General features: G+C 47.8%; 4 protein-coding genes across 7 annotated transcripts; all 4 read right to left on the bottom strand.

Moving 5' to 3' along the window:
- Positions 1 to 265: 265 nt before the first annotated feature.
- LOC118077593 (E3 ubiquitin-protein ligase TRIM7) lies at positions 266 to 16861 on the bottom strand. 3 transcript variants are annotated; one of them, XM_088662736.1, is made up of 8 exons: positions 15788 to 16855; positions 13681 to 13776; positions 12610 to 12903; positions 11245 to 11267; positions 8377 to 8492; positions 7121 to 7147; positions 6939 to 6965; positions 266 to 5801 (listed from the first exon to the last, which is right to left on the bottom strand). In XM_088662736.1, exons 1-8 carry the CDS (start codon positions 16529 to 16531, stop codon positions 5272 to 5274), a joined length of 1857 nt encoding a protein of 618 aa, XP_088518862.1. In that variant the 5' UTR covers positions 16532 to 16855; the 3' UTR covers positions 266 to 5271. The 3 variants fall into 3 exon arrangements, with proteins under 3 accessions (XP_088518862.1, XP_060126977.2, XP_088518864.1); XM_060270994.2 differs by having other exon boundaries at positions 12610 to 12840; positions 15788 to 16847; XM_088662738.1 differs by lacking the exon at positions 6939 to 6965 and having other exon boundaries at positions 15788 to 16861.
- A 3133-nt stretch (positions 16862 to 19994) lies between these two features.
- On the bottom strand, positions 19995 to 39043 carry LOC148687049 (E3 ubiquitin-protein ligase TRIM7-like). 2 transcript variants are annotated; one of them, XM_088662743.1, is made up of 7 exons: positions 38323 to 39043; positions 29818 to 29913; positions 27246 to 27476; positions 27055 to 27077; positions 24862 to 24977; positions 23442 to 23468; positions 19995 to 22371 (listed from the first exon to the last, which is right to left on the bottom strand). In XM_088662743.1, the coding sequence occupies exons 1-7, from the start codon at positions 38749 to 38751 to the stop codon at positions 21839 to 21841; spliced, it is 1455 nt and encodes a 484-aa protein (XP_088518869.1). In that variant the 5' UTR covers positions 38752 to 39043; the 3' UTR covers positions 19995 to 21838. The 2 variants fall into 2 exon arrangements, with proteins under 2 accessions (XP_088518869.1, XP_088518870.1); XM_088662744.1 differs by lacking the exon at positions 29818 to 29913.
- LOC148687050 (uncharacterized) lies at positions 31111 to 37254 on the bottom strand. The gene has a single exon (XM_088662735.1). It carries the CDS (start codon positions 36153 to 36155, stop codon positions 31824 to 31826), a length of 4332 nt encoding a protein of 1443 aa, XP_088518861.1. The 5' UTR covers positions 36156 to 37254; the 3' UTR covers positions 31111 to 31823.
- A 2653-nt stretch (positions 39044 to 41696) lies between the features above and the next one.
- On the bottom strand, positions 41697 to 55202 carry LOC118081000 (E3 ubiquitin-protein ligase TRIM7-like). Its single transcript, XM_060270777.2, has 8 exons — positions 54477 to 55202; positions 52348 to 52443; positions 50053 to 50283; positions 49485 to 49507; positions 48359 to 48474; positions 45984 to 46010; positions 44873 to 44899; positions 41697 to 42714 (listed from the first exon to the last, which is right to left on the bottom strand). The coding sequence occupies exons 1-8, from the start codon at positions 54855 to 54857 to the stop codon at positions 42221 to 42223; spliced, it is 1395 nt and encodes a 464-aa protein (XP_060126760.2). The 5' UTR covers positions 54858 to 55202; the 3' UTR covers positions 41697 to 42220.
- Between the last annotated feature and the right edge of the window lie 5095 nt (positions 55203 to 60297).

The following is a 60297-nucleotide window of genomic DNA, read 5'->3' as shown; positions in this document are numbered from 1 at the left end:
TGAAAGTAATGGAAAGTGAATTAATCCGTTCCAGATGGGTCCGCGGCATTTGTAAACCGAAAATTCGTAAACCGAGGTGTTCATAAACCGAGGTTCCACTGTATGTGTTTTTTCCAAGTGGATTTGCGTAATATAGGCATTCTGGTGGTTTTGATTTATAACGAGACCCCAACAGGGATCCCATGCCACTCAGTTTGAATACACAGACCTGAGGTCTCCTTGCCTTCTGAACCACACAAGCACTGAGAAACAGGACAAGTTTGGGTGATTTGAAAAATATTTATTGTAACATAAATACAAGGAAATAAAGTGCAAGAGGAGAAATAACAGAAGGCAAACACATTTTAAAAAAAACTATTGCGAGTCTAGGTCCAGGTCTTCCTTGCCAGGTTACTCATCCCTGCTGGGAATTTTGACTTCCCACTCAGCCCTCCTGCTGATTCACTCCCCAAGCTGCCAACTCTCCTTCAGATAGCCTTTCATCCTGTCCTTCAATCTTTTTCCCCCAAACAAGAACGTGACTTTATCCTGTACCATAAATACACATCTATCTGGCCTTGCTCTGCTGTCCTTTCAGATTATTCTCTAATATATCATCTGAAAGCAGTTTCTGTATGTGAAACCTTCGCCAAGCATTTTGTATGTCCCTCGATAAACTTCTGCTTTTAGCTGCAATATGGTGTGTCTTATGATTACATGTCTTGAACCCTTCTCTGTCAGCTATTTATGAATACGAATATTGCATAACCCAAAAGTGCAAACCCCGCATAAGATGTGACTGTTACCTAAAAATGCTAAATGCACCACTTAACAGTTTGACAATTAAAGTATTCTGTTTTTTTTAAGATCCACATCTTTGGCTGAATTTATATTACTCTATTCCGTTCCACAGAACGGTTTTACCTGAATTATTTATTTTTTAATAGCTGCAATGGCTTTGCCTTTTATAGCTGTATATTACATTGCCATAACCCACCCAGGGACCCTGTGGTGAAGGACAGGTAAGAAATCTTATACAATAAAATGAAAATAATTTAAAGATGGCAGTGTTGCTGTGAAGCTTCCTTTTTATCTTGCAGTGTCATAAAATTACAGGAGGGATGGGAAGAGGGGAAATGAATAGGCACATTACACATCCCTTGTATTAGTGAGGGATGTTGCTGGAATTACTCCAAGGGGGGGGTATAGATTCACTCCTATGCAGGGGACAGAGTGCTGGAAATACAGATGAAACTCGGAAAATTAGAATATCGTGGAAAAGTTCATTTATGTAAGCAATTGTCTTCATTAGCTACTGGAGTTTAATATATGAGATAGGCTCATGACATGCAAAGTGAGATATGTCAAGCCTTTATTTGTTATAATTGTGATGTTTATGGCATCCAGCTGATGAAAAACCCCAAAGTTGAGATTGGGGGGTACTGGGGTTCTCATCAGCTGTACGCCACAATCATCACAATTATAACAAATAAAGGCTTGACATATCTCGCTCTGCGTGTCATGAGTCTACCTCATATATTAGTTCCACCTTTTAAGTTGAATTACTGAAAGAAATGAACCTTTCCACAATATTCTAATTTTCTGAGTTTCACCTGTAAGCAGCAATCAGTGAGAAAAACTCAAAACAGTCAGGGTCAGAAGCTTCCTTTCATTGCAATGTTTTGAAATAATCATGCCCTCAACCCCAAAGGGTTTCTTTTAAAAAAGCTACCAGTAAGTAATGATTAGAATTAATTCTAATTAATTAAAGAGGGTTCTGGAAGCTTCTCTGTGTGAAAGAAACAAGCAGGAGGCTCATGAGTTATTCCTTCAGAGAAGCGGAGTACAGCTGGCTTAAACTGGTTCTGTTACCTCTCTTCTGTCAAGGTCATGCTGACTATAATTGTAAAGCCAGAAGGAGCCTGGGTTTTCACTCTTTCTCTTCCGTCTGGTGCGGTGTTCCGTATATAGTGTCGAGATTTAGTCTTTAGATAAGTTATTGTAAGCTTAAGTTAAGTCTGCTGCAACTGGATTTCTTATGGACAGTGCATGGGCGTAGGCAGGGGGGCAGGAGGGGGCAATCGCCCCCCCTAGAAGCAAAAGGCTGAGGGGCGCAGCGTGGCAGCCCCAGGCTCCCACTCCCAGCGCAAAGCTCCAGAGGCGCGCGGGGAGCGTAAGCGGAGGAAGCAGACACAGTCTCGCGTTCCCCGCACGCCGCGGGAGCCTGGGGCTGCCTCCTTGGAAGAGCTGGGAGGCGCAGACCCAGGTAAGGACTGCAGCCCTCGGGAGCCCCGTCTGATGGGAGGGGAGGGCGTACATGTGACTCACGGAAGCTCTACGTCACGCGAGCGGACGGTCTGTGTCCGCCTGGCAGCAGCACCACCACGTATCTGTCTTGCCTCTGCAGCGGGAAGTGTGTGTGCGCGGGGCTGGAGGGGTTGGGGGGAACCTGGGGCCCAGATCCCGCCAGGTAGGCGCGAGGGAAAGCAGCGGGGATGGCGGGCAGCGGAAGGCTCTAATTCGCGGGCGGCGCCCACCTTCCCTCGTGCCTCCCTTGCGACTTCCAGGTGGCGGGGGGAATGGGAAGACCTGGGAGGCACGGAGGAGGCAGCCACAGGCCCACGTTCCCCGCGCGCCTCTGGAGCTTCGCGCCGGGAGCGGAAGCCTGGGGCCGCCTCCTCGGAAGAGCTGAGAGGCGCAGGCCACGTAGCCCCGCCCACATTCCCACTGTGGCCCCTCCCGTCCCTTGCACCCGCCCCTTGCCCCCCCTAATTTTGATCCTGGGTACGCCCCTGGGACAGTGCCAATTCTGAATGTATTGGATTTGTGGCCATTCGCCTTCAGTAGCACTAAAGCTCTGCTGGATGAAACATTAATTGCCTCTGGTCTATTTCTGGGAATCCTGCCATGGGTTTTAAGTTTTTCACTCTGCTAACTATATATTGGAATCTGCTCTGGATCGATATCGAGTAGAATTTCATGAGAGAGACCTCCCTGATGTGGTCCCAAGGAAAGCAGAGCAAGACGTTTGGCACCAGCTTAGATGCAGGAGTTGCCAGAAGGAGGCGTACAAGGAGCCATCCAACTGGCTTAGAGACTCTGCTCTGGATTTGAGCAGGGTCTACTCCTTAGTCCTGTCCTCTCCCAAAGATCTCCCGCAAGGCAGTAGAGGTTTAGGGTTAGTGCATGGGTGTCAAACACAAGGCCCGGGGGCCTAATCCGGCCCGCCAGACCTCGTCATGTGGCCCGCATAGCCGCCGCCGACAATGGCCACTGACAGTAGTTCTGGAGCCTGCAATTGGCCGAGGGTCAAAACCGGGGGCGGGGCTGCAGGCGGAGGCCGGGGCGCTGGAGCCACGCTGACGGCCTTGGCCAGGGAATTTCAATTTCGAATGAGGCTGAGGGAGGCGGTGGCACAGCGGCCAGACGGGGAAGTGAGATGCAGGAGGAGGAGGAAGAAGCCCGCTGAGGAGGTAGGAAAGCCCTACAGGCGCCGCCGGCAAAGTTGGTGCCGGGATGGAGCAGCACTGGAATTTTTTTTTTGGCGGGCTTTGCTGTTGTCTCCGAGAGCGAGTGAGGCGGCACTGGGGAGCCGCCGCCCGCCGCTTCCCTTCCTCTCCTCGGCTGCATCCGGGAGGTGGGCGAGCGAGCGGGCGAAAGGGACACGGAGTGAGCCTGAGGGGGAAGTAGGCGAAGCGCAACAGTCGCTCTCTTGATGGAGCCGGGTTTCACTTCCCTCTTCCCCCGTTTTCTCCTCATAGACACTCGGGAGGGTGCCTGGCTTTTGCTCTGCCCCCCACCCCCGAGCCGCCCTTTGGCTTCTCAGTTCCGGCAGAGCTGCTCCCCGGGGGGGCGGCCAGGAGGGAGGCGGCGACGACGGCACGGGTTCCTGCTCTTCCCGCTCTGCCGCCACCTCCTCTCAGCCCCTCGTGATGTAGGGCTCCAGATGGAGTCGCCTCGCGGTTTGAGTAGGTGGGAGGGGGGTTTTTTGGGGGGGGAGGTTTTCAAGCCTCCTCTGCCTGCAGTCCCGGTAGGGAGAGGCGGCGGCGAAGACGACAACAGCGCGGGTGGGGGGAAGAGCAGCTCTGAGGCGAAGATGCACGTCCGCTGGGGCTGCCGCTGCCTTCCTCCTCGGGAAATCTGCTGCCCTCCCTCAGTGCGAGGGGAAGGAACTCTGGCGCTGAGGAGGGAGGATGCAAAAGCAAAGCAGGGAGTTGGCGCTGCACCACATGTTCCTGCCCCTCTCCAAAGCATTGGGTGGGTTGCAGCGTGTGGCATCCTGCCTAGCGAGGTTTGGGTGTGCGCAGGGCGGGAGAGGGAAGCCCTGTTTCCATCTGCAGGTTTTTAATCCCAGCAGTGGCTTTCTCCTTCCTGCCGAAGGTTTAGTTGAGCCCCCCCCCCCGGAAGCCGTCGATCCCCACCTTTTGTTCAAATTTCCCTTGTTTACATCCCCTCCCAAACACGCGCCACGACGCAGGAATGTGATCCGTGTGGGGGCAGGAATGAGCTTACATTATTACAAAAAACAGTAATAATTGAATGCAGTGACAATAATTTATGATAATAAAGAGTGGACACATAGTCCTACAGACACAACCGGCCCTTTGAGGGTGACCAAACTGTTGATGCGGCCCCCGATGAATTTGAGTTTGACACCCCTGGGTTAGTGTTTTCCTTCTCCTAGGTGGGCTCTCTACCCAGGATGACGAGCCCCCCCCCTGCCCCCTGCTTTCCTCTACAGCACAGGCAGAAAACACCTTCTCGACCATTGGATCCACTCTTGGTCTCGTCTGCTCAATCCACTGGAGCCTGCCTTCACGTGCAGGAGAAGTCCCTAACTCACCAAGGGTTTGAGACCCATCAGCTCCCCTCACCTGGTTTTTAGTCGGCCAGTTGAAGCCGTCCTCGGGGTGTGACAGATGTCCCAGGCTGGCAGCTAGCTTCTAGGAGGCACAGGTGAGAGTTGAGTGCAGCGTGGGGACCAAAGTTGGACAACCACCCTCTCAGAGACATAGCCTTTCATGTCCCAGGATCAATACCCCTTTTAATCTATTTGGAGCTGCTGCTTCCTATTTTGTTTAGAATGATCATTTCAAGGAATGGTAACGAAAGGGGCCATCGAACCCAGACTGTTTTTATTTGCTTCCTTTTCTTTTCTGCAGATGGAAGAATCTACCATGTAGAACGGTGAAGTCTTCCCTGGGGAAAACCCAGCCCTTTGGGGCGAGTTCTGGAGAGAATTTGCTCCTCTCAGGGCGGTGGCCCCATAGAGTTTGCCTTTCACGGCGGCCTTCAGCATTTCAGGCTGACGTCGCAGCACACCTGCAGAAAGGGCCGGATTTTCTCCCCGAAGAACGATCTTGGAGGGAAAGCGAAGATGAATTCCTCTGTGTCGGCGTCGGAAAACTCCACGCAGCCCGCCTCGCAATCCAGGGCCACGCGGATCTTCCTGGGCTCTCTCCTCAAGGTCAGGTCAGTTGGCTGAGGGGCAGTAAAAGCCAAGAACTGGCAGGGGGAGGGGGAGTAGCAGGGCGGCTTCCCCATGGCCCAAATCCCCTGGTGGGGGCTGATGTCGACTCCCCCCTTCCTCCTGACCGACTCCGTGGCCACCCCCACGGCCCACGTCGCCTTGCCCCACACCTCCACTTCCCACCAGTGCCTTCCCGAAGTGAATCTGTCGCAGCCCAGCACGTAGGGCATGGTGTCGAATCTCTCGGGGTTGAAAGGCAGGTCCTGCTCCCTCTGAACTCTCCGCACGCCCTTCAGGTCCTGGGACAGAATGAGGAAGGGGTGGGCTGTGTCCGGATCCAGAGTCACGTTCGCTGTGGGAAAGAGACGGGCAGAGAATGAAATTGGAGGAGGGGTGATTTAAAGCCCTAAACGGCCTTGGCCCAGTATACCTGAAGGAGCGTCTCCACCCCCATCATTCTGCCTGGACACTGAGGTCCAGCGCTGAGGGTCTTCTGGCAGTTCCCTCACTGCGAGAAGCAAAGCTACAGGGAACCAGGCAGAGGGCCTTTTCGGTAGTGGTGCCCGCCCTGTGGAATGCCCTCCCATCAGATGTCAAAGAGAAAAACAACTACAGTGGTGCCTCGCTAGACGAATGCCCTGTAAGACGAATTTTCCACTATACGAATAGGTTTTGCGATCGGAGGTTGCCTCGCAAGATGATGAGTTTTTTTATGGCCACTGCTTCGTCTTGCGAAGTGTGGCCATAAAAACCTCCGATTGCAAAACCTAAAGGGGCATTCGTCTAGCAAAGGGGAACGAGCTGCAGCACAGGAAGAAGGCAAAGGAAGATCAGCTGAGAAGCTGCACCTCACACCGGAGAAGGCAGACGGGAGGCGGCGAGAAGTTTCCCCCAACGCCGCTTCTCGCCGCGTAAAGCCGGCATGGGGCGCAGTTTCGGAGGCTTCCGAAGCTGCGCTCCATGTCGGGGGAGTCAGGCAAGGCGGTGGCTGGGAGAAGAGAGCTTCTCCCCCAGCCGCCTCGCACACAGCCGGCATCAGACGGGGCTTCGGAGAGCTTCTCCGAAGCCCCGTCGCATGCCGCCGCCAGTCCCCCAGAGCCTATAGGAACGCATTGATTAAGTTTCAATGCATTCCTATGGGGAACTGGGACTCGCTAGATGAAAAATTCATTACCCGAATTGACCCGTGGAACGAATTAATTTCGTCTAGCGAGGCACCACTGTATCTGACTTTTAGAAGACATCTGATGGCAGCCCTGTTTAGGGAAGCTTTTAATGTTTAATAGATTATTGCATTTTAATGTTCTGTTGGAAGCCGCCCAGAGTGGCTGGGGAAACTCATCCAGATGGGCAGGGTACAAATAATAAATTATTATTATTATTATTATTATTATTATTATTATTATTATTATGTCGGCGAAAGGATTGGTGCTGAAGCGAGGGGCTTCCCACCCAACGCTTCCCATGCCCATTGAGTTACGGTATTTACCTTTCTGCAAGGTTTGCTTCAAATAATCTGTTACGGGAAGGAAAGGGTGACAAGTTTAAAAGCAGATTCTCGGTAAACACCGCCCCCCCTCTCTCCCAAAATGTTCTTGTTCATTGTGCATTCATGACGATCTGCGCTCAGGCGCTGAGCGCCAACATGTCCTTTTATTCCTAGAAAATTACCTGGTTGCAGAACTTGCTCCAGAGATTCTGTGGTGGAGAGGAAAAGGTGGACAAAGTTATTCAGACCGTCATACGTTGAGCGGCAGTTTGTTTTGCGAATAATAATAATAATCAATTTCAGGACACTTGTGGGCAGGAAACTCCGCATTTCGATCAGCACGAGCTGATGGCTCAGCGGGAACGGTTCTTCAGATGCCTTTTCAGACACTTCCAGGAAGAACACAGCGCCCCATCTAAAACGATTTGACTTTCCTTGCAACCTGCCTGGAATGGGAGCTGATAGACAGGTGCATCCATGGCCAGAAGCGTTTGCCACAGACAGCGTGGCACGGCTCACTCGCCTTCCCAGTGCCGAGCATCACTGGTGGTTACTGAAAGGGAAAGGTGTGTGGAGGCCAGAGCGGTGAAATTGAGGCAGCAGGAGCATAAGATTGGTGCTGCAGCTGCTGCCCCAACTGCATCTTGCTGAGCTCCCATGTCCTCCCAGGAACCAGCTCCATCTGGTACGCAGGCTGAGACCCTACCTGGCCGCAGACTGTCTCGCCAGAGTGATGCATGCTCTAGTTATCTCCCGCTTGGACTTCTGCAATGTGCTCTACGTGGGGCTACCTTTGAAGGTGACCCGGAAACTACAACTAATCCAGAATGCGGCAGCTAGACTGGGAGCGGCTGCCGAGACCACATAACACCGGTCCTGAAAGACTTACATTGCCTTCCAGTACGGTTCCAAGCACAATTCAAAATGTTGGTGCTGACCTTTAAAGCCCTAAATGGCCTCGGCCCTGTATAGCTGAAGGAGCGTCTCCACCCGCATCGTTCTGCCCGGACACTGAGGGACTTCTGGCGGTTCCCTCCCTGTGATAAGTGAGGTTACAGGGAACCAGGCAGAGGGCCTTCTGGGTAGTGGCACAGTGGCGCCCGCCCTGTGGAATGCCCTCCCATCAGATGCCAAGGAAATAAACAACTATCTGACTTTTAGAAGACATCTGAAGGCAGATGTGTTTAGGGAAGTTTTTATTGTTTGATCTTTTATCACTTTATTTTGTTGGGAGCCGCCCAGAGCGGCTGGGGAAACCCAGGGAGATGGGCGGGGTATAAATAAATCTATTATTATTATTATTATTATTATTATTATTATTATTATTATTAATTATAGCAGCTCTTGGCAGTGGGAAGACAGCTGAACACTACTCTGCCTGTACAACCCTGTGCCAGCTACTGTCCTCCCCCCTCCTCCTCCAGCAACCCCCCAATACCTTTACAGTTCTCCATAGCCTTCTCCAAAGAAGCATTTTTCTGCGAGAAAACTCTGAGCTTCTCTTCTAGCCTGGGAGTAAGGACCACCACATGCCCTCCCAAATTCTTCTCGTACCTAGAAGGGAATACGGTCATGTTTAACTTCCCTTTTGGGAATTATAGGGACAGAACTACCCAAACTCTATAGAAATTTATTCGTGTATGTGATTACAGCGGCAAGAATGTTATTTGCCCCATAATGGGAGGAAGTGACGGGGAAAGAAGAATGGGTGCAAAAACTAATGGAATACACAGAAATGGTGAAACTTACTGGAAAAATAAGAAATCGAGATAAACTTTTGGATAAAAGAATGGAAATGGTTTATTCAATATTTACAAACCAACTGTAAAAAGATAAGAACATTGGCGGGATTATGGCAATAACCTTCAGGCTTATAAGAGTAAACATTTAAAGCAGATACATAAATGATTAAGTTAATTTGGAATATGCAGAAAATAAAATAAATAAATTTAAGGAACTGCAAAAAGAGGAGGGAGTCGAGTTTTGAAATATTAAATTGATTGCAAAATTATTGCAATGTATAAAACTGAAAATCATAAATAACTTTGTTTAAAGTAAGAAAACATATTTTTTCTGTAAGCATCGAGGTGCTTCCAGATGACCAATTTACTTAGCATTCATCCTGAGCTGTTTGCACAAACCTTGCATGGAGATGAGGCACAGTCCACTGTCTAGGGAGCATTCATTTGTTTGTGTGGAAGTTATTATTCCACATTTCTCAGTACATATCTCCTTCACTTTCCTTCCTGCAAAAAGGCTGATTTTTTTAAAGGGAGTTTGATGCACCAGAATGCTTTAAAAGGTAAGGGTAAAGGGACCCCTGACCATTAGTCCAGTCGTGACTGACTCTGGGGTTGTGGTGCTCATCTCGCGTTACTGGCCGAAGGAGCCGGCGTACAGGTTGACAGGAGCTGGGACCGAGCAACGGGAGCTCACCCCGTCGCGGGGGTTCAAACCGCCGACCTTCTGATCGGCAAGCCCTAGGCTCTGTGGTTTAACCCACAGCGCCACCCGTGTCTGCCAGAATGCTTTAAGCCAGGCATCCCCAAACTTCAGCCCTCCAGGTGTTTTAGACTACAATTCCCATCATCCCTGACCACTGGTCCTGTTAGCTAGGGATCATGGGAGTTGTAGGCCAAAACATCTGGAGGGCCGCAGTTTGGGGATGCCTGCTTTAAGCTACTTTAATTATGCAAACCCGTCTCAATGAAATTTCCTTGCTGCTGCTTTTTGGGGGGGATCGGGAAGGCCAAACAGAAGAGAGATGAGGAGCTCTGGTGCAGATATAAAGCAAGGACTCATCACTCAGCGGTACAGTACATGCTTCACGTTAAAAATAGTCTCATGTAGCAGAGGCTGGGGAAGACCTTGATATACAGGTGAAACTCGGAAAATTAGAATATCGTCGAAAAGTGCATTTATTTCAGTAATGCAACTTATTATTTTTTAATTTTTACAAATGCTTTCTTTTGGAAATTCCACAGTAATAAAACAAATAGTTACAATAATACAAAAATAAACATCGCTATTACATTTCATTAATTACATTCCATTTATAATTGACCCGCCTAACGACAAATAATTACAATTACAACAAATAAAGGCTTGACATATCTTGCTTTGCATGTCATGCATCTTTCTCATATTTTGGTTTCACCTTTTAAGTTGCGTTACTGAAATAAATGCACTTTTCAATGATATTCTAATTTTCCGAGTTTCACCTGTAAGCAGCTGGGAGAACTGCTTTCAGCTGGAGTCCACAGCACTTAGGGGACCCCTGCCATATGTCCCTAAATCCTCTTGTGATGATCTTTCCGACCAAAAACAACAACTAAATTTGCACACACAAAATACATTTAATGCACATGGCTACCCCCCAAAGATTCCTAGAAGCTGTGGTTTATTAAGATCGCTGGGAACTGTAAGCTGCGGTTCCCAGGATTTTCGGAGGAAGCCATGTGCAGAAATCTGGGTTTTGTTCGTTTGTTTTTAAATGGGATTTAAGCTGTTTCCTGGCAAATGAAATCGGAAAAGGAAGGAGAAGGAGCAGGGGGAAAGGGGGGAGTAAAAAATAAACGAGATGGAGGGAAATGATATATTTTCTCTTCCAAATAACTCCATGGGAGCTAAGCTTCCTGATGCAAAGAGGGGGTTGGACTTGATGACCCTTGGGGTCCCTTCCAACTCTACAATTTTATGTTTCTACTAGCTGGCCCTGCACGCGTTGCTGTGCCTTAGTCTGTCAAATGGAGGGTAATAGGCCCCCTTCAGATCCCCCTGAGCCTCAGAGTCCGGGCAGTCCCCCTCTCTCTCTCCCCCACCCGGGCCTAGTGGGGGCCTGGCGGCCTGGCAGGGGCCTACATAAAACAAAGGCCATGCTGCGACCTGCGATCCGGGCGCTTGCCCTCTCTCCCACCCACCCCCCAGGCCTAGTGGGGGCCTAGCAGCCTGGCAGGGGCCTAGGGGTGTGATAATGGCCGCCTTGGTGGTTTCAGTTGCTTGGTTGATGATGTCATTATTTGGTTTGTGGGTGTGGTGTAGATTTCACAGGAAGGGAGGGGGTGTGCTGTGGGAAGAATTCCACTTGAGGGCGCTGTTTTACTTTGTGGAAAAGCAGGTTTCTACCTGCCCAGGTGTGAGATTTGAGGGATTCCCCCCCCTAACAACACTCGGGGAGTGGCCTGGATCGTTGTGTCAAAATTTCAGGACGGTCGGTCAAGCGGTTACGGAGAAAAGAGGAACACGCACTTTCACGATTTTTACATTTTTATATATATAGATGGGATGGGGAGAAAGAGCTACGTACCTGCTTAAGGAACTTCTGGTGTCCTGAAAGAGAAAGAGAGAAAAAAAAATGGGTGCCAGCAGCACAGGCAGATCACAAACAGGGCTACTACTTGTTCAATTGGCGAATTCGTTGCCCCCTTCCTTGTCTATTGAAAACAAATTGTCATTCCTAGGATCAGGCCTTCTTCCTTTCAAGAGCCCTGGAAGGTGTCTTTGGGCCCCTCCTGACATCCGATTTATTGCACACCCATGTCTGTGTAGGCTCATGATGCTATCAGGGCAGTCAAATACCACCCTGTGCTCTCTAACGTTTGCGGCTGCAAAGTTTTTGGGGTGGTTGCACTGCTTTGTTTCCAATTGGCAGACATGCCACAAAGTGAAAAAATACCGTTGCCAGTAGGTCGCGGTAGGCCTTTCCTTTTAGCCTTCCACCCCATTAAACCGGAGAAGAAGGAAAAGGGAAACTCCCGCTGGGGGTAGAAGGAATAGGTGGGAATAGCCAGGTCTCTATGTAAGGATCGTCCATGAAGAAAGGGAAGACTTGACCCATGCTCCCCTGCCAGAGGCCATCCTTGGGCTCTTCAGCCCTGCTGGCTGGGGCCAGAGAAGGAACACCAGCATCCTTGGTTTACCTAGTTCCCTCCCTTCACAGGGAAGTATTGGAGTTATGGACCTCAGCCAGCCAAGGCCAGCAACACAGGAGCATGGCACCCCCCCCCCATGAGGCAAGGCTGCCATCTACCAAAGGACAAAATAAAAAAAATCCTTCCAGTAGCACCTTGTTGTTGTTGTTGTTTAGTCGTTTAGTCGTGTCCGACTCTTCATGACCCCATGGACCAGAGCACGCCAGGCACTCCTGTCTTCCACTGCCTCCCGCAGTTTGGTCAAACTCATGTTGGTAGCTTCAAGAACACTGTCCAACCATCTCGTCCTCTGTCGTCCCCTTCTCCTAGTGCCCTCAATCTTTCCCAACATCAGGGTCTTTTCCAGGGAGTCTTCTCTTCTCATGAGGTGGCCAAAGTATTGGAGCCTCAGCTTCAGGATCTGTCCTTCCAGTGAGCGCTCAGGGATGATTTCCTTCAGAATGGATATGTAGCACCTTAGAGACCAACTAAGTTTGTCATTGGTATATAAGCTTTCATGACAAACTTAGTTGGTCTCTAAGGTGCTACTGGAAGGAATTTTTTCATTTTGTTTCGACTACGGCAGAACAACACGGCTACCTACCTGTAACTAAACCTACCAAAGGACTTTGCTTATTGGTGAAAGTTATCTGGGACATGGGTGGAAGCAACATGCCCGAAATCAAGGAGACCAGACTTGAGTTGGTGCCTTCTTTCACCCCTGAGGCCTCTTCCCTCCCCACAGGGTATTGTCTACTCACCTGCAACAATTCACTCGCAGGCTGCAGGTACTTCCATTTCATCTCCGCGATCAGCTCGTTGAGTCGGGAAATCTCCTCAGAGAGTTTGGCGAGGTTTTCCTCCTGCTTCCTCTCCATCGCTTTCTCCAGATCTTCGAGCTGGCCTAGCCAGAGGTGCTGTTTCTCCACAAGGAACTGCTGCATTCGCTCAAAGGCAGACCGGGCTTTCTTCTTCTCAGTTTCAAACAACATCTGGGCGGCGGCGGGGGGAGACAAAGAAATTGGGCGAGGCGGCAGAGGTGCAATGGTGAGGTTCTGTGAAGGGAAGTTCTTTGGAAACCTGCGACTTGTCCACAAATGGCATGGTTGTTCACAAAACTTGTGGGTGCAGAAAAGGGGCCACTTCCACCCTTTTGTTGCATCACATTCTTCATTAAATTATTTTTCTATTGGTATATAATTTTATGGTATTACTCCCCCCCCAAAAAAATGGTATTATGAGCTATCAAGCCTCGGAAATACAGTGGTACCTCGCTAGACGAATGCCTCACAAGACGAAAAACTCGCAAAACGAAAGCGTTTTGCGATTTCAATGGAGACTCGCAAGACGAAGTTTCCTATGGCGCGCTTCGCAAGACGAATTTTTTTCGTCCCATAGGGTGCTTCGCAAGACGATTTCCCCCCCGTCCTATGGGAAACCGCACTTCAATGCGTTCCTATGGGAGCCGCTTCACAAAACGAATTTTTCGCTATACAAAGCGACTCGCGGAATGAATTAAATTCGTCTAGCGAGGCACCACTGTACACTTTTCCCAAAAGGTTTTCACAATTTTGGCCACTAGTGTATATTTTCTGCTTCTAAAGTAACAAAGTGGCTTTTGATCTGTAAAAGTTTATTGTAAAAACATAAATATTGTCTATTTTTAACCCCTCCCCAATAATATTGTGCCTTTATTCCCCAGGTGAGGGGGGGGTACATTCCTCCCCCATGGCTTCAAAATTCCCAGAAATGTGAAATTTCCAGAAGGCCATGGGGATTCCCCTTGGCAACACGTAGCCCCCTAAGATGACCCATAACCAACACAAACCTACCAGACACTCCTGCCTCCCCAGCTCTTCAGCAAGTTTCAGGTTCACCAACTTTTCTCTCTCCTTTTTCAGATATGTCAGGTGGGACTTGATTTTCCTCTGCAGAATCAGGAAAGCATTTTTTTCTCTGTCAGGAGTTCAATTCATGTTGGATCACACACACTGACTGACTCACTGGTGGTTTCCTTACAATGCATCTATTTTTAGCTTACCCTCCATTATACCGCCATCATCACTGATGTATTTATCCCCTTCTAAACCACTGCCTCCAGACGACTGACACAGAAGATAATTAAAAACAGAGACACCAAAGCAACAAACATGTGTTAAAGCAAGACTTGTGCGTCTCCACTCGGAAGTAGGCCCCTGTGAGTTCCGTGGGACTTACTCCAAAGTCAGTATGTACAGAACGGCAGACTGAAAGTTCATACCTCTCAATTATGCTGTTGACCAAAAATGGTATTTATAAAACTGCAGCCAGAAGACACTGCTTCTGTGGAAGGAGGGTTGGGGAGAAAGCCAAGACCTGGGAGAGCAGGGTTCGAATCCATGCTGAGCTGTGAAGTTCTCTCAGGGACCTTGGGCCAGTCTCCATCTCTTAGACCAGGGGTCAGCAACCTTTTTCAGCCGTGGGCCGGTCCACTGTCCCTCAGACCATGTGGTGGGGCGGACTATACAGTGGTACCTCGGTTTACGTACACAATTGGTTCCGGAAGTCTGTACTTAACCTGAAGCGTACTTAACCTGAGTCGAACTTTCCCATTGAAAGTAATGGAAAGTGGATTAATCCATTCCAGACAGGTCCGCGGAGTACTTAAACTGAAAGTACTCAAACTGAAGCGTACTAAAACCGAGGTATGACTGTATTTTTTTTGGGGGGGGGGGGAAAGGAACGATTTTCTCTGCCCCACAAATAACCCAGAGATGCATTTTAAATAAAAGCACACATTCTACTCATGTAAAAACATGCTGATTCCTGGGCTGCCCGCGGGCCGGATTGAGAAGGCGATTGGGCCGCATCTGGCCCCCGGGCCTTAGTAGGTTGCCTACCCCTGTCTTAGACTAACCTACCTCACAGGGTTGTTGTGAGGATGAAGTGGGGGTGGGGGTGGAGGAGAACCATGAAGACCAACTTGAGCTCCTTGGAAGCCTTGTTAGAAATTCCCCAGGGGCCAGTCACATTTTGCAACTCACATGGATTGTGACCACGTGAAGATCTTGGAATGCCAGGTTGTCGAATTGACATCTCCCTCTGCGTGGCCTCTCCAGCTTTCTTAAGCAGGTCAGCAGAAGAGCTTGCCTATTGCATTTCACCAAGGAGTTCCTTGGTTTTTTATCCCTACAACAACCCTGTGAGGTAGGTTAAGAGGCAGTGACTCACCCCATGAGCTTCATGACCGAACGGGGACTTGAACCCTGATCTCCTAGGTCCCAGTCCAACACACTCTAACCACAACACCACACTGGCTTCCCAGCCGCCTTCTGCCAAGGGGCAGCTGTATAGATCAAGTAGGCAAACTAATACAGTGTGTAGAAAGCGAAATGTCACTTAATAATAATAATAATAATAATAATTTATTATTTATACCCCGCCCATCTGGCCGGGTTTCCCCAGCCACTCTGGGCGGCTTCCAACAAAATATTAAAATACAGAAATCTATCAAACATTAAAAGCTTCCCTAAACAGGGCTGCCTTGAGATGCCTTCTAAAGGTCTGATAAGGAGAGAAGGATCTAAAAATATTTCCCTTTGTAAACTACTTTGAGATCCCCCCCTTTGAAATATAAAGCTGCAAAAGATATGAAGAATAATACTGCTTGGAAAATAAAGTTGGTACTGTATAGAAATCAGTAAGTGGTTTATGAAACAGTTAAGAGCTGTTCAACAGTCACTGGGACAGTCTCCCTCAGGCTCCCTCCTTGAAAGCTTTTAAGCCTAGGTTGGATGCTTTTATCTAGTTAGACTAGATAAAATTGCAGAGTTGGGAGGGTACCCCAAAGGTCATCGAGCCCAACCCCCTGCGATGCAGGAACGCCATGCAGTAGTTGCATTGCAGGAATGCAACAAACAAGCAAATCTCTTTCCCAGCCCCACCCTTGAAGTTTCCCACCTTATACTGCAGGGAAGCCTCTTCTGCGAGAGAGGAGTCGTGGTGGGCGGGATCCCCCGTGGATCGGTCGCCCTCCGCCCAGAGCAGGGCTGGGTCGTCGTTGCAGGAGGCCGGATTCGCTTCTCCCGCGTCCTCCTTGAGCTTCCTCACCAGCTGCACCAGGTTGTCCAGCTGCAAGTTGGGCCGGAGGATCCTTTGCTGCGTCGCTTCCCTGCACTGAGGGCAGCAGGGGCCCGCGCCGGACTCTGCCCAGTACTGGACGAGGCAGGCTCGGCAGAAGCTGTGGCCGCACTCGATGGTCGCCGGGGTCGCGAAGTAATCCAGGCAGATGGAGCAAGTCGCCTCTTCGCGGAGCCCCTGCAAGGGATCCCCAGACGCCATGGCTATGGCTGCTGCTGCTGCTGCTGCCGCCGCCTCCTCCTTCCTGCCTGCCTGCCTGCCTGCCTGCCTTTGAACAACTTTAGGACTTTGGAGAGCGGGTGTTTCCTTTCTTGGAAATGCCTCCGGGCAGGGGCGGATCCAGCTGAGCTCAACTGCAAGAGCTGGAATGTGGGAAGAGAACTGGATGCATGTGAAAGTTATTAGTCCAGTCCCCAAGTATTTTGCCTCAGAAACCTGTTGCCGATTTAATAATCCGATTTTACGAAATGGAGCATCTAGTTGCCCGCTCCCCCCTCCATCTTGGAAAGTGACCTTCTCCCACGCACGCACATTCCAGTAGATTTCCTGCAGCCTAAGTTGCATTGCAGCGGGTTGGGCTAGATGACCCTCGGGTCCCTTCCAGCTCTACGAGTCTCGGATCCCAAGTGGCAGGTTCCATCTCTGCCTTTGTCTGCCTCTGAATCGGACAGTTGAGCGGCGTCATTCACAGCAGCTTAATCCTCCTTTCTTCTCCTCCACCCAGGAGGGTCTGATGCGTCCATTCCCTGCATTTTGGGTGACAGAAACCCAAAGTCCCGTGCCTTATACAGCAAGGTTTTCATGTCTCAACAAACGAAACTGACCTAGGGATAATGTAACTTGAAAAAAGAGACATTGCGCATACCTTTGTAAACCAAGAACTATAAATATTTTTTTTAAAATGTTATAAAATCATATTGGGGGGGGGGGGTTGCAGGACACCATTACTAATGAGCAGAGAGGGGTGACCGAATCTGACAGCTGCAAGTTACCCAGAATCCCTCGCAAGGCCACCTTCTTCACCTCTGCTCCACTCCAGAGACCAGCACCCCTCCCGCTCGGATGCAACCCTGCCCTAAGGATCAGCATATGCAAACATCTCCCAACGATTCACATTTCAAGCCACCGATATCCTGCTAATCCTTTTACAGGACTCAATGAGGTGTGGGTAAACATTGCAACACTTACAGCCAAAGGCAACACTGACAGCCAAAGGATAGTTTTGCCACAGCCTCTGAAACAATGTCTCCAGGAGAAGGAGGGGGGGGAAAGCCGCCCAAATCCAAAGCAACACCTTTCTACTCACGTTAATAATGCAGCCTTATTATATGTTCTCTTACCATGAACCCTGCCTTTATTATATGTCCTCTTATTATGAAATCCTTATGCGCATCCCTTGATGTACCCTCTACACGTTTCCCTCATTATGTGCCTTTTAACGTTTCTAGGAAATCTACCCGCTGTCTCTGTATTAGAATTGCTGCTTTATATAGGCTAGGATCTCTCTGTATTAGAATTGCTGTTTTATATCTTAGAACCTTTATATATCAGAACTGCTACTTTTTACCGAATTCTCTATGTTTTCTGTATGAACCCTGCATGACCCCAACCCAACTGAACCTTGCCCCATCGCCACCCTACACCCATTCAAGGACACACACGGACAATAAGGCATTAGCTGGAACAGATTTATTCAAATAAAATGTCATCTTTAACATAGTCCATCCTTACATGACCTGGAGGAAAACACCTGCCGGATGGGCTCCAACTCCTCGGAAATCACCAGGAACTGCCCCACCTCGACTCCCATCTCAACTGATTGCCTCTCCTGTCAAACAAAGGAAACATCTCACCATATGAAGAAATAGTCGTCTCTGTACCCAGTTGATCCCATCACCACCCATTCTCCTTGTCCTTCCCCTCCCTCCCAGTCCAGGGACCTTCACGTGGGGACAGGAGGGTATAAGAGGGAGGTTCACCTCATTTCCCGGGGTTCCTTCCTACATTCTTTGAGGCAGGGACCCTACAGCTGTAGTTCTTTCTTTTCTGTAATAAAAGGATCAGTTTGTTTTTCCTGACAGCATCGTGTGGTCTCTGTCATTTCCCGGCTGTTAGGGCAAAATTCTGGGTGCGAGAATGCTCAGCCACCCAGCTCATCAGGCAAGGGCCTGTGGTCGTTGCGGAGTATAAAAGGAAGGAGTCCAGCCACGATCCGGAGCAAACAGCAAAGTTTATTACTGTGCAGCAGGTTCAATGCCAGACTGAACACCGTGAACAGGGCTGCAAGAACTTTTAAAACTTCCCACCACCATCCCATAATGCACATCGAAAGCATCAGACATACATCACTTGTGACAGGGTAAAACGTCAGAAAAGGGGAAGGTGCAAGGGGCATTAGCCTACAGGTAAACAGGAGGTAAGCAGGATTAACATAAGGTAACAATGCACGATGTCCCAGGACATTGTTAAGCAAGTACCGTGTTTCTCATATTATAAGACATGTCTTATATTTATTTTTTCCTCAAAAAAACACACTATGGCTTATTTTCAAGGGATGTCTTATTTTTTTCCTCCTCCTCATGCCGCGGCCGGCATTGCTGCTGTGCCTATCACTATGTCTTATTTTCGGGGTATGGCTTATATTCCTTGAATGCTTAAAAATCCTGCTATGGGTATGTCTTAAAATATGAGAAACAGGGTACCAGTAAGTATCTGGGAGGGAATCCTTGAGTACCTGGTGGGGAAAAACAATGGGTCCAGGTGTGAGTATTGCCTCTGGCTTCGGAGGGTTGGGAATGGCAGGAGATGGTACCTGAATGGATTATGGATATGCAGAGGAGCACCACCCTGGCTACCTGACCTCTCGCTTAAAGGATTATGGCTGTTCCCTGCATCCCTGAGAGCCCTTGGCCAGAGTAGAAAAAGGGGGTTTCATTTAGAAATAAAGATACACTGTATTCATTCATAAAGAAATATGGTTACATAGAGTCTCAGGCAACAGAGAAAGGGTAGGAAAGGGAGCCTTTATTACTCAGGGCTTGATCTTGAGGGGGTTCGTGTTGGTGCGATACTAGAGTGGTGTTGTAGGATCAAATGGGGTCCCCTTGAGGGCATTAGTGCCAATCTTGATTCCCAAATGAAGCCTCGTTTGGGTGCCCCCCCCTATAAAATTCCCTAACACCGGCGGAGCTGAACTTAGTGCAATTTTTGGAGCTTCCGACCCGCGTCTGTCCTTCCTAAAAGGCTGCGCATTTTAGGGGCAATTTTCCTTAACAACAACAACAAAAAACACAGTTGGCATTGCAAAAATCCCAAACAACTGGGACAGGCACCAATTAGAACCCCCCCCCCCCCGTTTTTGCAGACAAGAACTGTTTCACTTTTTGTTAATTAAATGCAATTTACCAGAGATTTCTTTATTTTTAAAATAAAAATTAAAAGGCCAAAAAACAAAACAAAGACACATTTAAACAAAGAAGCAAGATAAGGGTGGCTTTCCTCTGTTTAGGGTTCACATCTTGTCATGGGGCAGGGCGCCTGTGCCTTGAAGAGCCCCCATAACTGGCAAAAATCAAAAGATTGAGATGAAGCAGTGATAATGTCTAGACCCCTTGATTTTCTCTCCTCCCACCTCTGGCATTGGATCAATGTATTGTATCTTCTTTTTAACATTTTGAGGAACTGCCAATCACCTTTCCTGTAACTTGAATCCACTGCTTTGGGTTCTACCTTCTGGAGCAGGAGAAAAAAATGCTTGTTCCATCTTCCTTGTGACGATATTTATTTCAAAGCACAACCACCAAAGGAATCCTCGAACTCTGCATTTATTTATTTTTGCCAATGAAGGGTCCTAAAACCTTGGAAACTGTAAGTCCAGCCTGAAAGATGCTTCACCCCTTTGCCTAGCTGTTACACAATGTTATAAGAAAAACTTCCCCCCTTTCCTTTATGAGGTATCCAAGAGCCTATATAGAGTCCTTCTAAGGTTCCCTGTCGGTAGCAGAAAACAGAGGCCAATCAGAGTATATTGAAAAGCAAAGCGGCTAGTAAGCTTGATCTTTATTTAAGGAACTGTTGCAACAGGGTTCCCACTCACCACACGCAGGAGGGAGGAGAACCCTGAACAATGGTGCACAAACCCCTATATAGCCTTTTGAAATTGCCCACGCTGTAGCCCAAGACCACCCCCCAAAACATCATACATACATCACAGAAGGATGCGGTCGCCAGCAGAAGTCCTGCCTGCCGGGACACCTGATAATGGTCACTGATTGCATGACCTGGGCAGCCTGCCCATTCTTTTGTGATGGTTAATACTTTAGTTCCCGAGTCCAGCTCACAGGCTCACCCTATTCATACACAAGTATGCCCTTTAAGACAGGATTTGTAAGCAAAAACACAAAGGGAAGGCTTTCCCCATTTGCCTCCCTTACTGCAGAGGAATATTTGAGGTCATTGGGAGAGTCAAAATGGCTTCAGGATTGCTCTCCTGTACTATTTCAGACACATGGTTCATATATTTAGATATGTGTGCATTTGTGAGTATTTATTCTGTTTTTGAGCAGGAGGCGAATGTATGCTGGAGATGTGGAGGGAATAATGGTGATATATTCCACATGTGGTGGGCATGTAGGCATATTAAGATCTTTTGGGGTAAAATTTATGATGAATTAAAAAGGATGCTGGGAATAACTTTTTTAAAAAAGACCAGAGATTTTCCTTTTGAGCATATTGAATAAGGATGTTCTAAAGCAGGCATCCCCAAACTGCGGCCCTCCAGATATTTTGGCCTACAACTCCCATGATCCCTAGCTAACAGGACCAGTGGTCGGGGAAGATGGGAATTGTAGTCCGAAACATCTGGAGGGGCAAAGTTTGGGGATGCCTGTTCTAAAGCAATTGAGAGAAGTACTCCGATATGCAACAGCTGCAGCCAGAATCCTTGTGGCACAAGGATGGAAAGAACAGGAGGTTCCAAAAATTATGGATTGGCAAATTAAAATACAGGAATATGCAGAGATGGCCCAATTGACAAATAGTCTTCAAGGAAAACCAAACAAAAAATTAATGAAATATGAGGATACAAGAAGTACATTCAAAAATATTGTGACCTACTAACAACTAGGCCAGCTTTCGAGTAACAAAAGAAATGAGTTGGGAAAATTAAGGATGCAAAATGATGTCAGAGTGTAACAGAGAAGAAATATGAAAAAAGAGTATTGATTTATGTACATCCGTGGTCAGAAGTATACTGCACAAGGAATTGACAGGAAGTCTCTTTTCTTTTTTCTCAATTTTTCATTATTATTATTATTATTATTATTATTATTATTATTATTATTATCTTGATCTTATTTAACAAATATTGCGATACATTAAGGGTTTATGTTATAGGAAGATACCATTGAATAAAAAATAACAATTAATTAGAAATTAAAATACATGAATGTTGTTTATGTATTTTGGATTATGGAAAATGTACTAGATAAAATGAAAATTAAATAAAAATGAATTTAAAAAATATATTCTGTTTTTGAGACCTTAAAATTCTTGTAACAGCAACCACTGAGAAGGTTCCAGAATGCTACCTACAGTGGTACCTCGGTTTACGAACAGCCCTGTTAACGAACTATTCAGTTTATGAACTCCGCAAAACCGGAAGTTTACCTTGGTCTACGAATGGAAGCCAAACGGTGGAAGGGCACCGGCAGTGGGAGGTCTCAGGGAAAGTGCGCCTTGGTTTAAGAACGGTTTCGGTTTAAGAACAGACTTCAGGAACGGATTAAGTTCATAAACTGAGGTACCACTGTACTTAGGGTGGTGGGTTTTGGTGGGGCTTGCCCTGCTCATCACCCTCCCCCCCAGATTTTTTCAACACTTTAGATTGACTCCCAACCCCAAGTGGAAGAAGGGGCGGATTTTCTCCCCCAAGAATGACCCTGCAAAGAAAGTGAAGAGACATTCGTTGGCATCTGCATCAAAAAATTCCACCAGGCCCCCTTCGTAATCCAGGGACACCCGGATCTTCCTGGGCAGTTGCTTTATGGTCACGAAGACCGGCTCAGGGCAGCTCAAAGCCAGGAGCTGAAAAGGTGAGGACTCGCCAAACTGCTTCTTCAGAGCCCATACCCCCTCATTCGGATTAAGCTTAAACGGACCCTTCCTCCTGACCGAGTCTTTGGCAACACCGAGAGCCCACATGGCTTTCTCTACCGTCTCAATCTCCACCTCCCAGCAAGGCCTCCCCAAAGTGAATCCCTCGCGGCCCAGCACAAAGGGCATCCAGTCAAATCTCTCCGGGTTGTCGGGCAGATCCTGCTTCTTTTCTGCCCTTCTCACACTCTTCAGGTCCTCAGAGATGAGGAGCTTTGGGGATGCAGTTTCCGGATCCAGAGTCACACTCACTGCGTGACAGACAGACAGAAAGAGAGACAGAGAGAGGACAGGCGATGGTACCGTAGACACCATGCCAGTCTGATCTGCATTGAATCGGATTTATTTTACAGGCGGAAACGTTTTGATTGTTGAGGTTATTTTCAGTCACCTCGAGATGTTTCACAGGTGAATAAACAGGTAAGGTCAAGAACTTCCTGACAGTAAGAGCTGTTCGGCAGTGGAATTTGCTACCAAGGAGTGTGGTGGAGTCTCCTTCTTTGGGGGTCTTTAAGCAGAGGTTTGACAGGCATATGTCAAGAATGCTTTGATGGTGTTTCCTGCTCGGCAGGGGGTTGGACTGGATGGCCCTTGTGGTCTCTTCCAACTCTATGATTCTATGATTCTAAGAGCCTGCCTGCTGATTTGAAGTGATGGCAGAGTTGAGTTCACACTTAGGGCTCTACCCCGCTGCTGTTCTCATGCACATGCCAGCCCTTCTGCACTCCCCCCAAATCAACCCCAACTCGCCCCCAGCCTAGATACTTCCGACTGAATTCCCCAAAAGGTTGGCCTAGTCCAGGGGTCAGCAAACTTTTTCAGCAGGGGGCCGGTCCACTGTCCCTCAGACCTTGGGGGGCGGGGCCGGACTATATTTTGAAAAAAATATATGAACGAATTCCTATGCCCCACAAATAACCCAGAGATGCATTATAAATAAAAAGACACATTCTACTCATGTAAAAACATGCTGATTCCCGGATCACCCGAGGGCCGGATTTAGGAGGCGATTGGGCCGCATCCGGCCCCCGGGCCTTAGTTTGGGAACCTCTGTCAGTTGCAAAATGTCATCTGATCATCACATCGTTGAACAAGGGGCTTTTGTCCACATACCATGTTGTCCTTCTTATTTTGATTATGCATTTTGTGGTTTTATATTTTGATTTTATTCTGTGTACCGCCCTGAGATTCAATAAATGTTGTTGTTGTTGTTGTTGTTGTTGTTGTTGTTGTTGATACTGATTGTTGATAACAACAACAACCCAATCCCCTCAAAAGTTTCCCGTATCAATGTGGGGCACATGCTTTAAAGATAATTTACCTTTGTTCAGGGCTTGCTTCAGAGAATCTGTTAAGAAGAGGAAAGAGTAACAAATTTAAATATCACAATTGAAAAAGAACACAACCCTCTCAAACCAAGTGGATCTTCGGGGGGAATTGCTAGAGGGTTTCCCCTCAGAGTAACTATTTATTCAGCAATTGTCCTGTTTTGCTTGCAGAAAGCTTATGAAGTTGTTAGACTACCCCTGGTTTCTACTGAGAGTGGCAATGAGCCACCCATTTCATGGCTTTTTGGGTGTATAGAAGCCTTCCCGTTTCAGTCATTCACTCTGCACCTACCAATTCCTAAACTGCAAAAAGTTATAGAATTGTAGAGTTGGAAGGGACCTCGGGGGTCATCTAGTCCAACCCCCTGCAATGCAGGAATCTTTTGCCCAGCATGGGACTCAAACTCACAACCCTGAGATTGCTCAATCAGTAGAGCATGAGACTCTTAATGACAGTTATTTTTAAGTGGGTTTCTTACACCAGAACAATAGAGCACTTTAATCCGCCGAAAAGGCATCAGTATACAGTATTGCAAACCAATTCCATTGCATACCAGAACTTTAGGTTAGCACATTTATGGGGGATTGCATTACACAGACAAATCAGGATGACAGCTTGCAGTCATTTAACCATCCTCATAAAAACAAATCTGAACGAAGGCTCAATAAAGATCTGATGCAATCTAACCTCTGTGGAAGCTTTGTTCATGAAAATTAGGAGGAATGTTCGATTCATAGGTCATCTGGAGGACTCTTGATGCAAAAACCAAAACTTCTGCTTTGCGATTGACAGTCTAGAGCAGGTATCCCCAAACTCGGCCCTTCAGCTGTTTTGGGACTACAATTCCCATCATCCCTGACCACTGGTCCTGTAAGCTAGGGATTATGGGAGTTGTAGGCCAAAAACATCTGGATGGTCGAGTTTGGGGGTGCCTGGTCTAGGGGCACCTAATGTGGTATAATGGTTAGATTGTAGGTTTGGGATCTGGGAGATGAGGGTTCGAATCCCCCCACTCAGCCATGAGGCCGACTGGGCAAACTTGGGCCAGTCGTTGTCTCATAGCCTAGCCTACCTCACAGGGCTGTTGTGAGGATGAATCCTGGCCACCTTTGTCCTGTGCTTGAAGGGGGTGGTGCAGCCAAGCACCACCCCCTTCAACACTACCAGACTGAAGGGGAGTTGGGTAAAAGATCCATATTGATAGAGAGAAAAATTTAAGCCATGGGGAAGCAAAGCACAGCAGCAGCTTGTTTGATGCAGCATTCCTGCCTCTTAAAAGAACCATCAAGAACCACCAATAGGGAAGGGACACGTCATGATAAGGTTTCTTACTTCCCTTGAACCCATCCTAGAACTGGCGCATACTCTGAGACCTGTTGCCTCCATTTCCCTCCTTAAGGTACCCAAATTACCTCGAGAGCTCTCCAAAGCCTCTTCTAAAGCAGAGTTTTTCTGCGACGCAAACCTGAGCGCCTCTTCCATCTTGGAAGAAAGGTCCGTCACGTTCCCTACTGAGTTCTTCTCATTCCTGGAAGGGAATATGGTCAAGGAATAAGGAAGAATCATAGAATCATAGTTGGAAGAGACCACAAGGGCCATCCAGTCCAACCCCCTGCCAAGCAGGAAACACCATCAAAGCATTCTTGACATATGGCTGTCAAGCCTCTGCTTAAAGACCTCCAAAGAAGGAGACTCCACCACACTTCTTGGCAGCAAATTCCACTGTTGAACAGCTCTTACTGTCAGGAAGTTCTTCCTAATGTTTAGGTGGAATCTTCTTTCTTGTAGTTTGAATCCATTGCTCCGTGTCCGCTTCTCTGGAGCAGCAGAAAACAACCTTTCACCCTCCTCTATATGACATCCTTTTATATATTTGAACATAGCTATCATATCACCCCTTAACCTTCTCTTCTCCAGGCTAAACATACCCAGCTCCCTAAGCCGTTCTTCATAAGGCATTGTTTCCAATCCTTTGACCATTTTGGTTGCCCTCCTCTGGACACGTTCCAGCTTGTCAGTATCCTTCTTGAACTGTGGTGCCCAGAACTGGACACAGTACTCCAGGTGAGGTCTGACCAGAGCAGAATACAGTGGTGCTATTACTTCCCTTGATCTAGACGCTATACTCCTATTGAGAGATATATAGATATGTACAGTGCTTTTTTTTCCTTTAAAAATGTTTAGGGGTACTCTCATTTTCCTACTCATATTGAAATACTGCCTGTCAATGAGGCCAAACTTAGATTCACAAAATGTTTAGAGGTATGCGCACCCCTGCGTCCCCCCCTCCAGGAAAAAAGCACGGGATATATATCTATTTAATGAACAGTTGATTGCACCGAGCAGACTTTCTAACCCAGGCTTCCTCAGCCTCGGCCCTCCAGATGTTTTGAGACTACAATTCCCACCATCCCAGACCACTGGTCCTGCTAGCTAGGGATCATGGGAGTTGTAGGCCAATAATATCATCTGGAGGGTCGAGGTTGAGGAAGCCTGTTTTAACCCTATTTCCCAGATACCTGGGGCAGAAGCTGAAAGAGAAAGGGGAGTGGGAATGAGGAGGAGAAAAGGAGAGCAGCGCCAATTCCACATTAATTCTCCCCCAGTTCACAAATAGCACTTGCTTTCTCATGCACTCCTATGGGGCTTACCTTCCAAGTCCCGGACTGCAGAATCCAGGACTGGCAGCCCTGTGACACCGGAAGTTGCATCGACGCAACTTCCGGTGTCGCTCTGCCCATCAATGGGCACCAAAAATGGCCGCCGCCGACACCGGAAGACGCATCTATGCACTTCCGGGCATACGTAGATGCAACTTTTGAAGCCGGCGGCGGCCATTTTTGGTGCCCATAGAAGGGCAAATTAGAAAGAAAAAAAATGGCCGCTGGCAAGAGAAAATAACGGAGAAAAACGGGAGACGAAGTGATACGGGGGACCACCGGGAAAAGGTAAGTAAAAACGGGGGTTTCCCAGGGAAAACGGGGTACTTGGCAGCTATGCTATGGGGTCGAGGCTCAACCCCCTGAAAAGCAGGGAAAGAAGGAAAGGAAGTGTGAATGGCAGAAGATGATAGAATTTATGGAACTGGCAGAGCTAACCGGGAGACTCCAAGACCAGAGGGAAGAAGCGGTGGAAGAAGATTGGAAAAAATTTAAAGTGTATATAAGAAATAAACATATTATTGGAAAGAATTAATAGAAGTTTAGGAGGTACAGGGAGGTTGTAGAAATAAAAAAATGTTTAGATAAATATTGATATTGAGGTGTAGTTATAGATAAATAGTAAGTGTGAGATTTTGTGTTATGATATAAGATAAGATTAGAATAAGAATAGTTATATGGTAAACAAGGTATAAGAATAAGATTTAGAAATTACTAAAGAGGATTTACAATGTAACGAAGTTGGAAGGGACATGAGGAAGTCATTGATATTAGAACAGATATAAGTTGAAGTTTTGGATTTTTTGTTTTTCTTTTCTCTTTTTTTTCTATTTTGTACTTTTTGTATTCTGTATGTTTCCGCTTTTGTGTCTTTGTTTGTTACAAAATAATAAATATATTGGGGGGGAGGGAGAAGGAAAGGAAGTGGTGGAAGAGCCACGGTACCTGCTCAAAGTACTTCTGATGTCCTGAAATAGAAAGAGAGGGGAAAAGGTGTCAGTTGCACAAGACAAAACAAGCCCTGGGCTTCTTTTTGTGCCAGGGGAATTCCTTTGGCCTTTCCATTCCTTGACTGCATAAAACAAAAGGCCCGTGCCTTCTTTCTGCCCAGCTGGCACCTTTGTGTTGAGTCTCACCTGCAAGAATTCACTCGCAGGCTGCAGGCTCCTCTCCTCCAGCTCCACAATCCGCTCATTGAGTTGCGAAATCTCCTCAGAGAGTTTGGAGAGGTTCTCTTCCTGCCACCTCCCCATCTCTTTCTCCACATCTTCCAGCTGGCCGAGCCACAGGTTCAGTTTCTCCTCAAGGAACTCCTGCATCATCTCAAAGGCAATTCTGATCTTCTGCTTCTCCATTTCTAACCCCGCCTACGGGAGGGAAGCAGGCGGAGTGGGGGAAATACAAAGAAATTTGGAAAGGGGCAAAGGGAGTCGAAGAGCTTCAGTCAAAGGATGCTGACTATTCAGAATAAAGCTCTTTCGTAAGCTGTAGATCAGGCATCCCCAAACTGCGGCCTTCCAGATGTTTTGGCCTACAATTCCCATGATCCCTAGCTAACAGGACCAGTGGTCAGGGATGATGGGAATTGTAGTCCAAAATATCTGGAGGGCCGAAGTTTGGGGATGTCTGCTGTAGATCAGCGTTTCCCAAACTTGGGTCTCCAGCTGTTTTTGGACTACAACTCCTATCATCCCTCACTAGCAAGACCAGTGGTCATGGTGATGGGAATTGTAGTCCGAAAACATCTGGAGATCTCAGTCTGGGAAACACTGCTGTAGATTAAGGAAATGGGGCATTTTGCCCAATTTCGAAGGTAAAAAGGTAAAGGACCCCTGGACGGTTGAGTCCAGTCAAAGGCGACTATGGGGTTGCAGCGCTCATTTTGCTTGCAGGCCAAGGGAGCCGGCGTTTGTCCACAGACAGCTTTCCAGGTCATGTGGCCAGCATGACTAAACCGCTTCTGGTACAACGGGACACCGTGATGGAAACCAGAGCGCATGGAAACGCCATTTACCTTCCCGCTGCAGCGGTACTTATTTATCTACTTGCACTTTGATGTGCTTTTGAACTGCTAGGTTGGCAGGAGCTGGGACTGAGCAACAGGAGCTCACCCCCGTCACGGGGATTCGAACTGCCGACCTTCTGATTGGCAAGCCCAAGAGGCTCAGTGGTTGAGACCACAGTGCCACCCGCGTCCCGCCCAGATTTCTAAACACATTCCAACAGGTACAAACAGGGACCATCCCCTGTGGTAGTTTATTACTCATCCTCCGGTTCATTCCATTCATCAGTCGTGCAACAGCAGCTGTGTTCTGGGTGACCAACAAGCTGCCATTTCGGGGAGAAAACACACAAGTGATTTGAATCAAAATAAAAAATAAAAAAAATTCCTTCCAGTAGCACCTTAGAGACCAACTAAGTTTGTCATTGGTATGAGCTTTCGTGTGCATGCACACTTCTTCAGTGATTTGAGTGTGAGTGTAAACCGGGATGCATACGTGACAAATCCGTTTCCTGTCCATGTTCTTGAAAAGGATAAGAAGCAGCTCAGCTGGGCATTCTGGAAAGCAATCAAATGGCTCCACCCACCCCCAATGACTGAACATCCTAGTCTAAGGAATCATAGAGTTGGAAGAGACACAAGGGCCATCCAGTCCAACCCCCTGCCAAGCAGGAAACACCACCAAAGCATTCTTGACATATGGCTGTCAAGCCTCTGCTTAAAGACCTCTAAAGAAGGAGACTCCACCACACACCTTGGTAGCAAATTCCACTGCCGAACAGCTCTTACTGTCAGGAAGTTCTTCCTAATGTTTAGGTGGAATCTTCTTTCTTGAAGTTTGAATCCATTGCTCCGTGTCCGCTTCTCTGGAGCAGCAGAAAACAATCTTTCTCCCTCCTCCATATGACATCCTTTCATATATTTGAACATGGCTATCATATCATCCCTTAACCTTCTCTTCTCCAGGCTAAACATACCCAGCTCCCTAAGCCGTTCCTCATAAGGCATCGTTTCCAGGCCTTTGACCATTTTGTTGCCCTCTTCTGGACACGTTCCAGCTTGTCAGTTTCCTTCTTGAACTGTGGTGCCCAGAACTGGACACAGTACTCCAGGTGAGGTCTGACCAGAGCAGAATACAGTGGTACTATTACTTCCCTTGATCTAGATGCTATACTCCTATTGATGCAACCCAGAATTGCATTGGCTTTTTTAGCTGTTAAGGAGTCCATAGCCTCCACAGAACAACACCTACAGGTGAAACTCGGCAAATTAGAATATCGTCGAAAAGTGCATTTATTTCAGTAATGCAACTTAAAAGGTGAAGCCAATATATGAGATAGATGCATGACATGCAAAGCAAGATATGTCAAGCCTTTATTGGTTGTAATTGTAATTATTTGTCTTTAGGCGGGTCAGTTATAAATGGAATGTAATTAATGAAATGTAATAGCGAAGTTTATTTTTGTATTATTGTAACTATTTGTTTTATTACTGTGGAATTTCCAAAAGAAAGCATTTGTAAAAATTCAATAATAATAATAATAATAAATAGTAAGTTGCGTTACTGAAATAAATGCACTTTTCGACAATATTCTAATTTGCCGAGTTTCACCTGTATACAGGCCAACACACAGGAGGCTATTTTTCTTTAGTGACGGGGTGGCCTGGGGAGTCCTAATGCGTGATCTGCAAGAACAAATACCTACCACACACTCCTGCCTTCTCAACTCTTCGGCTAATTTCTGCTCCACAAGTTTCTCTCTCTCATCCTTCAGAGTCTCTAGGCGGGCCTTGATTTGCTCCTTAAAAATATAAAAGAGTTTTGCGACATTCAGAGGTCAGTCCACCTGATGCCGGGGGGCGGGGCGGGGGGGCGGAATACACGTCTGATCAGAGAATGATGGACTAGGGTAGAATCATAGCATCGTAGAATTGAGTTGGGAGGGACCATGAGGATCATCTAGTCCAACCCCCTGCGATGCAGGAATCTTTTGCTCAACATGGGGCTCGAACACATGACCCAGAGATTAAGTGTCTCATGCCAACTGAGCTATCTTCAAGGTAGCTAACTTTTTGCTCTCTGGATGTTGCTAAACTCATTTGACCATGCTGGCTGGGGCTGGCGAGAGCTGGGCTGTATACACACACACACACAATATTCAAAGCACATTTCCCTTCCAAAAGGATTTTGGATTCTTTGGGTGAAGTGGCGTGATTTAAACCTATGGTGTCTGACAACATCTGGAAGATATCACATTAGCTAACCCTTGCCTTTTATGATTTATGATTTAATGGCCATTTAAATGTGTTTGTGGGGGAGGGGTTTTTTTGTTTTGCTTTCAGGCATTTATTTTGTGCTTTTATTCTGTATTTCTGTATTTTGAACTGCCCTGATATCTTTGAGGGAAGGTCGGTATATAAATTTAATTAATTAATTAATTAATTAATTAATAATGGTTAATGTATTTATTATTTATTGCATTTTTATTCCACCTTCTTTTCCAAAGAAACTCTAGCTGGCATACGTGGTTCTCCCCATCCTCCTCATTTAATCTCCACTACATCCTCCCTTTCCCATTTATGCCCTCCCCATTCCTCCCAAAAGCAGCTCTTAAGGTTTTTGGGGAACCCCCTCACCGTCTTCATGAGTGCTAGTTTGACCGACAAATTGGCAGCCCAGGGATCTTGGCTCAAATCAGGAGGGGTGCATGTCATGTTTCTGCCTTTCAGTACCCTCAACCTCTTCCCCTATAGCACCGCCAGCTCTCCCTCCGGAGGCTACTGGGGCTGCTTGCTCTACCCGGGGAAGGGTCTGGCTATACCTCTATGGCTAGAACAAGGATTTTTAAAACAATTCTTTAACCGGTATCGCTGCCACCACCCGGAGGGTCCACTTAAAGACCACCGGGACAAAGTATACACGTTCTGCCTGGTAGGGGCAAAGCAGCCTAGGACTGGGTTTAGCAGTGCGACCAGGAAGGACCAAAATCCACAAGAAATCTCTTTTAACTATTTATTATAAAATAGCATAACAAAGTAACATGCAACAGTTCTCAAAACAAAGGGAATACAAAGATAAAACAAGAAAGCATAGCTAACTTACAAGTACAAACTTAGAATAAGGTTGATCCAAGACTGCATCTCTCCATCCGGCAAATTGCAGTCAAGAGCCACGCAGACCTCAGTCTTTCTCAGGCTCTTTGAAGATGAGCAGGACAGCAGTACCTTGCTGGGTCATTTTGCAAGACAAAAGCGGACCAAAGACCCTCATCTCTAACAGACTTAAATCCCCACAAACCTTGAGGTGTTCCACGTGGGCTTATGGCTCATTACCCAATCTACGTTAGAGTTGAGGCTTGAACAATCCAATCAAAGAACCCACAACCGTTAGTCTTGTCAATCAAATAGAGGCTACACAGATGTCTTGTGTTTACCCATCAATCAACCTACAGGGCAATTAACGCCTTCAGTTCTGGGAACACACCGGACAGAGTTTCCTCCCTAATTTCTTATCGCACAGGAATGGGAGATTTCACAGCTGCAAGGTTACACGGGATCAAAAGAACCAAAACTCTTTCTCTTTTAGAGTTCAGAAGTTTACTTTCCCAGGCCGTTCTCCCTCTCAAGAACCAAAGTCCCATGAATCTTCGCAGTTCCCATAATGCTCTGCACCTGAATCCATGACACCCCCTTCCCTAACGGAAATTTGGGGTCAAGGCGTCCCACATTTCCGCACAGCCCTGTAAGGTAGGACACCCAGATAAACCACTTCTCTTTGGGTAAATTGACACTTCGCCATTTTTACAGTAAGATTGGCTTCTTTGAATCTAGTAAATACACTCTGCACATGCTCCAAGTGCTCCTTCTCTTTCGGAACCAACACCACTGGAGAACACCAGGCGCTGGTGCTATGAACTATAACTCCCAATTCAAGCATTTCCTTGATCTCTGCCTCAATGCACTGAGCATGGGCTTCACTCACACGATAGGGTCGTGAGGCAATGGGAGCAGCAGTACCAGTTTCAAAATGATGTTGGGCCAAATGAGTCCGACCTGGTTTTGTACTGAAAACGGACTCAAAGGGCAACAAAACTTCATATAGTTCCTGAGCCTGTTGGGCGTTCAGTGTATGGGATCTTAAAATATCCTCAAGGGAGCCAGCCTGCTTAAACTCCTGCAGCAGGTCCAAAGGCAAATGAGACTCCCCTCCATGCCCTCCAGCAATAGCCAAGACCCTCTTGGAGTCAGGTTCACAATACAATTTCATGGAGTTGGCATGATATTGTCGAGGAGATGGGTGTAGCTCTGGACATTCTACCACATACCTTACAGAGCTAAGTCTCTCTTTAACCACACCTGGACCACTCCACTTAGGCGACAACTTATGTGGACGTGTGGGTCTCAGTACCAGAACCTTATCTCCCACCTCAAAACATTTTTCCACAGCTTTCACATCATGTGTGCGGGTATACTCTTTACGTGCTTCTTCCAGGTTGGCTTTAGCTTGATCCCAAATCTCAGCCAACGTCTGGGTCAAAGCCTGAAAATGTTCAGCCACAGAGGGTAATTGGAGGCTATCCTCACTCTGGTCCCACTGCTTTCTAAGCATGGACAGAGGGCTGTTCAGCAATCTCCCATAAACCAATTGATTAGGAGCATACCCCAGACTTGCTTGGTAGGAATCATTATACGTAGCTACCACCAGGGGCAAGTCTTGATCCCAGCTAGACGCATGGATCAATGCACATTTCTTTAACATAGAAGTCAGGGTGGACTGCACCCGCTCCACTAATCCATTCATACGATGTTCATACGCCACTGAAGTGTGGTGATGTATTTCCATTAGTTTCAGAACCTGTTGAACCACATCAGACAAAAGATTGGGTCCCAAATCACTCATCAAAACCTGGGGAATCCCCATGGAACAAAAGGCAGTGAACAGAAATTGTACTAGACCTGGGGCTCTGGTATTAGTAAGACTGGCAGCAAAACAATATCTAGTCGCATAATCAACAATCGTGGCTATATATTTTTTCCCCCTGGGGGTCCGAGGCAAAGGACCTACAAAATCTATAGCCCATTTAGCAAAGACTCCCGCTGTTAAGGGAATACTTTGAAGGGTGTGAGGGGGGCTGTCCCGATTATGCCCCACCCTTTGGCATACATCACAGCAGCGTACATACTGTTGGACACTCTGGTACACTTGGGGCCAGTAAAAATATCGGGTAAGACGTTCCAAAGACTTTTGCACCCCTAAATGCCCAGAAAGCCCTCCTGAGTGTGCCATACTCAAAACCTTTTCCCTCCTGATTTCAGGAACCACAAGCTGCAAAATAGAGTCCCGGTCTGTAACCCTTTTAGGCCAATACTGCCTAAACAAAAGTCCTTCTTTGTAGAGGAAGCGGGCCCTCCGCTCCCCCCTGGGAGTGACGCCGGCCGCTTCCCGACATGACTGCAGTGTAGGATCTTCTTGCTGCTCCTTCGCCAGGCGTGCTGTGTCTCCTAATTCAGCAGTCTCAAGTCCCTCCTCAGCCGAGGAGCAAGGGAGGGGGGAATTCCCCCTCTCCACGCTGGATGGTGCTGAAACGGCTGTTGCAGAAGAAAGAGGCACAATATCCCGCCCCCCTTCTTCCCCCTCAAGGCTTGGTGTTTCCAAGCTTCCCATGGCAAAACAATCCCCGCCCTCCATTGGCACGTAAATCCCCACTGGAGAAGGTGTCTCCTCCTCCTCCTCCTTCCAGGTTGCTCCAATGGGCGGATCAGCTGCAGGGTCGCTGGAAGACTGTCGATGCTTGTGAGCCAGGAATGCAAGATCATTGCCCACCAGGGCTGCAACATGGCAATCCTGAGGCTCATGTAGAATGACTAGCTGATTTCCTGAGTAGCCTTGGTACTCCACTTCAACAATAGCCGTTGGGTGGTAAATAGACTCAGTCCCAAACGGAGTGATTTTCAAAGGCTGGGGCTGCACCTGCCCTGGGCGTACTAAGCCTTTAGATACGCTGGTAACATCTGCACCTGTGTCCCGGTAGGAACTAACTCTGATATTATTTATCCGGATGGGAGCCATGAAATGCTTCTTAGCCCATTCAGCTGAAGTCTCAGGTTGACTTGGCGCTGGGGATCCACTGGATCTCGCTGCTTGAGGGGCCGCTGCAGCCGGCGGGGGTGTTGGGGCTGCTCCCTGGGGCCGTTCCATCCCTCTCCCCCTTCCCAGCTCAGGGCCACGCTCCTCCGCTCTTTCCTGGATTCCTGCACGCCGGATCTCCTCATCCCAATCCTCTCCCGGCTGCGCGATTTGGCGCACCGCTGGGGTTGACGTAGCAATTGGGGAACGTCTAGCTGACTGCATCGGACACTGGACTTTGATGTGCCCTCTTTCGTGACAGAGGAAGCACAGACCCGAAGAGGGGGTCACCTTTTCCTTCCCTCTGCCTGGAGATGCTCCCCTTTTTCCAAATGCAGGTTTAGAATCGGCAGGCTTTAGTTGCGCTGTAGCTTTAAGAGCCATGCCTGAGCTAGCTGGCCCGGGTGGGCCCGTCCGGGTCCCGCCCCCTCCCATCGGCGGCTTCTGAGCCATGTGCGCCCGATGAGAACGGAATTCCTCCGCCAATCTAGCCGATTCCTGCAGGTTTTGAGGGTGCCTATCAGCAACCAAACTTGCAATCTCAGATGGCAAACTTCTCTGGAATTGTTCTAAAAGCACCAGTTGCCTCAGTTGTTCAAAAGTCTGCACTTTCTCAGCCGCTAACCACAGCCCAAAGTTTTGTTCTAATTTCGCAGCGAATAACTGGAATTTCTCGTGCGGCGCCACCTTAACGGCCTTCCTAAACGCCTGCTGATAATGCTGAGAGTCCAACGAAAACCTTTGTTCAATCAATTGCTTATATGTTTCATAACTGAACATCTGCTCTCGTGAGAGCGTCCCCATCAGTTCTTGAAGAGGTCCTTTCACAAGGGACCTGAGGATCGGCATATAATACCGATATGGAACTGCCATTTCCTCACACGTAGTCTCAAACAGGGTCAAATAGGATAGGACATCCATATTTGGGTCGTGAGTCGGGAAATATTTGAGATTAATGTCCTGGAGACTCAGTTCCCTCTGTCTAGGCACTGCAGCTCTTTGCCAATCACTGTAATACTCTAGAGCAGGAAGAGAGCTGGGGCCTCTTGCTTGTCTGCGCTGAAGTTCTGCTTGGGCAAATCGTAAAGCTTCAGCCCGGGGCATCCTCTCTCTTTCATATGCAGGGGGGGGCCGCCTCCGCAGTTCCCAAGAATCTTCCAAAGGTTTAACCCCTTGGGGACTGGCTGCTCTAGTTTCCCCACCCGCATAGTGTCTTTCCCTCAGTCTCACACCTTCCATAAATCTCTTAGGCAAAGTTTGATACTCACTTTCCGCCACATATGCCCTCCGGCTCTCAGAAATGCCTTGCGCCTCAAACTCTGGATCTTCTCTTTCGGCGTATGGATAATCTTCCCGGAGCTGAGTCCTCAGTTCCTGATATCCACATCTCTCAGGGCTGGCCGCCGGCATCCCGCTCGTGCGCTGACCCATCTGCTCTGGTCTTTGTTGTGCGTATGGATCCCCCTGGACGTCCTCACGGGCCCATTCTACTCTGCGTGGGGGTGGGGAAGTCATCTCCCGGGATCTCACCACAACCTCTCCGGCAACTGGTCTAGGGTACGGTGCAACTGGTACTTGTTCCACCTCCCGCTGCCGCTGCAAAGGTGACGTTTCTCTCTCCGCTGTCGGTGAGGCGCGCACACTTAGCCTATCCTGGCTTCCCAGCCCCGCCTCCTCCAGCTGCTGTGTCCACCTTTGATGTGCAGACCGAGGGCTCCTGAACGCTTCCGCGTGCTCCCTCTCGGCTTCTCTGGCTAACTCCTCAGCCCCTCTTAAAGGAGAATACACTCCTGGAACCGGTTGCCTTGGCATAGACCGATCATCTGGTTCCGCAAAACGATACGAAGGGTGGGTGCTGCGTTCCTGCTGCCACTCCTCCGAAGCTTGTAAGATCTCGCTAGGCAAGCCTGCTGCCATTGTCCTAACTCACTAGCAAAATAAAAACGCTTGTACCCCTTTTTTGAGAACTGGGTTATAACCAAAGGATTTTGTCCACTTTCTGGTCACAAAGTCGCATCCCACACCGCTGCCAACATGTCATGTTTCTGCCTTTCAGTACCCTCAACCTCTTCCCCTATAGCACCGCCAGCTCTCCCTCCGGAGGCTACTGGGGCTGCTTGCTCTACCCGGGGAAGGGTCTGGCTATACCTCTATGGCTAGAACAAGGATTTTAAAAACAATTCTTTAACCGGTATCGCTGCCACCACCCGGAGGGTCCACTTAAAGACCACCGGGACAAAGTATACACGTTCTGCCTGGTAGGGGCAAAGCAGCCTAGGACTGGGTTTAGCAGTGCGACCAGGAAGGACCAAAATCCACAAGAAATCTCTTTTAACTATTTATTATAAAATAGCATAACAAAGTAACATGCAACAGTTCTCAAAACAAAGGGAATACAAAGATAAAACAAGAAAGCATAGCTAACTTACAAGTACAAACTTAGAATAAGGTTGATCCAAGACTGCATCTCTCCATCCGGCAAATTGCAGTCAAGAGCCACGCAGACCTCAGTCTTTCTCAGGCTCTTTGAAGATGAGCAGGACAGCAGTACCTTGCTGGGTCATTTTGCAAGACAAAAGCGGACCAAAGACCCTCATCTCTAACAGACTTAAATCCCCACAAACCTTGAGGTGTTCCACGTGGGCTTATGGCTCATTACCCAATCTACGTTAGAGTTGAGGCTTGAACAATCCAATCAAAGAACCCACAACCGTTAGTCTTGTCAATCAAATAGAGGCTACACAGATGTCTTGTGTTTACCCATCAATCAACCTACAGGGCAATTAACGCCTTCAGTTCTGGGAACACACCGGACAGAGTTTCCTCCCTAATTTCTTATCGCACAGGAATGGGAGATTTCACAGCTGCAAGGTTACACGGGATCAAAAGAACCAAAACTCTTTCTCTTTTAGAGTTCAGAAGTTTACTTTCCCAGGCCGTTCTCCCTCTCAAGAACCAAAGTCCCATGAATCTTCGCAGTTCCCATAATGCTCTGCACCTGAATCCATGACAGTGCAGATTATTATCATTTTGTCTTTGCTCCCTGCAGAAACTGGAGCTGGGTTCCTATTCTGGCATTCTGCATAGCTTAGGGGGGAAAGGTCAAACCAAAACCAATGCAAAAAAAGTCCCGCCCCAGCCTTCAAAGGCAGAGCCTTTGAATGATTCATATCATTTGGCCCACCAAGAGGCACACACACCACAAGCACGCCATGACCACTGGTCTTTCTGGTTGCCCCCCCTCCCCTCCAGGCATCACTGGGATCCCCTTTCTCCCCCCCCTTTAGAAAAAGAGTGTTTTAGTAGGCAGCCAGAAAGCAAATCTCCAACGGCCCTGCCCTCTTCCTTGGAAGGCCCCCTGTGCCCAGGTTATTTCGGAGAAGGGGAATTAAAAGGCTTGGCAGCTGGAAGTCAGCGCCACAGTTCCCAGGGCATCCTGCCATTTTAAAAACCAAGAGGCACAGGGCCCTGTGGGCGGGTGCCAACAGGAGGCACAGGGCCAACAGACAGCATAGGAAACCCCTACAGTTGTTCTTGGCATCTGTCTGCCTCGAGAGACAATGGAGTGTGCCTGGAGAATCACAACCACAATGCCTGCTGCAGCTACAGAAACCAGTGACTCACAGCTGTCCTCCCGCGTTGTTTTTGCTGCGTTTGCCCCACCGACTTGATCTTTCTGGGGCGCAAGTCGCGCAACCCTACCCAAAAAGAAAGCAAGAGATTGTGCCCTCCTCCACCCGAGCTTCCACACTGTATGTCGACTGTCCCCCACTCCACGCGCTTGATGATCCCATATAGATCAGGCGCACGTCTCAGAGGCGCGCCGTTTGACAGCGATTAGTTTGGGTTGCGTCTTATATATTTCTGGCAATGCTTTCTTTTCATTTTCCACGTTTGATTTTTCATGGCAATAGGTTCCTTTGTCCCACGACGTCGGTGTTTGACAATGCCAGTTTGAAATATATATACAGTATATTTTTAAGGGTATGTGCGCGCGCAAGTAAGTGTGAGCCTCGTTGCGCGGCGCGTAAAAGCGCGCGGCGCCGTCCCTGCAGATATCCACTCACCGCCGTGACTTCCCTACCTGGTACTCTTGGGAAGCCTCTTCCATGGGACACACGCGGTGTTCGCGGTGCTCCTTGGACCTGTCGCACACCACGCAGATGGGCGCTTCATCGTCCTTGCAGAAGAGCTTCAGCGGCTCTTGGTGCGCCTGGCACATCCGCCACTGCCCCACGCCTGGTGCGCGCCTTCCTCCACCTTCTCCCTCCTGGAGTTTCTTGAGCAGCTCCGCGACGTTGGCCAGTTGCCGGTTGGGCTTGAAGTTCCTGGGCTGCACGGCTTCTTTGCACTCCGGGCAGCAGGAGGGAGAGTCGGGGCCGGATCCTTCCCAGAGACCCGCCAGGCAAGCGCGGCAAAAGTTGTGCCCGCAGTCCAGAGTCACCGGGTCTCTGAAGTAGTCCTGGCAGACGGAGCACGTCGCTTCATCGCAGAGCCCTTGCACGGCCGCCATGATAGCTGCGTCTCCCTGGAGAGTCCTAAGAGACACCCTCTTTTTAAGTTTCGTTTCTCTTTTCCAAGACTGCCTGGGCGTGTCATTGCGGTTAAATCCCTGGGGAAAGCTCAGGAGGATCCTGCGAGATTAAGCTGCACGGTGGAAGCTGGAGGAGCCCCATTTCAGAGCAGCAGGAGTGTGCATGCACACGAAAGCGCCTCATACCAATGCCAAACGTAGTTGGTCTCTAAGGTGCTACTTGAAGGATTTTTTAATATTTTGTTTCGACTTAAAAATAAAGAGAGCCTTAAAATATCAATGACTTCCCCCCTTCTCTTTCCACGTTTCATTTTGCATAGCCTAAATCCCTGCATATTTTACATAAACTTAACCATTCAGCATTCCATTATTTCATCCATCAAAACTTATTTACACTGTTGAATTTATCTTAATGCTGCCAATGTTTTCAAGTGATACACAATTCGCCCCATATAGTCAATAAACATTTTCCAATCTTCTCTAAATGTATGTTCTTTTTAATAATAATATAATAATAAATTTTTATTTATACCCCGCCCTCCCCAGTCAAAACCGGGCTCAGGGCAGCTCACACCAATAAAATTACAATAAAACATATTCTAATTCTTATTCTATGTGTTAGGTCCGCAAGCTGCACATATTCCATCAGTTTAAGTTGCCATTCTTCTTTAGTCAGGACCTCACTCATTTTCCATTTTGAGGCTAACAAAATGGGCAGCAGTAGTCGCATATATAAATAACCTTTTTTGACAGCTGAGAATTTCCATCTGAACAATCCCCAACAAAAAGAACTCTGGGTTGTTGTTGTTTTGAAAACATTTTTTCTGATTCGTTATATTGATATTTTAAGGTTATTTACATGAATATTTTAAAATGTAAAATAGAAAAAATAAGCATATATATATGAATAAAAATAGAGTAGGGTTTTTAATATATTTATTTATAATAAACAGTATAATAACAGAGGTCAAAGGAAAGGGGGGGAAAGTTCAGAAAAGGACCGTCAAAATGATCAAGAGGATCACTGGTCAGTCGCCATCTCTTAGCCTAGCCTACCTCACAGGGTTGTGAAGATGAAATGGGGAGGAAGAGAACTGTGTACACCACCTTTTGATCCTTGGAAGGCTAAGGTGGTGTAATAAATAAATAAAATAAGGAAGGCTGCAACGTTTGGGACTTTTAAGACAAAAGACACTCAAGAGGCAGCATGACAGAACTTTATAAAGTTTCCAAGCACAATTCAAAGTGTTGATGCTGACGTTTAAAGCCCTTAACAGCCTCGGCCCAGTATACCTGAAGGAGTGTCTCCACCCCCATCGTTCAGCCCAGACACTGAGGTCCAGCGCCGAGGGCCTTCTGGCGGTTCCCTCGCTGTGAGAAGTGAGGTTACAGGGAAGCAGGCAGAGGGCCTTCTCGGTAGTGGCGCCCGCCCTGTGGAACGCCCTCATATCAGATGTCAAGGAAATAAAAAACTGTCTGACTTTTAGAAGACATCTGAATGCAGTCCTGTTTAGGGAAGTTTTTAATGTTTGATGGTTTATCATGTTTTTAATATTCTGTTGGGAGCCGCACAGAGATGGGTGGGGTATAAGTATATTATTATTATTATTACTACGGTACTACCGTGAGAACAGGATTCTGGACTAGATGGGCCATTGGCGTGATCCAGCAGCCTCTTCTTATGTTCTTAAAACAAAAGTAAAATAGAATAGCCAGAACTAAACATATTAGAAAAAATTTCCATACCAAAATCAAACTCTATAAATTATAAATAACGCAAGGTTCCAAGTAACATGATGGAGCCCACGGCAATGAAAGGCATACAGCCCATTAATTCTTGTTTTGTCCGTATCTTCTTCTTCTTTTATATAATAACTTTTATTAAATTTTCTGCTTTATAATTACAAATAAACATTTTACAAACTTTAAAATATCCAGTGACTTCCCTTCTTTTCTTTCCATGGTTCATTTTACATATCCAAATCCCCGCATATTTTAGTATAACCATTCAAATCAATTTTCCACTTTTACATCCATCAAGAATTATTTACTCTGTTGAATTTATCTTAATGCTGCCAGTGTTTTCAGCTGTACAGAGTTATTGTCCATATACTCGATAAATGTTTTCTAATCTTATTTAAACATGTGTTCTTCTTGCCCTCTCGTTTTGTCCCTATCTTCAAACCAGTTGATAGCAGGAAAGTATTTTTAATTTATTTATGTTTAAGCAGTGTGCATTGCATTTCAAAATATTAGGATGCTAAGTTACATCGAAGTTAGAAAACTTGTTTTCAAAAATTTTTTACAACTAGATGGGCTGGAGGAAGTTAGAAGGAAATTGTTACTTACTTGGGTGGCTTTGTCCATGATTAGTTTACACAATTCTTAATTTATCTTGTTTCCTTATCTTGTTTCTTTAAATTGTTGCTTTTAACTGTGTTTACCAATATGTTATGCTTTATACTTTTTGTAAACCATTCTAAGATCTCTTTTTAAAGAATCGTATGGTGTATAATTTTTTAGGAAATAAATAAAATGAATAAATACCCAGAAGTGGCTAAAAGCGCCTCCAGATAGTCACTATTTTGTGGTAAGTTTGCACCAGAAATTTAGGTTTGAACATTTAAAGCAGGCTTCCTCAACCTCGGCCCTCCAGATCTTTTTGGCCTACAACTCCCATGATCCCTAGCTAGCAGGACCAGTGGTCAGGGATGACGGGAATTGTAGTCTGAAAACATCTGGAGGGATGAGGTTGAGGAAGCCTGAATTAAAGGTTTGAGCATTTAAAGTGGATCTGGTCACCCACCCCAACCCAACAAACCCACTTAACGGAAAAAAACAGATTCTCTGCAGTCTGGAAAGTGTCTAAGAAATGCATTAAATAGTGTGGGCTGACTTAATAACAGGGAGGCATGCATACACTCTGAAAGCAAATAAAGAGATTTTTTTTATTTATCCATTGCCTTTTGAAACGAAAGAGCCACTGTAACAATGAAGAGTAACAAACTGCATAAAACTTAAAAATTTCTTTAAAAAACAGCAAAAGGTAGTGTGGAAGTCCAATATTTGTTGTTGTCCTTTTTTCCTTTTTTTCTTTGTGTGTTCCCCCCCCCCCTTCTTCCTCCCCTAAGTAGCTATGGACATGTTGGAAATTTATATATGTATATTATGTGAAAAAGTGATATAATATTGTGGAAATTGTAAAAATGGCTACAGTATTTCTTTTAAATGTGGAAAATGAATAAAAAACCATTGATTAAAAAAAGAAAGAAACGAAAGAGCCACAAAGTGACTTGTGAAATGTCTAAAGACAAAAATACAGCAAATATTAAGTCAGTTAAGACTAAAATGTTTTATCTTTTTCATACACTCCTTACTTTATTAACTGATATAATTTTTGCATTTTTGCAATGTATGTATTGTTTGTAATGTATATATTGTAAGGTTTTTAAACGTAAACTGTGGTGTACAATTTATTACTGAAATAAACATTAAAAAAGAAAAGAGAAAAAATGTTTATCCGAATAATCAGCGAAGGGGTTTTGTTCCCCTTCCAACCAGGACGTGAATGAATGCAGAACAAAGGTTGTTGTTGTCTAACTGCCGCACCAGCAAAGCAGAATGAATATTCGGGAAAGACAGTCGGTCTCTTCCCCACAGCCCAAACGCCTTCCTTCGGACTGAAGCTGAAACACCCCTTCCTCCTGAGGGAAACTCGCGCCACCCCCAAGGCCCACATGGCCCCTTCCTCCTCTTCCACCCCGACCTCCCACCAGTGTCTCCCCGACGTGAATCTCTCGCAGCCCAGCACACAGAATTCCCTGTCGAATCTCCCGGGGTTCTCGGGCAGACCCCGATATCTGTCTTCCCATCTCACGCTCGTCAGATCCTCAGAGAGAACCAGGAAAGGGTGTGCCGTGTTGGGATCCAGAATCACATTCACTGAAGGGGAAAATAGAGAAAAAGGAAAGAAGCTGAGCGGCGTTAAAAGAGAGAGAGAAAGGAAAAGGTTGAACTCGGTGGCTGCCGAGTGACCAGGGCCTCCCCAGAGCCGTCTCCTCCTCTTCCCCTGCCTGCTGCTGAACTTGTTCCTTTCCCCCCTCCTTTTGGGGCTTGCCCACACTTCCGCTGTTCCCGTACCTAGAAAGCGTGGGTCCGAGCGGTTTTCCACTTGGCCCTCTCCCTCCCCATGGAAAACCCTTCACCTGAAGATTCTGGATATTCTGGAGATATTCTTTGTCGAGTTTGATATTCCATTCGTTATTCAAGACATAATAAGCTACACACAAAAACCCAAAATGATTCAACATCAAATAAAACTGCTACATTAAGTCTTAAAATCTTTAAGAGTGACTTCCCTCCACCTCATTGCGGCTCCTTACTTCTTCTCTCCTATTTAACTGTGTCCTTTTTCTTCTTTTAATTCATTGATCTTACATAATATACATTATCTATTACCCCTGACCGTTAGGTCCAGTCGCAGATGACTCTGGGGTTGCATGCTCATCTCACTCTATAGGCCGAGGGAGCCGGTGTTTGTCCGCAGACAGCTTCCGGGTCATGTGGCCAGCATGACAAAGCTGCTTCTGGCGAACCAGAGCAGCGCACGGAAACGCCGTTTACCTTCCCACCGGAGCGGTACCTACCAGTATTTATCTACTTGCACTTTGACGTGCTTTCGAACTGCTAGGTGGGCAGGAGCAGGGACCGAGCAACGGGAGCTCACCCCGCTGCGGGGATTCGAACTGCTGACTTTCTGATCGGCAAGCCCAAGGCTCAGTGGTTTAGACCACAGTGCCACCCGCGTCCCTTGAGAAAATTAGTCAAAGCATATTAAGGATTTTGTTTGGGAACAGTGTTTTCCTAATAACGCTCTTTAACAATTTTTGGTTTGATTGGTTCCTGATTACCTCTGCCATTTTTGCTAGTTCTAAGTATTCACATATGTAATTAAATTTGCCATTCTTCCTTCGTAGGGGTTTTCTCTCCCTTTCAATTTCAGGGTGGTTCACAATATAAAAGCACAAAAATGCACAACCATAACAACCAACAAAAATGGAGGGGATTACGGGGTCAACTCACACCCTCGCTCAACTTCCACACGGGAATTTAAAGCAGAACAGGCACACTGAGGGCTTGTCCACACTTGCCTCTCCCCCTTTTTCCAGATACCCTTTCTTTGTCCCCAGAGATTTCCCCAGAAATACCTGCTCTTTAAAGCTTGATCGGAGCAAATGGCAATCTGCGGGGAAACTTGAATTGACGTTTGCTCCGATTGAGCACTAAAGAGCAGGTTTTCGCGAGGGAAGCTCCGGGGCAAAACAAACAAATACTCGGATGCAGAGCTTTTAAGCGCAGAACCAGTGCCTAGGAAGCATGGGGCAAAAGGTAAATGTGTATAAGCCCTTAGTTAACTCACTTTTTTATGGGGCATCTATGGTCTGTCTCTCCTCCCTATAAAACAACTCTATCACTTTAACTCTTCCCTTTTCAATAGCACCGCCATTGCGCGAGTTTCTCCCCACCCCATCAATTGCGACTGAGGAGGATGAATCATAGCTAAGAGTGCAGTAAAAAAAAGAGGGAGAATTTGATACTGCTCCTCACATTTTGGTCCCATTGAAAACTTCCCTCTTCACAATTTCCGGAGATGGAAAGAGAGGATTCTGCTCACAGGGTTGCAGAACGTCATTTGCCAGCAATGACTGGGTGCTGGCAAATTTTCCAATGTTTTAAGTGATCTTAACATTAAAAAAATATGTTCTTAATTTATTTATTCTTAAAAGTTTTTATTTTATTTTTAAGTTGGTGGTGGTGGTGGTGGTTGGTGTTTAATTTTACTTTGGTGTTTGCCTCCCTGGGTTCCATTGGAAGGAACGTCAAGATAGGCATTTAAATATAATAATAAAAAAACAATCCACATTTGCAATCACTGTGAGCCACTACTCTGGTCTGCCTCCATCAGTCAGGTTCTTATTTGAATTTTCTGGAAGAAAGGTGTGTGGAACCACCTCCCAGATGCAACCTGATTATAGATATTTAAGCCTTCATCACCCATCAAGAGTTTCCCCATCTCCTACATTTCCCTGCTAATAGTTACCTTTGCTCAGCGTTTCCTTTGCCGGCTCTGTTTTTTGGGAATAAAATGTGGACAAACGTAAAGCGAGATAATAATACATACAGCAGGTATGTCATTTCACGGGGGGAAAAAAGAACGATGAAAGAAACACTCACAGAATACTGAGATTAGCATTTTAATTATAAACATAAAATCTGAAGAAGTGTGCATGCACACGAAAGCTCATACCAAAATAAAAACTTAGTTGGTCTTTAAGGTGCTACTGAAGGAATTTTTTTATTTTACTTCGACCCAGACCAACACGGCTACCTACCTGTAACCAATTATAAACATAGAAAGCCATATAACAAACTGACTGTTAGAACTGCAGAATTGGAAGGGATCCCAAAGGGCATGTAGTCCAACCCCCTGCAATCTAATTTAGTATTGTCTACACCAGAGGTTTTCGACCTTTTGGAGTCCACGGCTCCCTTGAGCAACTACATTCTTTCTGCAGCTTCCCTGTGGGGCTCAAGAGCCCAGTTATGTCACCTCTTGCCTGCAGAGTTGGCAGCCTCTCACCCTTTTTTCAAACACCCTCCCTTGTGGAGGGTTCCCTCAGCCTCCTCTCCTCCCCTCTCCCCTCTCCTTAGGAGTCCTCCAGGCAACCTCACCAAAACCCAAGATAAAGGTAAAGGGACCCCTGACCAGTCGTGACCGACTCTTCTCGCATTATTGGCTGAGGGAGCCGGTGTACAGCTTCCAGGTCATATGGCCAGCATGACAAAGCCGCTTCTGGCGAACCAGAGCAGCACTCGGAAATGCCATTTACCTTCCTGCAGGAGCGGAACCTATTTATCTACTTGCACTTTGACGTGCTTTCGAACCGCTAGGTTGGCAGGAGCTGGGACGGAGCAACGGGAGCTCACCCCGTCGCAGGGATTCGAACCGCCGACCTTCTGATCAGCAAGCCCTAGACTCAGTGGTTTAACCCACAGTGCCACCCGCACCCAAAACTGCATCATTTCCTCCCCACCTTTCACCTGGAGCAATGCAAAACCTTCCCCTCCCTATCTCTCATTTAAAAGAGGGACTCCTCCCATCATCTCCCCTCGTCAGAGTTTTGCTTCCCATAAAACGACCACCAAATTACCTTTGCTCAGTGCTCCTTCCAAAGACTCTGTTATGGGGGAAGGAAAAGAGGACAAATTTACTTCCGATGAGGCACACAGCAATACGAGTCAATCACAAAATAACTTAGTATGGCCAGCATTTAAATGACACTAGTGAACTAACCTATGCTTCTTTTTTATAATTTGAAAACTGCTTTAGGAGTAAAGGGAAGCAACTTGACGGAGAGGAAGAATAAAAGGAGGTCCATGGCTAGGTTGTACCTCTACTGCCAGAGGCAGCATGGCTGTGAATACCAATCACCAGTGAACTGCAGATCAGGAGAGCGCTGTTGCACTCTGTTCCTGCTTCTGGACTTGCCAGAAGCATCTGGTTGGCCCCTGGGAGAAAAGGATGCTGGACTAGATTGGCCTTTGCCCTGATCCAGCAGGCTCTTCTGATGTTCTGATGTTCACATTATGTTCTTGTACAACTGGGCTTTTGCTTTTCAAATATTGCTCCAAAGAAGTGGGTGGGTGCATAAATGGATACTTAAGTTGCCAGACAACAGATTCTGCCCCCTCCATTTCCAAGTTCAGCAGGAGAAATGCTCTCAAGAGGTAGATGAGGTTCTCCAGATGTTGCTGGACTCCATCCTGGCTAGGGCTGACATGAGCAGGAGTCCCCACAGGACCTGGAGGGAACTGCATTAGTTACCCCTGCTGTAAAGGTAAAGGTAAAGGGACCCCTGACCATTAGGTCCAGTCATGACCGACTCTGGGGTTGCGGCGCTCATCTTGCGTTATTGGCTGAGGGAGCTGGCGTACAGCTTCCAAGTCATGTGGCCAGCATGACAAAGCCGCCTCCGGCGAACCAGAGCAGCACATGGAAACACCGTTTACCTTCCCGCCGGAGCGGTACCTATTTATCTAATTGCACTTTGATGTGCTTTCGAACTGCTAGGTGGGACGGAGCAATGGGAGCTCACCCCGTCGCGGGGATTCGAACCGCCGACCTTCTGACTGGCAAGTCCTAGAATCTGTGGTTTAACCCACAGCGCCACCTGCGTCCCTCACCCCTGCTGTAGTCCAACACATAATCACCCACAAAGAGTTGAGACCGGTTGGGGGCAGTCTCTTCCCAAGGAGGGATGGGGAACCTCTGGTCCTTCTGGGGCTATTTGGACTACGATCGTTGACTATGTTGTTGGCTAAGACTGGTGGCAGTTCTAGAAAGCACCAAGCTGGCTACTCCTGTGCAGTTTAATATGCAGAGCAAGTTTAGAAATCGTATATTAGTAACCGATGGAGTCAATAATAAGTCGCATAGGAGCTAACAGCTAGAGGTCGTGGGGGTTTCGGCCCCCACAATAAAATAATTGAGGGGGCAGGAGCCCCACAAAGTTGATGGGTATTCCCATTCAAATGGTGTGCGTGCACTGTGTCATGTGATCAGTTGGGCAGGGCTTATCTGGGCCCCCACAATATTTTTTTCAAGTTGGCACCCTGATAAACCGGTATAATGTGGCCTGGTCTGTGGGTCTCCAAACTCTGGAAGACCCTTATTCCACTTACAGAGCGACAGTTCTCAGAAGGATTTGATTGTTAAACCACTCCCAGAATTGTAGTTTTGTGAAGTGAGCAGATGTCTCTGCACTCTTGACAAGTTACCATTCCCAGGATTCCTTGGGGGGAAGCCATGACTGTTAAAGTGATATAATAACAGTGCTTCAAATGTATGGTGCAGATTCATAGCTGCCAAGTCTCCCGCTGAAAAATTAGGGATCAGCAGCGGCGTGGCACCGGAAGTCGCTTCTACGCCTGTCCGGACATGTGTAGAAGCAACTTCCGGTGCCGCTGTGCCCGATATTTCCGGTGCCCAGGCATGGGTGGAGCAGCACCGGAAGTAGCTTCTACGCATGTCTGGACATGCGTAGAAGCGACTTCCAGTGCCGCACTACCCATGTCTGGGCACTGGAAATCGGGCGGCGCCAGGACCCAAAATGAAGCCTCCCTGGCAGGTAGGAAATCCAAGGGATTTACGGGGTTTTTTCCAATCCGGGCTGCCAGCAGGAAATGGTTTAAAATACGGGGGTTTCCTGCGAAAAACGGGAGACTTGGCGACTATGTGCAGATGTGGCCTTTGATGAGGAAGATCCTTTTAAGGAAGACACTCCGAGCCCCATTTTAGGCATAGCTGCCAAGTTATCCCTTTTTTAAAGGGATTTTCCCTTATGCTGAATAGGCTTCCTCGCGAGAAAAGGGAAAACTTGGCAGCTATGATTTTAGGAAACGGGCAGAAGTGTGACTAGAGCCTCACTTGTCAGACACCTGGAACATTGCGGAGAAAGCCAGACCCTCACTTTGCATGCACCCAATCTGGAAAACCCGCCCGCCTCCTAGAGCTGTCCCCCAATACCTTCAATTTCTTCCATGACCTTTTTGAGAACCAGCCTTTTATGAGAGTAACTTCTGAGTCTCTCCTCAGGCCCTGGAGAAAGCTCCACCACTGGCCTAAGTTGCCCCTCCTGATACCTGGAAGGAAGTTGAAAGCCAGTTAAAAGAATGGTTTGAAAGCACTGTCTCCTCCTGCAGGCCTGAATCACAAGGATGGGGAATCTGTGACCTTACAGATATTGTTAGATTACAACTCCCATCAGCCCCAGCCACCATGGGCAATGGTCAGACATGATGGGAGCTGTCGTTCAGCAGCACCAGAATTTGCTGCCAAGGAGTGTGGTGGAGTCTCCTTCTTTGGAGGTCTTTAAGCGGAGGCTTGACAGCCATCTGTCAGGAATGCTTTGGTGGTGTTTCCTGCTTGGCAGGGGGTTGGACTGGATGGCCCTTGTGGTCTCTTCCAACTCTATGATTCTAACCACAGGTTCCCTTATCCCGTTGTAGCATGAAGTGGCAGACTGGATATTTTATTTACTCGTGACAAGGTTCCTTCAGCAATACAGTGGCACCTCGGTTTCCGAACGTCTCCATTGTCGAACATTTTGTTTTATGAACGCCGTAAACCCAGAAGTAAATGCTTTGGTTTCCAAACACGCCTCGGAAGTCGAATATGCCACGCTGCTTCTGCTGAGTGCAAGATCCTGAAGCCTAATTGCCGGCTGTTGAGTTTTCGGTTTTTGAACGTTTCAGAACTCAAGCGGTCTTCCAGAATGGATTACATTCGAAAACCAAGGTACCACTGAAATTGGTGAGTGAGTGAGTGAGTGTTAGAGAATGAGACGAATCAAAAGCGAAAGAGAGAAAGAGAGAGAGAGAGAGAGAGAGGAGTCTACTGCTCAAAACCTTCACTTCCTTTTGACCTCACTGTTTACGATACTGCCCCTCCCGCTTCAACTATGTAGCTATGTTCCTGAAACTCATGGTAACAACATCAGGCATCGATCAAGGGAACAGTCATCCATGAAAGCTTACATGCCCTAATAAATCCATTCATCTTTAAAGGTGCCGCAATATCCTTCACTGCTCTTGCTGCAAGAGACCATCAAAACCAGGAAGAACAGCAAGCAGAGAGAGAAAGAGTCACATACCTGCTCAGAGTATTTTTTATGTCCTGAAAGAAAGAGAGAAATGGGTCTCAGGTGGGACAGGTGCATCTGTTTATTCCGCTTTCCTGCAGCTTCTGATTTTTGCAGCCCTAAATGCAGTTCTCGACGTTTCCCAAACTATTTGCGATGGAAGTCCTTCATGGAAATTCATCAGTGTGTGAATGTCTCCTAATAATGTGCATTTTTCTATGCGTTTCCCCCTCAAATATACACATTTTTGTACATCAATTTTCCTTAATATAATGCATTTTGATGCTATTTTCATGGACGAATACATTTTTACCTTATTATAGGCATTTTTGCACGCAGTGTTTCGCTGGAGACGTGCGCAGCAAAATTCAGAGAAGTGCAAATTTTGAAGAAATGGCTGTGTCAGTTGCCTTGTTTCAGATTTACGTATTTAATAATTCTTATACAGTGTTAGAAACTGAGATATGAAAGCTAGGAGCTAAATGACACCTTAAACCTAGGTTATGGGCACAACAACGGAATGTCTAGGCACGTTTTTTCATAGCAAGGGAGTGGGATACATCTCTGTCTCAAGTCTCACCTGCAAGAATTTGCCGGCTGGCTGTTGCCTCTTCTGCTGCATGTCGCTGATGAGCACGTTGAGGCGGAAAGACTCCTCGGAGAGGCTGGCAACATTTTCTTTCCATGTCTTCTCAATCTCTCTCTCCATATCTCCTAGCTGGGCCAACCAACGGCGCTCGTTTTCCTTAAGGAACTTCTGCATTTGCTTAAAAACACACCTGATATTGAGTTTCTCCACTCCTACCTGCGACTAGAGGGGCAAGAAAAAAAAAGAGGCATAAGGAAAGGTGGCAAACAGTGGACTAGGAGACTGGATTGTATCCAATGCTGCTGTTCCACTTGCACAACACACTTCTATTCACACAACAGAATTTCCCTTTCCTTTTCTACAACCCCCCAGGCAACCTCAAATCTGCTCCAGAGGGATAGGGGACCTTCCAGAGCAGATTTTTAGGGGGGTGAGGGGGAGGGCATACAACCCCTCCAAATTAAGCAACAGTGTGTGCCTGTAGCAACGAATTAATTTGGCACATGATACTTCCCTTCCTCTGGCAAGTACTGACGGTCTACCACAAGACCTTTACCCATGTATTCTCTTAAAAGGTTTGCTGGGCAACTTATACCTCAACAGCCTGCCACGTCCAGCAGCGGAGGAAGCCTCTTGGGCACCTGGGGTGGCACACCCAGGGTCGGGGCCAACTGCCCACAGGGGCGAGGTGAACCCTCCATAGGGATGCAGCACACATGGGGGAAAGCACAGCACGGCCTCTGTCCGCCTGTTGCCTCCCCCCAGCTGTAGGGCAGCTGAGGCCCCATCTAGCGCTCCTTCCCTATGGGGGCCGCATGTCCCAGCCTGTTTGCCTGGGGATCCCTATTGACATGGCGGCGATCCGCCCAGGCATACCTGCCAAGTTCCTCTCTGAAAATAAGGGACCGGACCGGAAGTAGCATACCGGAAGTAGCGCGGCGGCCATTTTGGAACTGGGCGGAGCATGCTCAGAAGTGACCTTTGATGCTGCTGTAACCCAGTTCCAAAATGGCTGCCGCACCAGAAGTCTTGCTGCAGCCATTTTGGAACTGGGCAGAGCAGCATCAAATGTCACTTCTGAGCATGCTCCGCCCAGTTCCAAAATGGCCACCGCGCCAGAATAAACCGAGAAAAAACAAAAAAAATCCATTTTTTCGGCTGGGGACAGCTGGAAAAACGGGGGTTTCCCGGGGGAAACGGGAGACTTGGCAGCTATGCGCCCAGGGGGGATTTTGTCACTCCCCCTCAGGGATGACACTTGGGATGGCCCGCCCCCACCGCACCGCCCTTTCTCTGCCACTGGCTATGTCGATTCAAAATGTGCATCGAGAATAGTTTAAATTGCTGGTTTTAAATGGCATTTTGAATGATTCAGTCATTTGAAACTGTCTGGGGGAGCATCTGCTTTGCATGTGTCTACAATGACCATAATGAGAGTGTGTGGAAATTTGTAGTATAGTCGTACCTTGGAAGTTGAACGGAATCTGTCCCGGAAGTCCATTCGACTTCCAAAACATTCAAAAACCTAACCACGGCTTCTGATTGGCTGCAGGAAGCTCCTGCAGCCAATCGGAAGCCGCGGGAGCCCCGTCAGACGTTCAGGTTCCAAAAGAACGTTCGCAAACTGGAGCAATCACTTCTGGGTTTGTGGAGTTCAGGAGCCAAAACGTCCGAGTTCCAGGGCGTTCGGGATCCAAGGTACGACTGTACTTGGGTCTTTGGTGGAAGATAGCATTTCCTTGTTTTCACCCGTATAATCAAAGGGCTTTGGATGTCATATAGCAACACAGAAAGCTGCCTTATACCGAGGAAGAGTGCTGGTCCATTTAGCTAAGTGTTGTCCACAGTGTCTGGCCAGGATTTCAGGGAGAATTTGCTTCCAGCCCTATGTTAAGATGCACATAATTGAAGCTGGGACTTTCTGCACCCAAAGATGCTCTGCCGTTGGGCTATGGGCTGCCCTTCTCCAAACCATTTTTTTTTTGGGGGGGGGGCAATGTATTGAACACCGATGGTGAGTTCACACAAGCCTGTAGGCCACTTGTCAATTAGTTAGCAATCAGCAGCTTGCTGAATGTGTGAACGGGCTGCATGGTTGTGTCCTCTGTGACCCCAGCAATCCTTCACACATGCAAGGCACCATTTAGTACCACCAGCCACCCAGCAGAGAACCTGCATGTGCTGGACCAGCCATGTTGGTACCGAGGAACAACATTCGGTGCTCAGGTTGAAAACGGAGATGTTTGCTTCCTCGAGGACTGAGCCGCTGGAGGAACAAACACCTACTAAAAATTTCTGCTTCTTCTCATCTTCAGCCTGTTCCCGGTGCAAAATGTTTTCTCTCTTTTTCTCCAGGGCCTGGATCTGGACCTCAATTTTCCCCTGCACAAACAGAAAAACAAAGATTTTTGCTTCGTCAGCCAGTCCAGTTTCCCCCAACTGAGTTCCTCATAAAGCCATGTCTGATCCGATGGACTGTAGATGAGGCCCAGCTCTTAATTTCAAAGCTTCCTGTTATTGGCTGCTGGGGCGACGACAACAACACCAGCACCAACACAATCCTCTTGTGATTCGCTACATGACCCCACCTCTATTTGCATACTCGAATTGTAGGTCTTTTGTTTATTTAAACACTTTATTTGCCACCTAACTACAATTGTATCTTATCAGGGTACAAGAATTATGATGCAGAAAAGGCAAAATATGGGCATAAACCATAAAATCGGACCTCAACTTAAATGCGCACTGGAAGAAAAATGTCTTCAGTTGGTGCTGGAAGTTCAACAGGTTTGTCTGATCTCAACTGGAAGGAAGTTCTCAATAGCTGGACCAACAATACCAAACTCATGGTTCCTGGTGCATCTGAGTCCTGCATCCAAGCGAAGGGGGACCACTAACAATGTGCCGGGGGGGGGGGAGAAGGCGGGATCTGCATCAGGATCGCCTGCGCGGCTCTTTTTGACAGATTTCAATTTCAGTGGGGGGGGGGGAGGTTGACAAAAAGTTTTTCGCACCGGGTACCACCTGACCTTGCTACGCCACTGAAATGTCCTCCTCAAAGATCACATTGGTTGGGAAGGGATATAAGGAATACGGCAGTCCTTGAGGCGCCCTGGGCCCAAATTAACACAAGAACCTTGGGATGCGGGTGCAGGGGTGTTGCCAGGATGAAAATCAAGGGGGGCAAGGGGCGGGCCAAGGGGAGGAGCCAAGGGGAGGGGGAGGGGCCACAGTGGGGCAAGGAAAGCTCCCTTTTCCCTTGCCAGCTTTCCCTCCTCCCCCTCCGCGATCAGCAGGGGTGAGGGGGAGCCAGGATCAGCCCGATTTCGGGCTGCTCCGACTCCCTCCTCCCCCTCCGCGATTGGCAGGGGCGAGGGGGAGCCAGGATCAGCCCGAAATCGGGCTGCTCCGATCCCCTCCTCCCCCTCTGCAATCGCCGGGGCAGGTGGAGGGAAAGCCCCAGAGCCGCGCAAAGCGGTTGCCTGGCTTTCCCTCCGCCCGCTCCACAGCCAGCCAGGGAGAAGGGAGACGGCACCAGGCGGGCAGCGGGGCAGGCTGGCCAGTGGCCCTGCTTCTAGGGGGGCAATTGCCCCCTCCTGTCCCCCCCTGCCTACGCCCATGTGCGGGTGGCACTGTGGGTTAAAACACTGAGCCTCTTGGGCTTGCTGATCAAAAGGTCGGCGGTTCGAATCCCTGTGATGGGGTGAGCTCCCGTTGCTCGGTCCCTGCTCTTGCCAACCTAGCAGTTCAAAAGCATGTCAAAGTGCAAGTAGATATCTAGGTGCCGCTCCGGCAGGAAGGTAAAAACGGCGTTTCTGTGCGCTGCTCTGGTTTCGCCAGAAGCAGCTTAGTCATGCTGGCCACATGCCCTGGAAAAACTGTCTGCCGAAGTGGACAAACGCCGGCTCCCTCGGCCTTTAAAGCGAGATGAGTGCCGCAACCCCAGGATGGGCAGCCAGTGCAAGCTTTGAGCATCAGAGTTACACGTTGGCGATAGTGTGTCCCCGTGAACTGTCTTATCTGCAGCATTTTGCACCAGCTGGAGTCTCCAAACCACACCCAAAGGTGGCCCCACAAATAGAACACATTGAAACAGTTGAGTCTTAAGGTAACTAATACATGGATCACCTTGGCCAGACTATCCCAGTCCAAGAATGGTAACAGCTAGCATACCAGCAGCAGCCGGTGAAAGGCATTTGTGCTATTATTATTAAACATTTGGGAATCAAGAGGCCTTTCCAACCTACTGCAAATCACCTACAGTTCCACCAGCAGATCCCAAACTACCTTCTGCCTAGCGCTGCTTAAATAAAAGAACAGCAATGCTCTCCATACCATGCGGCACTTCAGATGTATCTATTGTGTCTCCTCTTGCTCTATCCATCTGGACCCCCCAATCAGTGGCAATTCCCTACCTTATACTCCTGAGCAGCCTCCTGCATAGGGATGACGTGATGATCTCGGTGCTCCTTGGATAGGTTGCAGATCACGCATATGAGGACCTGGTCATCCTTGCAGAAGAGTTTGCAGGGCTCCTGGTCCCCCTTACACAGCTCAGCATTTTTCCGCTCCTCAATTTTCCTGATTATTTCGACCACATTTGCCAGTTTCCTGTTTGGCTTGAATTGCCGTGGCTTCAAGGCTGCTCTGCACTGAGGGCAGGCTCTGCACTCGCTGAGGCAGGCTCGGCAGAAATTGTGCCCGCAGTTTGTAGTCACTGGATCTTTGAAGTACTCCAGGCAGATGGAGCAAGTCACTTCTTCGCCGAGCTCCTTCTCGGGGGTTCCAGCTGCCATGGTGGCCTCTCCCTGGACAAAACAACAGCCTTGGTTTCGTTTTCTGATTTCTGTTAGTGCCAAGGTGTTTCGTTTCCTGCTTCTGCTTCCGTGGAGGGCAAGCTCTGGGGCATACAAGAGCCCCACTGAAAAAAAAACCCCAATGGATTAAGCTTTGCCTTTATTGTGCTCCCTACATCTGTTTTTTAATAATAAATTGGGGAGAGGCAATGGCTCTTTTTGGCTTCTGTTATGTTCCTTCTCCTCCCTCCTTTTAACAGATAAACAACTCTGTCCTTCCCCGCCCCCCACTGAGGAGTTAAGACAGTGAACTAAGGTTTCTCACACACAATCCCTTTCTTACTTCCTTAACAAAATAAAAAAATTCCTTCAGTAGCACCTTAAAGACCAACTAAGTTTTTATTTTGGTATGAGCTTTCGTGTGCATGCACAAAGCATCAGACCCGTCTCAAGAAAGAGGGAAGTGTATAAATCTTTCTCTGTATAAATCTTTTTTTAAAAAAACCCTTTTAATTTCGCTTTATTAGCTAAACAGAAGGACAAGAACAACAAAACAGCAGCGGTGAGAGAATCAAGGGTCACTGTGCTCCTAAATGTGGGTGTTGCTTGGTTTTTTCAGGGTGAGCCAACCTGTCCTTTTCAAGCTCGCGGTGTCATGTTTTTTCCAGCCTTAAACCCAGCTCTCCACATTTCCACATTAGTTGCTTAAATAATAATAACAAAAGTTCTCATGGGGGGGAGGGGAGGGCAGAAGATAAGAACATCAATTTGATTGGATATAGATAAGAAAATCAGAACATCGCACACACAAACACACCCGAAACAAAGTAAAAAAATTCCTTCCAGCAGCACCTTAGAGACCAACTAAGTTTGTCATAGGTATGAGCTTTTGTGTGCATGCACACTTCTTCAGATACACACAAAAGCTCATACCTATGACAAACTTAGCTGGTCTCTAAGGTGCTGCTGGAAGGATTTTTTTTATTTTGTTTCGACTACGTCAGACTAACATGGCTACCTACCTGTAACAAACACACCCCTTAAGGCACAGCGCGGACACCTTGCCAAACTTCTGCTGATATCAGAGCTCACAAGAGCTATAACAGGGGTCAGCAACCTTTTCCAGCTGTGGGCAGGTCCACCATCCCTCACACCATGTGGTGGGCTGGACTATATTTTGAAGGAAAAAATGAACCAATTTCTATGCCCCACAAATCCCATGCCCCACAAATAACCCAGAGATGCATTTTAAATTAAAGCACACATTCTACTCATGTGAAAACACCAGGCAGGCCCCATAAATAACCCAGAGATGCATTTTATAATAAAAGGACACATTCTACTCATGTAAAAACATGCTGATTCCTGGACTGTCTGTGGGCCGGATTGAGAAGGCAGTTAGGCTGCATCTGACCCACGGGCCTTAGGCTGCCTACCCCGAGCTATAAGCTTTGAAGTGCATCTTCAGCCAGCTTTGTTTTTGCAAGCGAGCGAAAGGGGCGTGGTCAATGAGGGGGCGTGACTTGGAGACGCAGAGCCAGAGAAAGGCCCCGCCCACCTCACCTCCTCCTCCGCAGCATTGTTTTGGTTCTCGGCCGCCACATGGTTTCGGTGGAGGCTGCACGTTGTAATCTGCAGGCAAGGGAGGCTGATCTGCCTCTAAGGCCGGTGGGGCGGGGTAGGGGGGGTAATGGGGGGGTGTAGCTGGGGAAAATACGTAGGAGGGGGTACCATGGATGCTTTAGTTGAGATTCCTGCATGGCAGAAGGTTGGGCTAGAGGTGACCCTTGGGCTCCTTTCTGCTGCAGGGAGCCAGTGGGGGAGGGGCGCTTTTCAGACCCAACTAGTCCCATGGGTTCAGATCAGGGGTCACAAGCGAAAGGCTTCAGAAGCAAAACAGCAGCCAGGGGGGCAGATCTTTATTGTTGCAACAAGACTTCCAACTCCAAAGATGAAGCAGCCAGAAACCAAGGACAATGGCTACACCAGGTTTTGAAAGTTTTCAGAGTTTCCCCTAATATAGTGTTTCTCGGCCTTGGAACTCCAGCATGGGCTTAGCCAAGGGGGGAGGAGGGGGGTAGCTGGCTGCCCCTCCCCAGATCAAGGAAAATAATAGAAATACTGAACTCCCCCCAACCAAAAGCCTGGCTATGCCCATGGCCTCCAGCTGTTTTTGGTCTACAACTCCCATCATCCCTGCCGTAATACATTTCTAGATGCATCATCAAAACATCATAGCGATGTCACAGAAAAGCTGTGGTGTCAGACAGAAATCAGAGATTCAGGCACACCCCTGTAAATCAAGTATAGCTGTTGTTGTTGTTGTTGTTGTTGTTGTTGTTGTTGTTGTTGTTTTGCTTACTCTATTACAGTGCAATATAAAGTACAATTCCTTACTTCCTGAGTCATGTCAGATACACCCTGTTGTCTTAACAAAATAAAAAAATTTCTTCCAGTAGCACCTTAGAGACCAACTAAGTTTGTCATTGGTATAAGCTTTCATGTGCAAAGCTCATACCAATGACAAACTTAGTTGGTCTCTAAGGTGCTACTGGAAGGATTTTTTTTATTTTGTTTTGACTACGGCAGACCAACACAGCTATCTACCTGTAACTAGAACCCTGTTGTCTTATTAGGGTTTTATTCCACTATGGGGTGAGTAGGCATAGTGAATGAGATGGTTACCTGTCTGGCAGAATATCACTGGTGATGACTCATTGGAAAGGTTCTGCGGATCTGATTGCACATCTCAGGGATGATGGCAAACTGGAGTGGGCTTACTAACCCCTCTCCCGAAACCTCACTTCCCTGGGTCCTAAATGCCATTGAAACAGAGAAGATTGATATGACGAGTGATTTCTTATGCACTTCTAAAGTTTTCTCAAAGAATAACATTGAGCCAATATGTAGATTCAGTGAATTGCTATGCTTGCTATTTTCAATGATTTCCTCTGTTGGCCCGGAGTCGCAGGCTCCTTCTACAAACTGAGCTGGCCTCCCCAGGCAGATGCAATGCCTTTGCAGATATGTTGCTGTCATTTTCCTCTCGACTCTAGGGGCCGCTGTTGCACGGCTCTCAGGGATCTGAGCGGAGAGGCACTTTATGAATGGAGTTTTGAACCTAAATGAATGAGGCTTGAAGAAGCCCTTATTAATGGGTAAAAGGGGGCAGGGGCAGCAGGAATCCCTCTTTGCTCTGGTGGGGTGGGATGCTTCAGTGGTGTTGACGTTTTGCCTGCCCTGGGCACTGACAACCTATGCTATGCCACTGTCTCCCAACCTTACATGGAGATTTTGGGCCAGCACTGGATTTAGAACGGGATAGGGTGTTGAGCTGCTGAGGGGGTGCAAAATAATTAAAAATACAAAAAAGAATTATTAAATAAGAAATAGCATCTCTCCCCACCCGGAGATTCCCAGGCAGAGGTGGAGACCACGGCGCCCTCGAGTAAGGAGGGCAGGGGCCCACCAGAGTGTCTGTGGATCAGGGTCTGGCATGGAAAGAAGCTGGTTGCTGCTTCTGCTGCTATCGTAATATTGCAGGGGACCTGAGGATGGGGCACTCAGGGACCAGCGGGTGGCGCCTGTAGCAGCCAGGCCGGAGTTTCCGTCTGCTTGTGGCATTGAGAAAAGGAACTGGAGGGGCCACTCCACTGGGAGAGGGAGGCTCCTCAGCCTGGCGGGGAGCAGAGAAGGCTGGGCCCGGTGCGCTTGCTGGGACCCTCCTTGGGGTGTCCCTGCCCCCACCAAAAACAGCTGGAGAGCCAGGTTTGGGAAACACTGATTAATTTAGGCATTAAAATCCCAGAAGCGTCCCCTGCATGAAAAACAACAATGTAACAACTCTTGGGCTGCAGCCCTTTCAGGGTCTCCCCAAAACAAGCTCCCACAAGGCAGCTTTGCCCGCAGGATTTCCCCCACGTGGCTCCCTCAAGCCTCAGCCCCGGAGCCAACCAATCGCAGCGAGCCCGGTCACTAAGGCGCAAGACGCTTCTAAGGCGCAGAGGCCACCTTCGCCCATTAAGGGCGCGCGTACACGTGCGGGGCTCCGACGGCACTGCGCAGGCGCAACACACAGCTGGGACCCAACCCCGCCTAGGAAAACGCCGGCTTCGGTGATGGGCGTGGCTTACCCGGATCGAACCTTGAAGAGGCCCCGCCCTCGCCGCGAGTGTTATTTTGGTTCCTGTCCGCCACGTGCGTCTTCGCTCCTGTTCTTTCGACGGCGCGCCCGCAGAGGCAAGGCAAGAGCTCCGCGGCGGAAGGGAAGAAAGGAGAGGGACGGGGCTGCTTTGCCTTCCTTCCCACCCCTCCAGGCACCGGGAAGGAGAGGGCGGTGGGCGTCCTGGGCGCTGGAGAAGCGGGCGGCGGAGCCACCGCCAGCTCCGCCTGGGCGGTATCTGCGCAGGAGGGCGGCTGCTGCCCGCAAGCCAAGCCTGGAGGCGGGAGAGGAAATGTGGGACCCACCGGAGCTTTCTGGTGGGCAGATCCACCCCTGCCCCTGAACGGTTGTCAAAGGGGGCGGCCAGGTGCATTTTTGGGGGAGGGGGCGCCCTCCGCGCCCGTCTCTCCCTCCCCGGACTTCAATAGGGTACTCAGTTGGCTCGGGAGGGACGCGTCTCTTGGGCGCCTACCAAAAGTGCGTTTTTTGCTCCGCTTTCCGCGGCCTTATTCTGGGGCGGAGGCGCTTGCCAGGCGTTCCAGGGAGACAGTGGCTTCCTCTGCTCGGTGGCTTCCCCTGCTCCGCCGGCCTTGGCTCCAGCTCGTGAGCCCCCGCGACCACCTCGTGGGTTTCCTGATCCCGAGGTGGGTCTTAAGTTGGGCCAGGCATTCTGTTCTAATTCCAAAAGTGTTGCGTGAGGCGGCCTGTCTCAACAGCTGCGAGCTGTTTCATCCGACTTCCCCTCCGCGTCTCTATTCCGGAGTGTGCCCTCGACGGGTCTGTAGCAAGCATGCACAAGGGAGCCTCGCAAAATCCTATTTCTTATCCTTATAATTTGTAAAATTGATTCTATGTGGATGTACCCGTTTCTGGCACCGCCTGGTAAAGGGTGGGTTATAAAGCTTAACAATGCAAGGTTAAAATTAAAGTCGGGTGAACATAACTTCAGTCTAGGACTCTTTACCGTTGTGAAGTAGCTACCCTAATAAGGGCGCTCTGCCCTCCTAAGCTGGTGCATAACAGTCTTAAAGCACTTGAAAACAAAATTAGAAATTGTTTTTTCACACAAATAATTGGTCTTAATCTCATCTCACCCACTGATTTTGTTTCAGCAGTCATATATAGTTGCTAGTGTTTAAACATTTGGAAGTCATAACTATTAGTTCATCCAGCAAGTCCTGACTTAACCTTTTTGCCTACCTTTGGAATACTTGGCTAATTTTGGGCTGGCTGACACAGATTTTAGCAAGGCCAATGAGGATCCAGCTCCAAAGAACA

The sequence above is a fragment of the Zootoca vivipara genome, chromosome 2 (assembly GCF_965207765.1).
Source record: "Zootoca vivipara chromosome 2, rZooViv2.hap1.1, whole genome shotgun sequence".
Lineage (NCBI taxonomy): Eukaryota > Metazoa > Chordata > Lepidosauria > Squamata > Lacertidae > Zootoca > Zootoca vivipara.
The sequence above is the reverse complement of the archived record's forward strand: the minus strand, read 5'-3'. Positions and strand labels throughout refer to the sequence as shown.

Coding starts and splice junctions, on each gene's coding strand:
- LOC118077593 (XM_088662736.1), bottom strand. CDS start 16,531: ATGCAACTTAGGCTGCAGGAAATCTACTGGAATGTGCGTGCGTGGGAG. Junction 13,777..15,787: donor AGGCTTCCCTGCAGTATAAG/GTGGGAAACTTC, acceptor CTGATTCTGCAG/AGGAAAATCAAGTCCCACCT. Junction 8,493..11,244: donor ACCAGAAGTTCCTTAAGCAG/GTACGTAGCTCT, acceptor ATTCCCTTCTAG/GTACGAGAAGAATTTGGGAG.
- LOC118081000 (XM_060270777.2), bottom strand. CDS start 54,857: ATGGCAGCTGGAACCCCCGAGAAGGAGCTCGGCGAAGAAGTGACTTGC. Junction 49,508..50,052: donor CAGCCGGCAAATTCTTGCAG/GTGAGACTTGAG, acceptor TCTTTCTTTCAG/GACATAAAAAATACTCTGAG. Junction 42,715..44,872: donor AAAGGAAACGCTGAGCAAAG/GTAACTATTAGC, acceptor TTTCCCCTTCAG/TGAATGTGATTCTGGATCCC.
- LOC148687050 (XM_088662735.1), bottom strand. CDS start 36,155: ATGGCAGCAGGCTTGCCTAGCGAGATCTTACAAGCTTCGGAGGAGTGG.
- LOC148687049 (XM_088662743.1), bottom strand. CDS start 38,751: ATGGCGGCCGTGCAAGGGCTCTGCGATGAAGCGACGTGCTCCGTCTGC. Junction 29,914..38,322: donor AGGCTTCCCAAGAGTACCAG/GTAGGGAAGTCA, acceptor TATATTTTTAAG/GAGCAAATCAAGGCCCGCCT. Junction 23,469..24,861: donor GGCTTTGGAGAGCTCTCGAG/GTAATTTGGGTA, acceptor TCTTCTTAACAG/ATTCTCTGAAGCAAGCCCTG.